Source organism: Amia ocellicauda, chromosome 14 (genome assembly GCF_036373705.1).
Source record: "Amia ocellicauda isolate fAmiCal2 chromosome 14, fAmiCal2.hap1, whole genome shotgun sequence".
NCBI classification, from domain to species: domain Eukaryota; kingdom Metazoa; phylum Chordata; class Actinopteri; order Amiiformes; family Amiidae; genus Amia; species Amia ocellicauda.
This window is the reverse complement of record NC_089863.1, coordinates 18658900-18729697: the sequence shown is the minus strand read 5'-3', so window position 1 is coordinate 18729697 and position 70798 is coordinate 18658900. Positions and strand designations below refer to the sequence as shown.

At 44.7% G+C, this 70798-nt stretch overlaps 4 protein-coding genes across 5 annotated transcripts; all 4 read right to left on the bottom strand.

The window, feature by feature from the left end:
- Positions 1–24367: 24367 nt before the first annotated feature.
- LOC136767320 (uncharacterized) lies at positions 24368–27395 on the bottom strand. The gene is made up of 4 exons (XM_066721090.1): positions 27369–27395; positions 27056–27280; positions 25925–26170; positions 24368–25594 (listed from the first exon to the last, which is right to left on the bottom strand). Exons 1-4 carry the CDS (start codon positions 27393–27395, stop codon positions 24806–24808), a joined length of 1287 nt encoding a protein of 428 aa, XP_066577187.1. The 3' UTR covers positions 24368–24805.
- Positions 27396–42681: 15286 nt separating this feature from the next.
- Positions 42682–49390, bottom strand: LOC136767852 (uncharacterized). The gene is made up of 12 exons (XM_066721894.1): positions 49092–49390; positions 47334–47445; positions 47005–47098; positions 46862–46916; positions 46323–46463; positions 46050–46210; positions 45832–45930; positions 45597–45742; positions 45319–45490; positions 43925–44037; positions 43692–43776; positions 42682–43605 (listed from the first exon to the last, which is right to left on the bottom strand). Exons 1-12 carry the CDS (start codon positions 49207–49209, stop codon positions 43549–43551), a joined length of 1353 nt encoding a protein of 450 aa, XP_066577991.1. The 5' UTR covers positions 49210–49390; the 3' UTR covers positions 42682–43548.
- Positions 49391–52564: 3174 nt separating this feature from the next.
- On the bottom strand, positions 52565–56980 carry LOC136767906 (sulfotransferase 1C2). Its single transcript, XM_066721978.1, has 8 exons — positions 56880–56980; positions 55565–55759; positions 55278–55406; positions 55068–55165; positions 54779–54905; positions 54579–54673; positions 53564–53744; positions 52565–53229 (listed from the first exon to the last, which is right to left on the bottom strand). The coding sequence occupies exons 2-8, from the start codon at positions 55752–55754 to the stop codon at positions 53117–53119; spliced, it is 933 nt and encodes a 310-aa protein (XP_066578075.1). The 5' UTR covers positions 55755–55759; positions 56880–56980; the 3' UTR covers positions 52565–53116.
- A 2286-nt stretch (positions 56981–59266) lies between these two features.
- sult1st6 (sulfotransferase family 1, cytosolic sulfotransferase 6) lies at positions 59267–66496 on the bottom strand. Of its 2 annotated transcripts, XM_066721962.1 has the most exons (8): positions 66134–66496; positions 65304–65432; positions 64451–64519; positions 62084–62181; positions 61747–61873; positions 61329–61423; positions 61014–61194; positions 59267–60873 (listed from the first exon to the last, which is right to left on the bottom strand). In XM_066721962.1, the coding sequence occupies exons 1-8, from the start codon at positions 66312–66314 to the stop codon at positions 60761–60763; spliced, it is 993 nt and encodes a 330-aa protein (XP_066578059.1). In that variant the 5' UTR covers positions 66315–66496; the 3' UTR covers positions 59267–60760. The 2 variants fall into 2 exon arrangements, with proteins under 2 accessions (XP_066578059.1, XP_066578060.1); XM_066721963.1 differs by lacking the exon at positions 64451–64519.
- Positions 66497–70798: the final 4302 nt, after the last annotated feature.

Here is a 70798-nt window from a genome sequence, read left to right as displayed (position 1 = left end):
CCATTTTTCCTGCTTCTAACACATCAACTTTGAGGACAAAATGTTCACTTATATATCCCACCCACTGACAGGTGCCATGATAATGAGATTATCAGTGTTATTCACTTCACCTGTCAGTATATATATATATATATACACCAACTGACACACACATTGCTTCTTAACAAGCAAGTATCAATCAACTCTTTATCTTTTTAAAGTCATATGGTACTGTGAACACAACTAAATGTATCAATCTATTGATATATAGACAGATATTTATGCAACCTTGGTGTGCAACTATTGTTTGTAGGGCTTTATATATATTTTATTCTTAAAGAAATTTAAAATGTATTTTTGAATATTCAAGATACTGCTACAAATCATAGAACAATAACTTCCAAATTCCGATTATCTCACAAAGAGCTGCCAAAGGTGCTTCCACCAAATATTAACTCTGGGGAGTGGAGACTTGTCAAATTATGAAATTTATGTTTTTTATGTTTTATTTATTTTTTACAAACCTTTTCTTCCCTTGAACACTGTGGAATATGGTGGAAAAAATCCTCAGTTAAATGCATGAAACTCAACAAAAAATGTAAAAGGTTTGTGGTGTAGCCCTTCTATTGACACTAATGTGTCTGCCTGCCACAGAGGGACAATGTAGGGACTGTGTGGACAGTGTGGACAGTGGGTGGACAGCCTGCATATTTTTTCATGAATATTATGATTATTATGATATATATTACCTTTGTAAATGTAAAATAATACTATTTTCAGTCCCCCCTCCTCTCCCATCCCACTCAAGTCTCCCACCGATCAACCTTTTCTTTATTCTCACCTCTCTCAGACTCTGAACTTTCCTCTCTCTTCCTAGGTCACAAACCTACAACGTGTGTCCTGGACCCTCTACCCACTCGCTTCCTCCGCAACTGCTCCTGATCTTCTCCCCTTCATCTCCTCCCTCCTCAACTCCTCACTCCTCTTTGGCTGTTTCTCCTCTGCATTTAAACAAGCTGCTGTCATCCCACTGCTCAAGAAATCAACCCTTGATGCCACCTCTCCTCAGAACTACCGCCCTGTCTCTCTACTCCCCTTCCAGCTCTCTGCATTTCTTTCCCATCACCATTCCTGGATCCTCTGCAATCCAGCTTCCGCACAGCTCTCTCCACTGAGACGGCTCTCCTGGCAGTCACTGACTCCCTCAGCTGTGCTCGGGCGCCTCCCTCTCCTCAGTCCTCATCCTCCTTGACCTCTTCGCAGCATTTGACACAGTCGATCACTCCATCCTCCTCTCCTGCCTTACTGACCTTGGAATCTCTGGGACTGCTCTCAGCTGGTTCTCCTCCTATCTCAGCGACTGGACCTACCAAGTGACATGGTGAGGCTCCTCATCCACCCCCCAACCTCTACTCACAGGTGTACCCCAAGGCTCCATCCTGGGCCCCCTCCTGTTCTCTCTCTACACTCACTCCCTGGGCCCCCTCATCACATCCCATGGTTTCTCCTACCACTTCTACGCAAATGATGCCCAGATCTTCCTGACTTTTCCTTCTTCTGACCGTCTCATCCCCTCTCGCATCTCTTCCTGTTTGTCTGCTATTTCTGCCTGGATGCACTCGCACCACCTCAAGCTCAACCTCTCCAAATCGCATCTCCTCTTTCTCCCCCACTCTTCCTCACCTCCTGCTGATCTCTCCATGTCGATCCCCTTGGAATCCACCACACTCTCTCCTTCTTCTTCCGCTAAAAATCTAGGAGTCACCCTTGATCCTGTGCTCTCTTACACCCAGCACATCACCACGCTGACGCGCACCTGCAGATTCTTCCTGAGCAACATACGCCGGATCCGTCCCTTCCTCACCGACTACTCGACTCAGCTGCTCGTCCAGTCCCTGGTTCTCTCTCGCCTGGATACTGCAACTCCCTCCTGGCCGGCCTGCCTGCATCCACTACCCGCCGCTCCAGCTCATCCACAACTCTGCGGTTCGTCTGGTGTCTCTCTGCCACGATTCACACACGCTACTCCACTGCTCCGCTCCCTCCCTGTCCCCTAAGTGGTGCAACGACCTTCCCACTGAAGTCAAAACAGCAGAGTCCCTGACCTCCTTCCAGTGATTACTCAAGATGTATCTTGTCAGACTCTACTTGTAATTTAGTCATTCATTGGCCTGTAAGAATATACAATGTTTTATCATACTACTTGCCTTGCGTTACTCGCATTGTAATCTTGATTTCCCCTAGGCTCCCTTTCCCTTGGCCCTTGACAGTGACCTAACATCTTGTCTGCACTCGGCTTTTACAATCCAGGATGTAAGACCTCATATATTGTTTACACTTGTGTTAATTGGAATTTGTAATGTTTTATGCCTTGAACTGTACTGTATTTTTACACTTTGTATTGCGCTTATAATTTGGATGTCGCCCTGTATAAGGGTGTCTGCTAAGAAATAAATAATTTTAATAATCACGCTTAATCTATGTATTTATTTGTATTTTTTTAGTTTTACTTTATTTCCTATACATCTATATTTTCCTGTTTATATGTATCAATTATATCACATGCTTTGGCAATACTTGTATACAAATGCCATGCCAATAAAGCTTGCATTGAAAATTGAGAGAGAGAGAGAGAGAGAGAGAGAGAGAGAGAGAGAGAGAGAGATGTATTCCACCTTTTTGCGGCCAAAACATTTATTTACTGCTTAATACATCTGAAAATGTATGAATGTATTTTTCAGTAATAAAGAAACGTATACAGGGAGAACTGCTGTTTGTTTTGCACATACAACCCCAAAAGCCCTGAATGTTAACTTATGCACTGGAATTGTGTTCACCCCCTTATGTGTTCATTTAGTTATTGATGATGTCCTTCGAATGGTTTCTAATAAACCCTGTGTCAGTGTTATACTGTATTAAATCACACAGTCCTGCTGATGACTGTGGTCCACGGTACACTTCTGATTGTTTTACACCAGGCATGGGCAACTCTGGGCCCGGGGACCGCATACACATGTCATAGCGGCCCGCGGAGGTATTTTGGACAGCCTAATTGAGGTGGAGCTGTGCTTTCAAATAATAGAAGGCTCTGGGTCCGAGTCTCTTTGGGTTCGGGCGCACATTTTTGGATCTCTACTACAAACGCAGTTCAATGCAATAATTGCTTGCTCCGTTAATTACTACACTCAACCACTAGAGGGTGCTAGCTCAAGAAGCATTAGGCTAATAATTAGATGCCTATTAAAAGCACTTTTCTGTAGCCAGCAGTAGAGCAGCCGGGATACAATGACTTCTAAAAAAATAACAATTGATCACGAGAACCGTGTATTCCAGCCAAGATGGGAGACAGATTATCTTTTTTATTTAAACTAAAACTAAAGCTTTGGGGAACTGGTGTGCTTTTATAATAAAAACTATAACAATAATCACAGGTTGGATTATTTAATAAATTAGTAGTTATATTAGCCAAGTAGAGGAAGGTGGTTTGCAATATTCTATTAATGAGAGTGCGGGTTTGTAATCTGGCCCTCTGGTAGTAAGGATGCAAATGTATTGGCCCTCACCACCGTCAAAGTTGCCCATCCCTGTTTTACACTTTGAAACAATGTTAAAGGGGAGTTTATACACCATCTGATTCCACTGATCTTAGTGATAGTAAAAAGGTACACTATTAATTATTAACAATATTAAAGGTGCCCTTTGGAGAAAGAAAGCTGCAGCACCAAAGCAACTGAGACAGCAGGAAAGCCGAGACTCAGATGCCATAAACTGCTTTTGAATGATTGATTAAAAGTTTGTTTGAATCACTACCTACATTACTATGTTTTTATTTTACATTAGTATGTTTCAGAACACTACTTAACCCACAATCTTGAACACGTGTCACACTAAGTTTCCTGTGGCAAGTGTTCAACCCCCCCCCTTCAGAAAAAAGCAAAGGCCCATGGCATTGAGCCAGTGGTTTGATTTGTTATATTCGAATTGTCACATCCCACCATTGTCACTATCCCTCTCCACGTGTCCCCCAAAAAATAAAACAATGGATAAAATAAGCATCCTTCAAAAGGCCAGTATTCTTGTGCCAAAAGAGTCTGCGTATTCTAGAATCAGGAAATGCCACTTTAGCCAACATAATGCTATAGTCCGAGAGCCCACTTGGTATTATTTTGCAGTCCTCAATACAATGTATCTGGTCTTTACAGACATACACCTGGTCCAGCACCTGATACTCTAATATCACCTCCTCACATCCATACTGCCTTTCTTCACCTTTTTAGTCCTCCACACATCTACCAAATCAAACCTATGTAAGACAGCAGAAAACTCCTGAGCCGACTGGGGGTGTGGCACCCTATGATTTCAATCGAAAACATCTTCACAATTCAAATCCCTACCCCCCCAAGGTTGACACTTAGATAAAACATTTGTTTTGTATGTTTATTAGGCTGATTTCAATAGGCCTATGTGTCAGAATGGGGAAAAGATTGTTAGACCAAATACCCCCACTTTCAGAGCGAGGTAATCCCAAGTGGTTACTGAAAACCACAAAAAACAAATCACATTTGCTGCAGGAAATACGCCTTGTTCGGCTGGTTTAAGTTTGAATGAAAGGGAGAAATAAGGCTCTGAGACGAGCCAGCAGTCAGTGCTAAAACAGCGGCTGCTCCTCTACAGGCTGGTCTGACTGCTCGCTGCTTCAGCTCTTTTCATGCCAGAAGCGGCCACACTGAGCAGGAGCAGCTCCCAGGCCGCGCCGGTAAGATCCCACTCAACAGCCCTGAGGAGCCACTGCGTCAGCACCACTGATGCGCATTTTCTTATCAGGATGATTTTCTGGACTGTTTTGGTCCAATGCTGGAACTTATTGTTCCTTGTTGTACTTGCGCAAATAGTTGATTATACCCGAATTGCATGCCACCCCTTGTTTATATAGAGGTAGGGGACCTCGAAATATGCGTTGCCCTCACACCAGCACTCTCAACTAAATTCAAGTAAACAGACACATGAGTAGTTTAAAATGACGTTGCAAAGCAGTTTCACTGAATAAGACCGCGCTGTATAAGACACTAAATATTCACAAGGGTCGATGTAGAGGCAAGATAGTCGAGGTAATTCAATGTTTACTTATTATTATTATTAATCACTTACAACCCGCACAAGAGCACTCATTAGGCGGGGGCTTTTGGGGTCCCTCAACTTGTGCAGACAATGTTTCAACCAATAAGTCTGATATAGTCATCGCATGTGCTTGCTGTGGTACAGTGAAGAGCAGGCATCTAAATAAGGGCTCTAACATTGACATCAATAGCTTTCACGTATTATACTTTTCTATGTATTGATTATGTTTTGTATTATTACGTTTACAGTAATGATTGGACACATTTCAGATGTATTGCAGGAATATGAAACTCTAGTTTCTAGTATAGCAGGTCATATTATAATACTACATTTCTTAGCAGATGCTGTTATCCTTACAATTGTAACAATATATCACTATATTTTTACATACAATTACACATTACAACAGCATCAATGTAGGTACAGTACCTTGTTAAAGGGTATAACAGCAGTGTCCCCCATCTGGGATTGAACCCATGACCCTTCACAACACTAACCCACGCAGTTACTTTGCAATTAAGGTAGTTCTTTCCTACTGATTACCTGTGCTTAATGAGTGCTCCAATATGGTCAATACTTGTGTTTAATCAGGTACTGCAATTCCCCCTGATTCTCTCTCTCTCCCCACTCTCTCTCAGTTGAGTCTTTTTACAGTTTTTCCCAATTGTTTACATCCTAAAATTGGAACTTGAAACGCAATCACCGAAACCTGAAACTCATGAACCAAATCCCTAAACCAAGTCCGCAAAATTGCAAGCACAATTCCTGCTTTACACTCAGTTTCCAATTCTGTATCACACTTCTTGCAAAACACTACACACAGTTCTCTATATTAGGCACAACATTCAAAATTAAAATCTCTGTAGTCCCTTTGGAAAGTAACGCCAATCACAATGTCAAGCTCTATACACCAATTGGCAACACCCACTCCTCACAGGTGTGAACACTAGTTGCTGAATTGTTCACTTAGAAATCAGAGCTTCAGCACTAGAAAAGGTCACAGATGAGCTCTCCTGTTTTGGAGGAAAATGGAAGTCAATGGTGAAGCAAGAGCTAGAGGTCAAGGAGTGAGAGGAAGAGGAGGAAGAGGAGGACGAGGAAGGACAGTTGTCTCAGATGAGATCAGGGCCACATTGGTTGGCCATGTGCTCCACCATGGATTGAGTATGAGGGAGGCTGGGCAGAGAGTTCAGCCCAACCTGAGCCGCTACACAGTGGCATCTATCATCTGTATATTCAGAAATGAGAACCAGTAAGTTACCTACCATCTACACTAAGCTCTTTATGAATGTATACTGTAGTATACTGCAGTCCGACATATCAGTGGGCCTATGTTACTCGGTGATTGTTGGCCAATGTTACAGTAATGTCATTTCATATTGAAAGAAAATAGATTATTTTAGCTTACTGTAACCCATCATTTCATATTTGTGGATCTTCTGCAGAACTGAGAGACGGCCAGGCCATGGTGGAAGACACCGGCTGTTCACACCAGATCAGGAGACCGCTATTGTGAACATGGTGGTGGCAAACACTACCATTAGACTACAAGAAATCCAGAACCGGATGTAACAGGTCTACAGGGTGCCATTTGAGTGAAACTCAGAGAGGGTTAAAGAACAGAGCTATGAATATCTGCAAGTAAGTACTATACTGTGAATTTACTATCCTATCAGCACTGTATAGACACATTACAGTACTGTAATCCAGTGTACTGTGCCTCACCATATTGACTGCTCTAGGTCTATTTCACATATTGTTTCAGAGAGTCTTGGAGCTGGATGCCGCTGCAATTCAGCACATTTATGTTTACATTGATGAGGCTGGCTTCAACCTAGCCAAAAGAAGGGGACGGGGACGGATCATTATTGGCCACTGTGCCTGGACAGCGTGGAGGGAATATCACCATGTGCGCATGCGTCCTCCATCACCATGCCAGGCTTGGTCCCTACAACACCGCCCTTCTCATCACAGTCCTGGACACACTACATGGCATCCTCATTCCAGCCGAGCAGAGGGGTGGACCAAAGCTTTGCTCCGCAACTGGTTCATCAGCCACCAAAAATGTATTGTTCTATACCTCCCACCATATTCCCCATTCCTAAACCCAATTGAAGAGTGTTTTCTGGCATGGCGATGGAAGGTGTATGACCGCCATCCTCTCGCACGCGTGCCTCTTCTCCAGGCAATGGAGGATGCATGTGGTGAAGCTGCTGTGGGGGCTTTCTGCGGCTGGATCCGTCACTCCAGAAGATTCTGTCCCCGCTGTTTAGCCAGAGAGAAAATTGCTTGTGATGTAGATGAGGTGCTGTGGCCAGACCAAAATAGGAGGCGGGATGCAGCCTAATTTCTTTTGTCTTACATTTTGCATGTGTCTGTCATTTTGTGTTTAGAGTTTTGAAAGAATGAGCCACTTTAATTTATTTTTGTACAGAAAACCCTTTATCTTACTGAATGTTTTTCCTGGTTTTCTCCTGTTGGGTATGGAACGTGTTACATACAAAACACAAGTGTTCAAAAATACTGCATTTTGGAAATAAATGACAATGTTTTTGTTACTGTATTGCATGTGTGTGTTTGTGTTATGAGCCAAAGATTCAGCAATCGTGTGTAAACAATTGGGAAGAACTGTAACAGACCATACAGCTTTTTCTGTACCATATTCATTGATGGTTTTAATGTCAGTATGGTATTTTTATTTGTATTGTATTTGTATGGTTTTAGCTTTCTGGGTGATTATAGGGAAAGGGGTGTTTTGTTTCAGGGGCTTTTTAAATGTGAAGTGTTATATTTTTTTATTTGTGTGTCTTCTGGTTGGATGTAATGGTTGAGGGAATGCTAAATGTTTTCTCTGTAGAACAGCTACATACATTTGCATTCTTTCTAATTTGATTTCTTCTATGTGCAGTAAGGGTGGTTAAAAGTCGGTCTCTCTCTTTTTCTCTACCAGTGTGAAGGCTGTGGACGAGAGTGGACACCAGCTGGACTCACCTACTCCAATACCTCTCATATACATGTTTTAAATTGTCATTCATTTAATAGAGGAACTCAGAATTCAGTTAACACCTGGGTTTTGGTTACTGGGACTGGTTACCAACATTATTGTCGCGTCGTTTTAAAACTACACTGAAAAGCTCACATTGTTGCATTAGCTATGGTTTGTATTGTTTGCAATGTGTTAACGGCGAAGCTGTGTTGCAGAGCTGTCATTTTGTAGCACTTCATAATCAAAACAAATTGTAATAATCATGGAATCATGGTATGGAACGTGTTACCCAGCTTTTATTATGTCATACCATATATTTGTAGGAAATGCACCACAATCGTATTTTCAGTTGTGTTTGTCACGTTTATAAATACACCACTGACTACTACTTGTTTTTTATATAAATACTGTGCGGCTCCTATACAAGATTCTTATTTGATTTGTATTATTGTTTTCCTTATGAGTAAAGGATTAATGTAAAGCCTTTTCCAGCTGACATTTTAGATTGTGTGTTGACATAGGCAGGAGTCGAGATCGACAATTTAAATATCGCTGGTGTTTAAGAGCTAAAAGCGCAAAATAAGAATCACATTACAAGAATGAAAGCACATCACTGCTGTTTCAGACAAACATGAAACGAGGGATGTGACATAAATGTGTAAGGAACGTGTAATATATCTAAAATATAAACTAAATGACCATCTTTCATAATACATAGATTGAATGATTCAGCTTATTTCATCTTCGTAGTTTAAGACCCTTTTGTGGGCATCATGTGCATTCAGTTAATTCAGTCAAGTACAAAAGGTGAAATACATTGGTATTTTAGGGCATTACATAAAAAACTGAATTTAGGCTTGTACCATAATATCCTCCAACAATACTTTATTCTGAGTCAAGTACTAGTCTTTGTCCATAATAAGAGGGGGTTTAACTATCACATGAACTTCTGGAAGAAGACCAAATACATACTACTGTTAATCAATTCATCTGTGTAATAGGGTGAAGTGATTGAGCAGTGCTGGGTTATCTTTACATTATTCCAATCGACTGATCTGAAATGGCCTAAATAACTGAAAGTAGCTGCTATTTCTGTTACTTTGTAGGTCCACACATACCTGGCTGAAGCCACAATTCCCAGGAAAGACAACCAGGCCCATTGAGACAGTGCTGTTAGTGGCTCACAGACAAGGGCATATGGAGCTTGGTTTTAAGTTTTTACAGTTTTAAGTAGAACCAATAGGCCTACTAGTCAGCTGAAGTTTTTTTAGGCCTCATTCATTATACGTTAAAGTGGGTCCTAAGGACTGAAGTTTTAGGTCTACAGGACTACAGCTGTGTTTATTTTGTGCTCAATGTGTTTTTCTGTACTATGTCAACTACTTTGTCAGAATTGTCTCAGGGAAGCATCATATCAACCTGTTCAAGTGGGATGAGATTCACATTTTTATTTGAAAATGTTACTTAAAAATAAATGTGGCATATTTTACATCTAGTCCAAGTTGAAATGATTTCCTTATTTTTCATGAGTGAATGTCTAAAGGATACATTTAGGGGAGAATCAAAGGACATGTTTTATGTCTGTATCTACAACAAGTAGGCCATCACAATAAGAGTAATAGGATAATTCTAGTACAGGAGAGACTTGGTGTTCTCTTCAATTAAATAAAAAAGGATGTGTATAGATCGGCATCGGCATCAGCAATCGACCAAAATGAGTTATCGTACATCGGCAAAAACCCAATATCGTGCATTCCTACTACTGTTAATCAATTAATCTGTGTAATAGGATAAAGTGACAGAACAGTGCTGGGTTATCTTTACCTTAATTGCATTATTCCAATCAACTGATGTAAAATGGCAATTAACCAATTTTTGGTTTGTTGTAAATCCTGTTTTTATATTGAAATATTTGCATTGTTTTTTTATATTTGGAATTGCTGTGTTGGAATTGTGCTTCTTTTATCTGTGTTGCTGTGTTTATTGCATGGTTTATTGTGGTATTCGTATGAAGGTTACTTGCTGTTAGTTTATAACAACTGGTTCTATGTATGAGGAATGAGTTGACTATGAAATTAATGGATATTGACCTCTGATCAATTGCCTTTTGATACCGTGATTGTGTTCCATTGCCTAAATTGCACATCATGTACCCAGCTTTTATCTTTTGGTTTATTAAGGAGACTGTTATATATTCCCTCCTTGCATTTGCTTCTCAATAACTACCTTTAGCTTCTAGGGTTATTTAACCAGACCATCCCGGTAAAAAAAAAGATGATGGCAGCGACACACTACTGTGTCAAATTCAGTTAAAACACAACCTGACTAGGACAGGTTGATTTATATTTTGGATTGGACACAATGTTTTTGCAATGGGTTCAAGCCCTTTACAGGACCCCAGTCTCTGCTGTGAGGACTGATGGGTTGGTCTCGGACTCTTTTCACTTGCATCGCAATACTAGACTAGGGTGCCCATCCCTCCCCCTTTACTCTCACTCTGGAGCCACTGGACTAATATGAGTGTTCCAGGAATCACTATTGGAAATCATGAATTTAAACTGAACATGCATGCAGATGATATATACTCAGCAAAAAAAGAAACGTCCTCTCACTTTCAACTGCTTATATTTTCAGCAAACTTAACATGTGTAAATGCTTGTATGAACAAAAAAAGATTCGACAACTAAGACATAAACTGAACAAGTTTCAAAGAAACTGAATAATGTGTCTCTGAACAAAGGGGGGTCAAAATCTAAAGTAACAGTCAGTATCTGATGCGGCCACCAGCTGCATTAAGTCCTGCAGCGCATCTCCTCCTCATGGACTGCACCAGATTTGCCAGTTCTTGCTGTGAGATGTTACCCCACTCTTCCACCAAGGCGCTTGCCCGGACATTTCTGGGGGAACGGCCCTAGCCCTCACCCTCCGATCCAACAGGTCCCAGACGTGCTCAATGGGATTGAGATCCAGCTCTTCACTGGCAATGGCAGAACACTGACGTTCCTGTCTTGCAGGAAATCACGTCCAGCGCAGGTGGGTTTGTGCCCATAGGAGACGTTGTTGCTGGTGATGTCTGTAAGGACCTGCCTTACAACAGGCCTACAAGCCCTCAGTCCAGCCTCTCTCAGCCTATTGCGGACAGTCTGAGCACTGATGGAGGGATTGTGCGTTCCTGGTGTAACTCGGGCAGTTGTTGTTGCCATCCTGTACCTGTCCCGCAGGAGTGATATTTGGATGTACCGATCCTGTGCAGGTGTTGTTACACATGATCTGCCACTGCGAGGACGATCAGCTGTCCTTCCTGTCTCCTGTAGCGCCGTCTTATGTGTCTCACAGTACGGACATTGCAGTTTATTGCCCTGGCCACATCTGCAGTCCTCATGCCTCCTTGCAGCATGTCTAAGGCTCGTTCACGCAGATGAGCAGGGACCCTGGGCATCTCTGTTTTGGTGTTTCTCAGAGTCAGTAGAAAGGTCTCTTTAGTGTCCTAAGTTTTTATAACTGTGACCTTAATTGCCAACGGTCTGTGAGCTGTTAGTGTCTTAACGACCGTTCCACAGGTGCATGTTCATTCATTGTTTATGGTTCGTTGAACAAGCGTGGAAAACATTGTTTAAACCCTTTACAATAAAGATCTGTAGTTATTTGGATTTTTACAAAATTATCTTTAAAATACAGTGTCCTGAAAAGGGGATGTTTCTGGTTTTTTCTGTGCATATTACTGACACTCTCAGATCCTTCACACTCCTTCCCAGGCATTCCTGATCTCATTAAATGTTCTGGTCGACTCTCTGGATGCAAAATGAACTGGAGTAAATCAGAGGCAATGCCACTAAATTCCCATACACACCGTAGTGACCCGACAAATACTCCTTTCACTTGGAAACCGAACAGAATTAAATTTCTTGGGATCATTGTTAAATCCCTTCTAACTTCAATATTTAGTCTGAATGCACCACAAATTCTTAAAACTGAAGGTGGATTGGGCTTCCACTGTCCCTGTGGGGTAGAGCCCAGGTTCTTAAGATGAACATAAAACTAGGAAGAAAGTATCCAGACTGTCTGTACCATACAAGGAGTTGTTTTTCTCTGTGGTTCTCAAGAGAAACTGTCAAACATATCCTCGGACTGCTCTCTGTGTTGAGTTATTATATCGGACAAATTCCATGTCTGCCCAGCAACAAGGTCTGTAATGCTGTAGTATGTCCTAGAGAAACTTACATGTCTGAGGAGATTGGAAGAGAGTCTGTCGCGTCATGTACTATATCATGTAAATGTGTGTGTGTGTGTGTCTTTAAGGATCTGCTATCATAGAGACCGCCCCTGTGATCACATCCTTCCAACAGCTGCTTGTATCGCAATAAACTTCTATCTTCACATACTTCTGGTTCATCTTTCTGAATGATTGGGAATAATCCACACACAGATAAAAGTTGGATTCAACAGACGTGATCCTTGGCAAAGGAGCAGGATGGGTCGAATGGCCTCCTCTCTGTTTCAGGTGTCAGTCTTGCTTCCAACCCCGATTTAGATTTGAAGCTCCAAAACATTGCCCTGGAAAGGGGTGTGGTGTGTAAAACTGTATCAAATGCTCCAGCTCTCAGTCGTAGATGTTCTATTCCACCTTGTGGTTTGTGAAATTCTCTGAAAACTGATCGCTGTGATCATTTATGAAACTAAATGATAAATCATTGAAAATACATTAGATTTATTTATTATTTTTTGCTAGGGGGCTCCAAGTGGTCACTTAGGCATAGAAACAGCTCTGCATTTAAGAAAGGGACACCAGTAGAAACTTTGTGGTTTTAGTTTACACATGTTTATTCACACACTGTGTGCACTGTGGGTCTCGTGCTGGAGGCGTCGCGTTCCCACTGCTGGCGTGCATCTCCTTGTGAGGGTCTTCTCACCGAGGGGGCGGCAACAGCAGTCCAGTTCATGTCTATGTTTACTCGTCACGGCACCGACGGTGGCCACCTGAGGAGAGACCCACCCGATCGTCGCCTCGGGACCCCCAGATTTTAAAGTCGTCCTGTCCTCTCTGCGCAGTTCAATTAAAACATTGTTACAGTGGAACCGGCATCGGTGGCGGACACTTACTTTGCTCACTGGCCCTCGGCCCTCTGCCTTTGCTGGGCTGAGCTCTGGATGCCCAGGTTTTGCTTCAGAGCCAGTTCAGACCTGCTTTTTGAGGCAACGTCACCAGTGGGAGTTTCTGGAATGCTTGGGAGGGGCACACAGGGGGTCTCCAGCCTTGACTGGCCCCACCGTCCCACCCCCCGGCTTGTTTCACCTTTGCTGGTGTGCACGTCCCTCTCAGATGCCTCCCAGGTCACACAAGCCTCGTCATGAGGGTCCTTCTCGACTGGGGTCTCCTCTGGCTCATGGCGCTCTACAGGGTGGGCAATCCAGGCCGTCCTCATGTCCGGGGCACAAGCCTGGGGTCACTGATAGCATCCCTCTCAGGCTGCAGGTGGTGCGATCCCTCATTCAGACCTTAAAACTCACCTGGGACACGAGGCAGCCGACGCAGACAGGCCTGACTCCAGGCTTGGGGTATCACGCCCTCGCCCCCCTCACCCAGCGCAGCTGGGAGACGGCGGCCAGGAGTCGAGCGAAGATTATATGGACCCTCTGCCACCTGGAGGGGATTGTGGCCGCGGCAGGCGCCTCCGTGTTGCTCGGCTCCGTGGCCCCGGCAGGCATGAGGGAGGGCAGACTGGCTCTCAGTGGCTCCAGCGCCACAGGCAGATGCGCCCTCCTGTCCCCGACATCACTGGGTGCTGTTTGGGCTCTGGCCTGCCGCTCCCTGGCACCTCTGTGCTCCCGTGGGCCGCCTCTCTCAGGGCTGCGAGTCCGTGGAGCAGCCCGGCATCCAAACCCTCCGGTGGGGTCGGGGTCTGGGCCACACGCGGCACGCTGGAGGAGGCGGAGGGGAGGGCATCCTGGCCGTGACGAAGATGCCGCAGCGCCACAAGGTGACGTACCCGTCTGCCGCCATAGGGGTTGCCGTAGCGCAGCAGGTTCCGCACCACCACGCTGGCCACGCTTAGCTGTAGGTCCTGGCTCTCAGATAGGGCGCCCAGACTGAGGTCCAGGGGCAGAAGCCGCCGCAGTTCCCGCAGAGCAGGAGTGACAACATCATACAAGGGGTTGGTGTGAGAGTGGGGGGTCGGCCCCTCCCTCAGCCTCAGGTAGATGTCGTCGCGGTCCGGCGACCCCTCCACCAGCCGCAGCGCCTGCTCCAGCAACTGGCTCTCCAGCGATACCCACCTGTGGAGCTGCTCCCGGTCTGCATCGCACAGGGGGCACAGCTGCCACAGTACGCAGCTCAGGAGCAGCAGGACCACGTCGCGAGGGTCAGAGCTGCGTCCGTCATCAAGTCCAGAGTGCCGCAGGTAGGAGAGGAACCGCGGCTCCCGGACCACCTGATCATCCGAGCTGGGAGCCGGGAGCTGCTCTGCAGTCTGAGCCCCTCCAAAAGCTGCAATGAAGTCGTCTCCCAGGGCATCAGGCTGGAAAGTCAATAAACACACACAACACATCAGTACACACTCGGAGCACATGAACACAAACTCACACTTCACCAGAGCAGCACAGTACCATGAACATCTCACTAGCAGAGGCAGCAACACACTGGCACACCCTCACTACAGCAGCCCAGGATCATTAACACACTGGCTAACGCACTGACACACTCGGTACCGCAACGATCTGGACTGTGCTGTGGAGGGACCGTGGGGTGTTGTGTGTGTCAGTGCTGTGTGATGGGGCGGGGCAGTTAGTTTTGGGGGACTGTTGTGGTTGACCCTCGAGTGGGGCAGCCTGTCACGGGAGGGACTCACCTCGGAGGGGAACGGCACCATGGCGGCCAGCGTCTCCATGGCCACGTTCCTGCACTTCGGCGCCAGCGGCTTGCGGCAGCACGGGCAGCTGCTCACCCTCGGCCGGCACTCATTGCAGAGCAGGTGTCCGGCCCGGCACTGCAGCATGGGCGGCTGCACGTACTCGAAACACACCGGACACACGAACAGGGCCGCCAGCTCTTCCCCGTGGGTGGATATGGCGGTGGTGATGTCAGCACTACAGGACTGGTAAGACACAGGAAAAAAACACTTAGAGAAAACATCCAATATCGAACGGAGGAGGAAAAGGGCTCATCAGTTAAGGGAATTGAACACTGCCTCCCCCACCCAAGTGCCCGACAGCACTGCCACCCCACACCGCACCACACCCAGATATTAGTAATCAATAAATAAATACTGATAGTGTCTGCTTGTGTAGGTATATGTGTATGTTATATAAATGTGTATATGCACACACGCACACAAATAGTAAAAATACAAACAAAAAGTATGGCATATGAAAAACTACATTGTACAGGGTATACAGTATGTATAGCATGTATAGGTAACTAGTGTTTCACAGGAGGGGGTTCAAGAGGTAATTGTGGCCCCGAGACATCGAGATTTAGCACAAAAAAGCAACAACAGAAAGACTTGCTGTTTGTCTTGTGAAACATCAGTACTCAATTACCGAGCGCAAACATACAACAATATAGCAGTTCATTTAGCATTAAACAACTCGCCTGCATACACTCAAGTTATCTGAATTGAGCATTAATGTGCCCAGACACCATCTACTGATCATCACACGCAGCTTAACTGCAGCCAGGAAGGTGTGCAACTGACTCTCAGCTCTGTCTCTTTATACGATGCGTCTGCGCGACGTCATACTGTCTTGGTGTTTATTTGAATATATTGATCACATTATAGTATCAAGCGACAGCTTGTTGAACTCTGACCTCGTCTCCGTGTCCGCTGTGAAGCCTTTAACCCTCGCAGGGGCGGCGCACACGAATGACGCTTCAATGGCGCTAATTCCCACAGATCACACGGTCCAGACTGTGTCAATAGAAACTACACACACAGGCCGGGTCTTCACTGCATACAGGACCCGCCAGACCGGGGACTCACCTCGGAGGAAAGGCCGATCGTGGACGCCACCTGCTCCAGGGCCGTGTTGCGCATCGGCGGCTTCAGCAGGCCGCGGCAGGTGGGGCAGCTCCAGCGGCATCTCCAGCTCTTGCGGCAGGGTGCGCACAGGAGATGCCCGGCCCGGCACTGCATCATGGGCGGCGCGACGAAGCCCGAGCACAGCGAGCAGCGGAACAGCTCCGCGGCGGAAGAGGCACCGCGGCTCTGCGGGAAGGAGGACAGACACACGTCACACACCATCACTGGCCTCATGAGGGAGAAAGCGACTCGCCGCCATGGAGGAAAAACTCACCGCAGTCTTTGAGTTGTTGCTGCCCATCTGTACGCGGCTGATAGACGAGCGATGTGAACGTGTCAGATGCTCTAGACAGACTGAGTGTCAGGGTAACCGGCAGCTCATAAGCTAAGCGTATGTTGTGGGCATCGTTGTGACGTCACAGTGCGATATCGCTTATGATAAAGGGGCGTGGTCAACAATACAGTCCTGCGTTATCATATCTATTACAGTTTTTCCCAGTTGTTTACACACTCAAATTGGAACTTTAAGCACAATCACCGAAACCTGAAACTCATGACCCACATCCCTAAACCAATGTCAAGCTCTATACACCAATTGGCAACACCCACTCCTCACAGGTGTGAACACTAGTTGCTGAATTGTTCACTTAGAAATCAGAGCTTTAGCACTAGAAAAGGTCACAGATGAGCTCTCCTGTTTTGGAGGAAAATGGAAGTCAATGGTGAAGCAAGAGCTAGAGGTCAAGGAGTGAGAGGAAGAGGAGGACGAGGACGAGGAAGGACAGTTGTCTCAGATGAGATCAGGGCCACATTGGTTGGCCATGTGCTCCACCATGGATTGAGTATGAGGGAGGCTGGGCAGAGAGTTCAGCCCAACCTGAGCCGCTACACAGTGGCATCTATCATCTGTATATTCAGAAATGAGAACCAGTAAGTTACCTACCATCTACACTAAGCTCTTTATGAATGTATACTGTAGTATACTGCAGTCCGACATATCAGTGGGCCTATGTTACTCAGTGATTGTTGGCCAATGTTACAGTAATGTCATTTCATATTGAAAGAAAATAGATTATTTTAGCTTACTGTAACCCATCATTTCATATTTGTGGATCTTCTGCAGAACTGAGAGACGGCCAGGCCATGGTGGAAGACACCGGCTGTTCACACCAGATCAGGAGACCGCTATTGTGAACATGGTGGTGGCAAACACTACCATTAGACTACAAGAAATCCAGAACCGGATGTAACAGGTCTACAGGGTGCCATTTGAGTGAAACTCAGAGAGGGTTAAAGAACAGCGCTATGAATATCTGCAAGTAAGTACTATACTGTGAATTTACTATCCTATCAGCACTGTATAGACACATTACAGTACTGTAATCCAGTGTACTGTGCCTCACCATATTGACTGCTCTAGGTCTATTTCACATATTGTTTCAGTGAGTCTTGGAGCTGGATGCCGCTGCAATTCAGCACATTTATGTTTACATTGATGAGGCTGGCTTCAACCTAGCCAAAAGAAGGGGACGGGGACGGATCATTATTGGCCACTGTGCCTGGACAGCGTGGAGGGAATATCACCATGTGCGCATGCGTCCTCCATCACCATGCCAGGCTTGGTCCCTACAACACCGCCCTTCTCATCACAGTCCTGGACACACTACATGGCATCCTCATTCCAGCCGAGCAGAGGGGTGGACCACAGCTTTGCTCCGCAACTGGTTCATCAGCCACCAAAAATGTTTTGTTCTATACCTCCCACCATATTCCCCATTCCTAAACCCAATTGAAGAGTGTTTTCTGGCATGGCGATGGAAGGTGTATGACCGCCATCCTCTCGCACGCGTGCCTCTTCTCCAGGCAATGGAGGATGCATGTGGTGAAGCTGCTGTGGGGGCTTTCTGCGGCTGGATCCGTCACTCCAGAAGATTCTGTCCCCGCTGTTTAGCCAGAGAGAAAATTGCTTGTGATGTAGATGAGGTGCTGTGGCCAGACCAAAATAGGAGGCGGGATGCAGCCTAATTTCTTTTGTCTTACATTTTGCATGTGTCTGTCATTTTGTGTTTAGAGTTTTGAAAGAATGAGCCACTTTCATTTATTTTTGTACAGAAAACCCTTTATCTTACTGAATGTTTTTCCTGGTTTTCTCCTGTTGGGTATGGAACGTGTTACATACAAAACACAAGTGTTCAAAAATACTGCATTTTGGAAATAAATGACAATGTTTTTGTTACTGTATTGCATGTGTGTGTTTGTTTATTTATATTTGAGTAGTTATATATTACTGTGACAATCTTTGAAACCGGCTACAGCGTAACACTGAAAATGCAAAAGGCACAAACCTACAGATGGGATATTCATAGCAGTGTTTTGTGTTGAGCACATCAGTGTGTTGTTGGTTGGTACACAGATCTATTCATATGATGCCTGTGTGTGTCATTTTGATGCAGAAAAACATTTTGGAAAGAGATAAAACAGTTTTGAATGCAGTGTTTGCTTTTGCTATAGATTTGTAGAGTTTTGCATTTTGTGTTAGTGGTTTTGTGTTTTGTGTTTAGAGTTTTGGGAAAATGAGCCAAAGATTCAGCAATCGTGTGTAAACAATTGGGAAAAACTGTAACAGACCATACAGCTTTTTCTGTACCATATTCATTGATGGTTTTAATGTCAGTATGGTATTTGTATTTGTATTGTATTTGTATGGTTTTAGCTTTCTGGGTGATTATAGGGAAAGGGGTGTTTTGTTTCAGGGGCTTTTTAAATGTGAAGTGTTATATTTTTTTATTTGTGTGTCTTCTGGTTGGATGTAATGGTTGAGGGAATGCTAAATGTTTTCTCTGTAGAACAGCTACATACATTTGCATTCTTTCTAATTTGATTTCTTCTATGTGCAGTAAGGGTGGTTAAAAGTCGGTCTCTCTCTTTTTCTCTACCAGTGTGAAGGCTGTGGACGAGAGTGGACACCAGCTGGACTCACCTACTCCAATACCTCTCATATACATGTTTTAAATTGTCATTCATTTAATAGAGGAACTCAGAATTCAGTTAACACCTGGGTTTTGGTTACTGGGACTGGTTACCAACATTATTGTCGCGTCGCTTTAAAACTACACTGAAAAGCTCACATTGTTGCATTAGCTATGGTTTGTATTGTTTGCAATGTGTTAACGGCGAAGCTGTGTTGCAGAGCTGTCATTTTGTAGCACTTCATAATCAAAACAAATTGTAATAATCATGGAATCATGGTATGGAACGTGTTACCCAGCTTTTATTATGTCATACAATATATTTGTAGGAAATGCACCACAATCGTATTTTCAGTTGTGTTTGTCACGTTTATAAATACACCACTGACTACTACTTGTTTTTTATATAAATACTGTGCGGCTCCTATACAAGATTCTTATTTGATTTGTATTATTGTTTTCCTTATGAGTAAAGGATTAATGTAAAGCCTTTTCCAGCTGACATTTTAGATTGTGTGTTGACATAGGCAGGAGTCGAGATCGACAATTTAAATATCGCTGGTGTTTAAGAGCTAAAAGCGCAAAATAAGAATCACATTACAAGAATGAAAGCACATCACTGCTGTTTCAGACAAACATGAAACGAGGGATGTGACATAAATGTGTAAGGAACGTGTAATATATCTAAAATATAAACCAAATGACCATCTTTCATAATACATAGATTGAATGATTCAGCTTATTTTATCTTCGTAGTTTAAGACCCTTTTGTAGGCATCATGTGCATTCAGTTAATTCAGTCAAGTACAAAAGGTGAAATACATTGGTATTTTAGGGCATTACATAAAAAACTGAATTTAGGCTTGTACCATAATATCCTCCAACAATACTTTATTCTGAGTCAAGTACTAGTCTTTGTCCATAATAAGAGGGGGTTTAACTATCACATGAACTTCTGGAAGAAGACCAAATACATACTACTGTTAATCAATTCATCTGTGTAATAGGGTGAAGTGATTGAGCAGTGCTGGGTTATCTTTACATTATTCCAATCGACTGATCTGAAATGGCCTAAATAACTGAAAGTAGCTGCTATTTCTGTTACTTTGTAGGTCCACACATACCTGGCTGAAGCCACAATTCCCAGGAAAGACAACCAGGCCCATTGAGACAGTGCTGTTAGTGGCTCACAGACAAGGGCATATGGAGCTTGGTTTTAAGTTTTTACAGTTTTAAGTAGAACCAATAGGCCTACTAGTCAGCTGAAGTTTTTTTAGGCCTCATTCATTATACGTTAAAGTGGGTCCTAAGGACTGAAGTTTTAGGTCTACAGGACTACAGCTGTGTTTATTTTGTGCTCAATGTGTTTTTCTGTACTATGTCAACTACTTTGTCAGAATTGTCTCAGGGAAGCATCATATCAACCTGTTCAAGTGGGATGAGATTCACATTTTTATTTGAAAATGTTACTTAAAAATAAATGTGGCATATTTTACATCTAGTCCAAGTTGAAATGATTTCCTTATTTTTCATGAGTGAATGTCTAAAGGATACATTTAGGGGAGAATCAAAGGACATGTTTTATGTCTGTATCTACAACAAGTAGGCCATCACAATAAGAGTAATAGGATAATTCTAGTACAGGAGAGACTTGGTGTTCTCTTCAATTAAATAAAAAAGGATGTGTATAGATCGGTATCGGCATCAGCAATCGACCAAAATGAGTTATCGTACATCGGCAAAAACCCAATATCGTGCATTCCTACTACTGTTAATCAATTAATCTGTGTAATAGGATAAAGTGACAGAACAGTGCTGGGTTATCTTTACCTTAATTGCATTATTCCAATCAACTGATGTAAAATGGCAATTAACCAATTTTTGGTTTGTTGTAAATCCTGTTTTTATATTGAAATATTTGCATTGTTTTTTTATATTTGGAATTGCTGTGTTGGAATTGTGCTTCTTTTATCTGTGTTGCTGTGTTTATTGCATGGTTTATTGTGGTATTCGTATGAAGGTTACTTGCTGTTAGTTTATAACAACTGGTTCTATGTATGAGGAATGAGTTGACTATGAAATTAATGGATATTGACCTCTGATCAATTGCCTTTTGATACCGTGATTGTGTTCCATTGCCTAAATTGCACATCATGTACCCAGCTTTTATCTTTTGGTTTATTAAGGAGACTGTTATATATTCCCTCCTTGCATTTGCTTCTCAATAACTACCTTTAGCTTCTAGGGTTATTTAACCAGACCATCCCGGTAAAAAAAAAGATGATGGCAGCGACACACTACTGTGTCAAATTCAGTTAAAACACAACCTGACTAGGACAGGTTGATTTATATTTTGGATTGGACACAATGTTTTTGCAATGGGTTCAAGCCCTTTACAGGACCCCAGTCTCTGCTGTGAGGACTGATGGGTTGGTCTCGGACTCTTTTCACTTGCATCGCAATACTAGACTAGGGTGCCCATCCCTCCCCCTTTACTCTCACTCTGGAGCCACTGGACTAATATGAGTGTTCCAGGAATCACTATTGGAAATCATGAATTTAAACTGAACATGCATGCAGATGATATATACTCAGCAAAAAAAGAAACGTCCTCTCACTTTCAACTGCTTATATTTTCAGCAAACTTAACATGTGTAAATGCTTGTATGAACAAAAAAAGATTCGACAACTAAGACATAAACTGAACAAGTTTCAAAGAAACTGAATAATGTGTCTCTGAACAAAGGGGGGTCAAAATCTAAAGTAACAGTCAGTATCTGATGCGGCCACCAGCTGCATTAAGTCCTGCAGCGCATCTCCTCCTCATGGACTGCACCAGATTTGCCAGTTCTTGCTGTGAGATGTTACCCCACTCTTCCACCAAGGCGCTTGCAAGTTCCCGGACATTTCTGGGGGAACGGCCCTAGCCCTCACCCTCCGATCCAACAGGTCCCAGACGTGCTCAATGGGATTGAGATCCAGCTCTTCACTGGCAATGGCAGAACACTGACGTTCCTGTCTTGCAGGAAATCACGTCCAGCGCAGGTGGGTTTGTGCCCATAGGAGACGTTGTTGCTGGTGATGTCTGTAAGGACCTGCCTTACAACAGGCCTACAAGCCCTCAGTCCAGCCTCTCTCAGCCTATTGCGGACAGTCTGAGCACTGATGGAGGGATTGTGCGTTCCTGGTGTAACTCGGGCAGTTGTTGTTGCCATCCTGTACCTGTCCCGCAGGAGTGATATTTGGATGTACCGATCCTGTGCAGGTGTTGTTACACATGATCTGCCACTGCGAGGACGATCAGCTGTCCTTCCTGTCTCCTGTAGCGCCGTCTTATGTGTCTCACAGTACGGACATTGCAGTTTATTGCCCTGGCCACATCTGCAGTCCTCATGCCTCCTTGCAGCATGTCTAAGGCTCGTTCACGCAGATGAGCAGGGACCCTGGGCATCTCTGTTTTGGTGTTTCTCAGAGTCAGTAGAAAGGTCTCTTTAGTGTCCTAAGTTTTTATAACTGTGACCTTAATTGCCAACGGTCTGTGAGCTGTTAGTGTCTTAACGACCGTTCCACAGGTGCATGTTCATTCATTGTTTATGGTTCGTTGAACAAGCGTGGAAAACATTGTTTAAACCCTTTACAATAAAGATCTGTAGTTATTTGGATTTTTACAAAATTATCTTTAAAATACAGTGTCCTGAAAAGGGGATGTTTCTGGTTTTTTCTGTGCATATTACTGACACTCTCAGATCCTTCACACTCCTTCCCAGGCATTCCTGATCTCATTAAATGTTCTGGTCGACTCTCTGGATGCAAAATGAACTGGAGTAAATCAGAGGCAATGCCACTAAATTCCCATACACACCGTAGTGACCCGACAAATACTCCTTTCACTTGGAAACCGAACAGAATTAAATGTCTTGGGATCATTGTTAAATCCCCTCTAACTTCAATATTTAGTCTGAATGCACCACAAATTCTTAAAACTGAAGGTGGATTGGGCTTCCACTGTCCCTGTGGGGTAGAGCCCAGGTTCTTAAGATGAACATAAAACTAGGAAGAAAGTATCCAGACTGTCTGTACCATACAAGGAGTTGTTTTTCTCTGTGGTTCTCAAGAGAAACTGTCAAACATATCCTCGGACTGCTCTCTGTGTTGAGTTATTATATCGGACAAATTCCATGTCTGCCCAGCAACAAGGTCTGTAATGCTGTAGTATGTCCTAGAGAAACTTACATGTCTGAGGAGATTGGAAGAGAGTCTGTCGCGTCATGTACTATATCATGTAAATGTGTGTGTGTGTGTGTCTTTAAGGATCTGCTATCATAGAGACCGCCCCTGTGATCACATCCTTCCAACAGCTGCTTGTATCGCAATAAACTTCTATCTTCACATACTTCTGGTTCATCTTTCTGAATGATTGGGAATAATCCACACACAGATAAAAGTTGGATTCAACAGACGTGATCCTTGGCAAAGGAGCAGGATGGGTCGAATGGCCTCCTCTCTGTTTCTGGTGTCAGTCTTGCTTCCAACCCCGATTTAGATTTGAAGCTCCAAAACATTGCCCTGGAAAGGGGTGTGGTGTGTAAAACTGTATCAAATGCTCCAGCTCTCAGTCGTAGATGTTCTATTCCACCTTGTGGTTTGTGAAATTCTCTGAAAACTGATCGCTGTGATCATTTATGAAACTAAATGATAAATCATTGAAAATACATTAGATTTATTTATTATTTTTTGCTAGGGGGCTCCAAGTGGTCACTTAGGCATAGAAACAGCTCTGCATTTAAGAAAGGGACACCAGTAGAAACTTTGTGGTTTTAGTTTACACATGTTTATTCACACACTGTGTGCACTGTGGGTCTCGTGCTGGAGGCGTCGCGTTCCCACTGCTGGCGTGCATCTCCTTGTGAGGGTCTTCTCACCGAGGGGGCGGCAACAGCAGTCCAGTTCATGTCTATGTTTACTCGTCACGGCACCGACGGTGGCCACCTGAGGAGAGACCCACCCGATCGTCGCCTCGGGACCCCCAGATTTTAAAGTCGTCCTGTCCTCTCTGCGCAGTTCAATTAAAACATTGTTACAGTGGAACCGGCATCGGTGGCGGACACTTACTTTGCTCACTGTCCCTCGGCCCTCTGCCTTTGCTGGGCTGAGCTCTGGATGCCCAGGTTTTGCTTCAGAGCCAGTTCAGACCTGCTTTTTGAGGCAACGTCACCAGTGGGAGTTTCTGGAATGCTTGGGAGGGGCACACAGGGGGTCTCCAGCCTTGACTGGCCCCACCGTCCCACCCTCCGGCTTGTTTCACCTTTGCTGGTGTGCACGTCCCTCTCAGATGCCTCCCAGGTCACACAAGCCTCGTCATGAGGGTCCTTCTCGACTGGGGTCTCCTCTGGCTCATGGCGCTCTACAGGGTGGGCAATCCAGGCCGTCCTCATGTCCGGGGCACAAGCCTGGGGTCACTGATAGCATCCCTCTCAGGCTGCAGGTGGTGCGATCCCTCATTCAGACCTTAAAACTCACCTGGGACACGAGGCAGCCGACGCAGACAGGCCTGACTCCAGGCTTGGGGTATCACGCCCTCGCCCCCCTCACCCAGCGCAGCTGGGAGACGGCGGCCAGGAGTCGAGCGAAGATTATATGGACCCTCTGCCACCTGGAGGGGATTGTGGCCGCGGCAGGCGCCTCCGTGTTGCTCGGCTCCGTGGCCCCGGCAGGCATGAGGGAGGGCAGACTGGCTCTCAGTGGCTCCAGCGCCACAGGCAGATGCGCCCTCCTGTCCCCGACATCACTGGGTGCTGTTTGGGCTCTGGCCTGCCGCTCCCTGGCACCTCTGTGCTCCCGTGGGCCGCCTCTCTCAGGGCTGCGAGTCCGTGGAGCAGCCCGGCATCCAAACCCTCCGGTGGGGTCGGGGTCTGGGCCACACGCGGCACGCTGGAGGAGGCGGAGGGGAGGGCATCCTGGCCGTGACGAAGATGCCGCAGCGCCACAAGGTGACGTACCCGTCTGCCGCCATAGGGGTTGCCGTAGCGCAGCAGGTTCCGCACCACCACGCTGGCCACGCTTAGCTGTAGGTCCTGGCTCTCAGATAGGGCGCCCAGACTGAGGTCCAGGGGCAGAAGCCGCCGCAGTTCCCGCAGAGCAGGAGTGACAACATCATACAAGGGGTTGGTGTGAGAGTGGGGGGTCGGCCCCTCCCTCAGCCTCAGGTAGATGTCGTCGCGGTCCGGCGACCCCTCCACCAGCCGCAGCGCCTGCTCCACCAGCTGGCTCTCCAGCGATACCCACCTGTGGAGCTGCTCCCGGTCTGCATCGCACAGGGGGCACAGCTGCCACAGTACGCAGCTCAGGAGCAGCAGGACCACGTCGCGAGGGTCAGAGCTGCGTCCGTCATCAAGTCCAGAGTGCCGCAGGTAGGAGAGGAACCGCGGCTCCCGGACCACCTGATCATCCGTGCTGGGAGCCGGGAGCTGCTCTGCAGTCTGAGCCCCTCCAAAAGCTGCAATGAAGTCGTCTCCCAGGGCATCAGGCTGGAAAGTCAATAAACACACACAACACATCAGTACACACTCGGAGCACATGAACACAAACACACACTTCACCAGAGCAGCACAGTACCATGAACATCTCACTAGCAGAGGCAGCAACACACTGGCACACCCTCACTACAGCAGCCCAGGATCATTAACACACTGGCTAACGCACTGACACACTCGGTACCGCAACGATCTGGACTGTGCTGTGGAGGGACCGTGGGGTGTTGTGTGTGTCAGTGCTTTGTGATGGGGCGGGGCAGTTAGTTTTGGGGGACTGTTGTGGTTGACCCTCGAGTGGGGCAGCCTGTCACGGGAGGGACTCACCTCGGAGGGGAACGGCACCATGGCGGCCAGCGTCTCCATGGCCACGTTCCTGCACTTCGGCGCCAGCGGCTTGCGGCAGCACGGGCAGCTGCTCACCCTCGGCCGGCACTCATTGCAGAGCAGGTGTCCGGCCCGGCACTGCAGCATGGGCGGCTGCACGTACTCGAAACACACCGGACACACGAACAGGGCCGCCAGCTCCTCCCCGTGGGTGGATATGGCGGTGGTGATGTCAGCACTACAGGACTGATAAGACACAGGAAAAAAACACTTAGAGAAAACATCCAATATCGAACGGAGGAGGAAAAGGGCTCATCAGTTAAGGGAATTGAACACTGCCTCCCCCACCCAAGTGCCCGACAGCACTGCCACCCCACACCGCACCACACCCAGATATTAGTAATCAATAAATAAATACTGATAGTGTCTGCTTGTGTAGGTATATGTGTATGTTATATAAATGTGTATATGCACACACGCACACAAATAGTAAAAATACAAACAAAAAGTATGGCATATGAAAAACTACATTGTACAAGGTATACAGTATGTATAGCATGTATAGGTAACTAGTGTTTCACAGGAGGGGGTTCAAGAGGTAATTGTGGCCCCGAGACATCGAGATTTAGCACAAAAAAGCAACAACAGAAAGACTTGCTGTTTGTCTTGTGAAACATCAGTACTCAATTACCGAGCGCAAACATACAACAATATAGCAGTTCATTTAGCATTAAACAACTCGCCTGCATACACTCAAGTTATCTGAATTGAGCATTAATGTGCCCAGACACCATCTACTGATCATCACACGCAGCTTAACTGCAGCCAGGAAGGTGTGCAACTGACTCTCAGCTCTGTCTCTTTATACGATGCGTCTGCGCGACGTCATACTGTCTTGGTGTTTATTTGAATATATTGATCACATTATAGTATCAAGCGACAGCTTGTTGAACTCTGACCTCGTCTCCGTGTCCGCTGTGAAGCCTTTAACCCTCGCAGGGGCGGCGCACACGAATGACGCTTCAATGGCGCTAATTCCCACAGATCACACGGTCCAGACTGTGTCAATAGAAACTACACACACAGGCCGGGTCTTCACTGCATACAGGACCCGCCAGACCGGGGACTCACCTCGGAGGAAAGGCCGATCGTGGACGCCACCTGCTCCAGGGCCGTGTTGCGCATCGGCGGCTTCAGCAGGCCGCGGCAGGTGGGGCAGCTCCAGCGGCATCTCCAGCTCTTGCGGCAGGGTGCGCACAGGAGATGCCCGGCCCGGCACTGCATCATGGGCGGCGCGACGAAGCCCGAGCACAGCGAGCAGCGGAACAGCTCCGCGGCGGAAGAGGCACCGCGGCTCTGCGGGAAGGAGGACAGACACACGTCACACACCATCACTGGCCTCATGAGGGAGAAAGCGACTCGCCGCCATGGAGGAAAAACTCACCGCAGTCTTTGAGTTGTTGCTGCCCATCTGTACGCGGCTGATAGACGAGCGATGTGAACGTGTCAGATGCTCTAGACAGACTGAGTGTCAGGGTAACCGGCAGCTCATAAGCTAAGCGTATGTTGTGGGCATCGTTGTGACGTCACAGTGCGATATCGCTTATGATAAAGGGGCGTGGTCAACAATACAGTCCTGCGTTATCATATCTATTACAGTTTTTCCCAGTTGTTTACACACTCAAATTGGAACTTTAAGCACAATCACCGAAACCTGAAACTCATGACCCACATCCCTAAACCAATGTCAAGCTCTATACACCAATTGGCAACACCCACTCCTCACAGGTGTGAACACTAGTTGCTGAATTGTTCACTTAGAAATCAGAGCTTCAGCACTAGAAAAGGTCACAGATGAGCTCTCCTGTTTTGGAGGAAAATGGAAGTCAATGGTGAAGCAAGAGCTAGAGGTCAAGGAGTGAGAGGAAGAGGAGGACGAGGACGAGGAAGGACAGTTGTCTCAGATGAGATCAGGGCCACATTGGTTGGCCATGTGCTCCACCATGGATTGAGTATGAGGGAGGCTGGGCAGAGAGTTCAGCCCAACCTGAGCCGCTACACAGTGGCATCTATCATCTGTATATTCAGAAATGAGAACCAGTAAGTTACCTACCATCTACACTAAGCTCTTTATGAATGTATACTGTAGTATACTGCAGTCCGACATATCAGTGGGCCTATGTTACTCGGTGATTGTTGGCCAATGTTACAGTAATGTCATTTCATATTGAAAGAAAATAGATTATTTTAGCTTACTGTAACCCATCATTTCATATTTGTGGATCTTCTGCAGAACTGAGAGACGGCCAGGCCATGGTGGAAGACACCGGCTGTTCACACCAGATCAGGAGACCGCTATTGTGAACATGGTGGTGGCAAACACTACCATTAGACTACAAGAAATCCAGAACCGGATGTAACAGGTCTACAGGGTGCCATTTGAGTGAAACTCAGAGAGGGTTAAAGAACAGCGCTATGAATATCTGCAAGTAAGTACTATACTGTGAATTTACTATCCTATCAGCACTGTATAGACACATTACAGTACTGTAATCCAGTGTACTGTGCCTCACCATATTGACTGCTCTAGGTCTATTTCACATATTGTTTCAGAGAGTCTTGGAGCTGGATGCCGCTGCAACCTCAGGTGTTTGTATTGTTATGTTACAGTTAGCAACTACGATACATGGGCAATATCTGACTTCCAGTACTGAGTTAGAAGCCCAAGTGCACTTAGTGTATTCTGGTGCAGTTGACACAGTTACAGTGTAAGAAAAGCAGTTGAATTGATACGTCTAGCTGCAAAATTACCCAACTCCACTTATTACACACTAGCTACACTATAAATACATTAGTCATCATTCAATACTTAGATATTGTCCTGTTACTATAAAGATTAAAGTGTTAACCTGTTACACAATCAAGGTTATTTTGAGGTGTTGTGTGAAGTGAGTGGAGCTGTGGAATTAGGACCGATTGTGGAGTAATGGTGCCACCTTGCGGTCAATGAAGATACTGATAATCATTCGACTAATTGTTCTGTATTTTTATTTTAGCTATGGTTTGTATTTTTTGTAATGCGTTAACGGCACAGCTGCATTTCAGCGCAATAATTTTTAAGCACGTTATAATAAAAACTAATAATCAACCTTTGTAAGTGTTTGTATTGTAATAGTGTAACAGTTGGCAACTATGATAAATGGGCAATATCTGACTGCCAGTACTGAGTAAAGGCTGATTTATGCTTCTGCATCTGTGTCTCCTTGTATCTGCGCAGGCGTCATTCACAAGAAGTTCGCACAGGTGTCTGCCAACATACTTGCACGTAACGTTGCGGCCTGGATTGTGGGCAGTGTTGCATTAGCACATCACAATGTAAAGAAATCGAAACCTGTTTTCTATGGTGCACCTAGGGTTGTATGGATGTAAGTCAACACATACTGTTAATGACATGTTACAGAAACTACACACGTGCGGGAAGACACAGAACAGATATTTCCAATGACATATGTGCCACTATCGTTGACCATGTGCTAAACCATGGCCTTTCAATGTGAGAGGCTGGGCACAGGGTGCAGCCCAATCTGAGCAGGTCAATTGTGGCATCAATAATTAGAGTAAACAGAAATGAGAATGGGTGAGTCACCATATATTACTTCACTGTATTACAGTACTATACGATACACATATATGGTGTATTGCCATCATCCTTGAGCATACAAAAATGATTTTATCCATTTATAGAACAGAAGGACAACCCAACTGGTGGCTGAGGAAGAGTCTTCAACACTTAACAGGAGGCTGTCATTGTAGATATGGTGGTTGCAAGCAACCCAGTATGTTTGAGGGAGATCCAGACAACAAATATACAAGAACATAAAATATTTCACAATGTACAAAGTGTCAGTCTGGCAGCTACTGACCGGGTCTAGAATCGACATCAACAAAGCATGAAACGGCTGTACAGGAACCTCTGAGAGGAACAGTGACAGAGTGAAGGAGATTGGGTTCCAGTCTGTACAGGTCAGGACTCATCACAGTGATGCATGGCTACCCAAGTTCATTTTCTGTTTCTCATAAGTATTCATAGACGTGGATAAAGCAGGATTCAGTTTGTCCAAAGCGAGCAGACATGGGAGTAGCCTCATCGGTCACAGAGCCCCTGTCAGGGTGCCAGGCCAGAGAGGTGGGGATATTGCCCATCTCAGGGCTGGCCGTCATATCGATGCTTGTAGTTAGTGTATAGTGAACTGGCTTATGGAAATAACTTTTCATTAGATGACAAATGACTGTTCTGATGGACGTATTTGATTTTGTGACATGTATTTCCTGTTTTGGGAGTGGCATAGTGGCTTCTGTAAATGAAATGTGTCATTTTCATAAACATGTTACAGTTTGGAGGGCTAAGTAGATACCCTAACAAACTCCCATAGCAGCCAGTGGACTCCTAGCTCAATTCTCATTTTGGTCATCGTAAGGGGTATGCAGGCTGCAAGGTAATAAAACAGAAATACCTAGACTGAGGAGGATTCACAGACACCATATTCTGATGTTCCTGCCATGACAGCTGATCTGAACCCTTGTCAAGCTCCTCTTCTCTCAGTTACTAGAACATGACAGTGAATTCAAGCATGTTTTCAATATGGCTTTAACCACTGTTACTGTAGTACTACATATGCTATACTTTATGAATTTCACTGTACTGATGTTGTTTGTTATAACTTGAGTACAAATTAATTCAAGCTTAGCAGTGTTTAATAAGAGATTTTCAGTTTGACTTTGTTTTGTTAGCAGGATGAGCCAGATTCCATGAAAGTCTGTATGTTTAAAGATACTGTCATACAGGGCCCACAGACCATTGTCTTGATTTAAATATTACAGTCAAGGTTATCCAAACACTATATTAGACAGCTAATTGTAATAGGTCTGTAATGGGTTTCCCAGCTATGAAATGTGGTGACTTATTGTCATGGTTGGTGTAAAACACTACAGTGAATTACAGTGTACTATAGTGAGAACATCATCAACATCAAGACACTTAATATGGAGAAGTGGAGCCAGTGCAGAAGCCCATAGATCTCAATCCCATGATTGTGACTGGAGGAAATGCAGCAGCTTCCTACTGAACTCTCCACCTAGTTCATGTACGTACAGACTAGTTTATTATAGTAATCACAAAATCAAATGTAAGTCAGACTTCTGTTGATATATATTTTTTTAAGTTTAAAGTTCAAACAAATAGAAATCTTGTGAGGACTGTTGGCCTTCCCTGTTGGAACTGCAAAGGCGTAGACAATTGTCCGTGTTTCCCTAAAGAAAGAGAAAGAGGGGCTTCTAATCCAGCTTCTACTTTTGGTATTGTGTTGGTAATCCCAAAGAACCGGCAGTGTCTATGGTACAGTCCAAGAAAATAAAAGCATAACAATGGCCAAGAGTAATAAATAGAATAAAAAGTGAATAAAAACAAATGCCTTTAGTATAGTAGGAAATAATGGTCCATTTGTAAGTATAATTTCTGATAGGATAATCTTTACTGCATCTGACAGTTCTTAGACCAAAGTCCACATAGCAAAAGTAAGTGGAAAAGATTAAAAAGTCCAAAAAGAGGATTCATAAAATACTTAAAATGCTAAAAAGAAGAGATGCAAGGTGTAGCATCAAAGTATAAAAGCAACAACAATCCGCAGGTTCCAGTTCTTATTTTATAAACTGCGCTGTAAATTCTAGAAATCAGCGTTCTTTCTTTGTCTCTGGCATTGCAGCCATCACCTCTGCTTTCCTCCGGATATCTTGTTGCCCTTTCCTTCCTTTTTCTATACTGCCACAGGAGACACATGTGCACCGATTGTGGTTTGTCATGTGATGACATTTCTCACTTTTTACATTACTCACAATGTTTTTTGTTGGGGGCTGAGATACTGTGCAAAGAGAGATCAGCTTCATGGTCTCACATGCATAGTAGCTTTGGGCCAAATGTGTTCAGAGACGTAATTTTGCTATGTGTGTTAATTGTCACAAAAATAATACTAATTTTATAGAGACTGTGTGTGCAGTGATACATTATAATCATTGGTTCAGCAATTGCACAGTGTCAGTGCCTGGAAACACAGAGCTGAGGTCCCAAAATACTTGTGAAAGAGAAAAAAGCTTTCTATTTTTGCAATATATAGACCAGTTTAAAGTACAAAGATCAAATCAAATATTTGATTGTTTGTTTTAATAATACATGAGATAGAGGGTTTATCGTCAGCTTCTCTGTTTTGAGGGAATAGTGATAGATAGATAGATCATTAGACTCTCAAGTCAGTAGTGTGCCATCAAGTGTCTTTTGATGATTTAACCTCACCAACGTGGCAATAAGCAATGCTGGATTACAACTTCCAATTTGGTCAAAAATTCCAAATCCATGCTTGCCACAATATTTTGCCTGTTCCAGTTTAAGTCTTTGACATGGACACAGATTTGAAGTCTGACATTCTAGTCAGCTTCAAGACAAAAATATATCCTCTGCTATGCTACCTCACTGTAGCCCATGTCTTAAAATAATCTGTACTCACATATATATAAAGGGAGTTTACTTGGTGAACCTAAAGAGCAGATATTGTTTTGTGTTGTGCAGACCAGGCTTTATTCTTTGAGAGGCACTTTATTCCAGTTTAAGTCCAACTAGGTTCAGTCATTGACATGGCGACTGATTTAGACAGACGTATAAAGTGCTTCTAGAATTGAAACGTCTGCTTGTTAGTCCAGTTTGAAGTCAGATTTATAGACCGATTTTATTCTCTCAGAGGGAGTGATAGTATGCATGGACAGAGAACCAACTTCTCCCACCATCAGCCCTCACAGCACTGGTACCCTGACTGCCTGCTGGACAGCCGTCTCCCTCCCAGTGTCTCTGCCTGTCTCTGTGTCTCAATCCACTCTCTCATTGCAATATTGCACTGCTGCAGGGTTTGTCTGTGCTAATCCACCTCTCTCTCTCTCTGTCTCAGTGTGAGTGGGGATGTTGAACGGGGGAAGGAGCAGAGCTGCTTTCTAAGGTGGGGGACTTGACTGGGAATGAAGAAAGTTTTATCAATGTCTAGTTTCCTTTTCCATGAATATTATTATGATTATTATGATATATATTACTTTTATGTATTGAAATGTACTTAATCATACTGTGTTCAATTATTTTATTTTTATTTATTCATTTAATTATTTTAATTATGTTTAATCTATGAATTTATTTTTAATTCTATTTTTTGTTTTTCTTTATTTCGTATACAGTGAGGGAAAAAAGTTTTTGATCCCCTGCTGATTTTGTACGTTTGCCCAGTGACAAAGAAATGATCAGTCTATAATTTTAATGGTAGGTGTATTTTAACAGTGAGAGACAGAATAACAACAAAAAAATCCAGAAAAACGCATTTCAAAAAAGTTATACATTGATTTGCATGTTAATGAGGGAAATTAGTATTTGATCCCCTATCAATCAGTAAGATTTCTGGCTCCCAGGTGTCTTTTATACAGGTAACGAGCTGAGATTAGGAGCACTCTCTTAAAGGAAGTGCTCCTAATCTCAGCTGGTTACCTGTATAAAAGACACCTGTCCACAGAAGCAATCAATCAATCAGATTCCAAAATCTCCACCATGGCCAAGACCAAAGAGCTGCCCAAGGATGTCATGGACAAGATTGTAGACCTACACAAGGCTGGAATGGGCTACAAGACCATCGCCAAGCAGCTTGGTGAGAAGGTGACAGCAGTTGGTGCGATTATTCGCAAATGAAAGAAACACAAAATAACTGTCAGTCTCCCTCGGTCTGGGGCTCCATGCAAGATCTCACCTCGTGGAGTTTCAATGATCATGAGAACGGTGAGGAATCAGCCCAGAACTACACGGGAGGATCTTGTTAATGATCTCAAGGCAGCTGGGACCATAGTCACCAAGAAAACAATTGGTAACACACTACGCCGTGAAGGACTGAAATCCTGCAGCGTCCGCAAGGTCCCCCTGCTCAAGAAAGCACATGTACAGGCCCGTCTGAAGTTTGCCAATGAACATCTGAATGATTCAGAGGAGAACTGGGTGAAAGTTTTGTGGTCAGATGAGACCAAAATCGAGCTCTTTGGCATCGACTCAACTCGTCGTGTTTGGAGGAGGAGGAATGACCCCAAGAACACCATCCCCACCGTCAAACATGGAGGTGGAAACATTATGCTTTGGGGGTGTTTTTCTGGTAAGGGGACAGGACAACTGCACCGCATCAAAGGGACGATGGACGGGGCCATGTACCGTCAAATCTTGGGTGAGTGGGTCGTGGATGGGTATTCCAGCATGACAATGACCCAAAACACACAGCCAAGGCAACAAAGGAGTGGCTCAAGAAGAAGCACATTAAGGTCCTGGAGTGGCCTAGCCAGTCTCCAGACCTTAATCCCATAGAAAATCTGTGGAGGGAGCTGAAGGTTCGAGTTGCCAAACGTCAGCCTCGAAACCTTAATGACTTGGAGAGGATCTGCAAAGAGGAGTGGGACAAAATCCCTCCTGAGATGTGTGCAAACCTGGTGGCCAACTACAAGAAACGTAAGAAACCGGTAAGATCCCACTCAACAGCCCTGAGGAGCCGCTGCGTCAGCACCACTAATGCGCATTTTCTTATCAGGATGATTGTCTGCAGTGTTTTGGTTTAATGCTGTGACTCTTACATTCAGCTGTGACTTGTTATTGGGGGATCAAAGCGTGGAGGACGCTTGTGCATTTCAGTATGTAGTGTATGAGTCTCAGTATATAGTGTGTGTCTCAGTATGTAGTGTGTGTGTCTCAGTATATAGTTTATGCGTCTCAGTATGTAGTGTATGCGTCTCAGTATAGTGTATGCGTCTCAATATGTAGTGTATGAGTCTCAGTATGTAGTGTATGAGTCTCAGTATATAGTTTATGTCTCAGTATGTAGTGTGTGCGTCTCAGTATGTAGTGTATGAATCTCAGTATATAGTGTGTGTCTCAGTATGTAGTGTATGAGTCTCAGTATGTAGTGTGTGAATCTCAGTATGTAGTGTGTGCGTCTCAGTATTTAGTGTATGAGTCTCAGTATGTAGTGTGTGCGTCTCAGTATGTAGTGTGTGCGTCTCAGTATGTAGTGTATGAGTCTCAGTATATAGTGTGTGTCTCAGTATAGTGTATGCGTCTCAGTCTGTAGTGTATGAGTCTCAGTCTGTAGTGTATGTGTCTCAGTATGTAGTGTGTGTGTCTCAGTATGTAGTGTGTGCGTCTCAGTATGTAGTGTATGAGTCTCAGTGTGTAGTGTGTGTCTCAGTATGTAGTGTGTGCGTCTCAGTATGTAGTGTATGAGTCTCAGTATGTAGTGTATGCGTCTCAGTCTGTAGTGTATGAGTCTCAGTCTGTAGTGTATGTGTCTCAGTATGTAGTGTGTGTGTCTCAGTATGTAGTGTGTGCGTCTCAGTATGTAGTGTATGAGTCTCAGTGTGTAGTGTGTGTCTCAGTATGTAGTGTGTGCGTCTCAGTATGTAGTGTATGAGTCTCAGTATGTAGTGTGTGCGTCTCAGTATGTAGTGTATGAGTCTCAGTATATAGTGTGTGTCTCAGTATGTAGTGTATGCGTCTCAGTATGTAGTGTATGCGTCTCAGTATGTAGTGTATGCGTCTCAATATGTAGTGTATGCGTCTCAGTATGTAGTGTATGAGTCTCAGTATGTAGTGTATGCGTCTCAGTATGTAGTGTATGCGTCTCAATATGTAGTGTATGCGTCTCAATATGTAGTGTATGCGTCTCAGTATGTAGTGTATGAGTCTCAGTATGTAGTGTATGCGTCTCAGTATGTAGTGTATGAGTCTCAGTATGTAGTGTATGCGTCTCAGTATGTAGTGTATGCGTCTCAGTATGTAGTGTATGCGTCTCAGTATGTAGTGTATGCGTCTCAATATGTAGTGTGTGCGTCTCAGTATGTAGTGTATGAGTCTCAGTATATAGTGTGTGTCTCAGTATGTAGTGTATGCGTCTCAATATGTAGTGTATGAGTCTCAGTATGTAGTGTGTGAATCTCAGTATGTAGTGTATGCGTCTCAGTATATAGTTTATGTCTCAGTCTGTAGTGTGTGTGTCTCAGTATGAAGTGTATGCGTCTCAATATGTAGTGTGTGCATCTCAGTATGTAGTTTATGTCTCAGTCTGTAGTGTATGTGTCTCAGTATATAGTGTGTGTCTCAGTATGTAGTGTATGAGTCAAGATGTAGTGTATGAGTCTCAGTATGTAGTTTATGTCTCAGTATGTAGTGTATGAGTCTCAGTATGTAGTGTATGAGTCTCAGTATGTAGTGTATGCGTCTCAGTACTTAGTGTGTGCATTTCAGTATGTAGTGTGTGCGCCTCAGTATGTAGTGTATGAGTCTCAGTATGTAGTGTATGTGTCTCAGTATGTAGTGTATGAGTCTCAGTATGTAGTGTATGCGTCTCAGTACTTAGTGTGTGCATTTCAGTATGTAGTGTATGCGTCTCAGTATGTAGTGTATGCGTCTCAGTATAGTGTATGCGTCTCAGTATGTAGTGTATGAGTCTCAGTATGTAGTGTATGCGTCTCAGTACTTAGTGTGTGCATTTCAGTATGTAGTGTATGCGCCTCAGTATGTAGAGTATGTATCTCAGTATGTAGTGTATGTGTCTCAGTATGTAGTGTATGAGTCTCAGTATGTAGTGTATGAGTCTCAGTATATAGTGTATGAGTCTCAGTATGTAGTGTATGCGTCTCAGTATGTAGTGTATGCGTCTCAGTATAGTGTATGCGTCTCAGTATGTAGTGTATGCGTCTCAGTATAGTGTATGCGTCTCAGTATGTAGTGTGTGCGTCTCAGTATGTAGTGTATGAGTCTCAGTATGTAGTGTATGCATCTCAGTATGTAGTGTATGCGTCTCAGTATAGTGTATGCGTCTCAGTATGTAGTGTATGAGTCTCAGTATGTAGTGTATGAGTCTCAGTATGTAGTGTATGCGTCTCAGTATATAGTGTATGAGTCTCAGTATGTAGTGTATGCATCTCAGTATGTAGTGTATGCGTCTCAGTATGTAGTGTATGCGTCTCAGTATAGTGTATGCATCTCAGTATAGTGTATGCGTCTCAGTATGTAGTGTATGCGTCTCAGTATAGTGTATGCGTCTCAGTATGTAGTGTGTGCGTCTCAGTATGTAGTGTATGAGTCTCAGTATGTAGTGTAAGCATCTCAGTATGTAGTGTATGCGTCTCAGTATGTAGTGTGTGCGTCTCAGTATGTAGTGTATGAGTCTCAGTATGTAGTGTGTGCGTCTCAGTATATAGTGTATGCGTCTCAGTATGTAGTGTATGCGTCTCAGTATAGTGTATACGTCTCAGTATGTAGTGTATGCGTCTCAGTATGTAGTGTATGAGTCTCAGTATGTAGTGTGTGCGTCTCAGTATATAGTGTATGCGTCTCAGTATGTAGTGTATGCGTCTCAGTATAGTGTATGCATCTCAGTATAGTGTATGCGTCTCAGTATGTAGTGTATGCGTCTCAGTATAGTGTATGCGTCTCAGTATGTAGTGTGTGCGTCTCAGTATGTAGTGTATGAGTCTCAGTATGTAGTGTAAGCATCTCAGTATGTAGTGTATGCGTCTCAGTATGTAGTGTGTGCGTCTCAGTATGTAGTGTATGAGTCTCAGTATGTAGTGTGTGCGTCTCAGTATATAGTGTATGCGTCTCAGTATGTAGTGTATGCGTCTCAGTATAGTGTATACGTCTCAGTATGTAGTGTATGCGTCTCAGTATGTAGTGTATGAGTCTCAGTATGTAGTGTGTGCGTCTCAGTATGTAGTGTGTGCGTCTCAGTATGTAGTGTGTGCGTCTCAGTATAGTGTATACGTCTCAGTATGTAGTGTATGAGTCTCAGTATGTAGTGTATGCGTCTCAGTATGTAGTGTGTGCGTCTCAGTATGTAGTGTATGAGTCTCAGTATGTAGTGTGTGCGTCTCAGTATATAGTGTATGCGTCTCAGTATGTAGTGTATGCGTCTCAGTATGTAGTGTGTGCGTCTCAGTATGTAGTGTATGAGTCTCAGTATGTAGTGTGTGCGTCTCAGTATATAGTGTATGCGTCTCAGTATGTAGTGTATGCGTCTCAGTATAGTGTATGCGTCTCAGTATAGTGTATGCGTCTCAGTATAGTGTATACGTCTCAGTATGTAGTGTATGCGTCTCAGTATGTAGTGTATGAGTCTCAGTATGTAGTGTATGCGTCTCAGTATGTAGTGTATGCGTCTCAGTACTTAGTGTGTGCATTTCAGTATGTAGTGTATGCGTCTCAGTACTTAGTGTGTGCATTTCAGTATGTAGTGTATGCGCCTCAGTATGTAGAGTATGTATCTCAGTATGTAGTGTATGTGTCTCAGTATGTAGTGTATGAGTCTCAGTATGTAGTGTATGAGTCTCAGTATATAGTGTATGAGTCTCAGTATGTAGTGTATGCGTCTCAGTATAGTGTGTGCGTCTCAGTATGTAGTGTGTGCGTCTCAGTATGTAGTGTATGAGTCTCAGTATGTAGTGTAAGCATCTCAGTATGTAGTGTATGCGTCTCAGTATGTAGTGTGTGCGTCTCAGTATGTAGTGTATGAGTCTCAGTATGTAGTGTGTGCGTCTCAGTATATAGTGTATGCGTCTCAGTATGTAGTGTATGCGTCTCAGTATAGTGTATACGTCTCAGTATGTAGTGTATGCATCTCAGTATGTAGTGTATGCGTCTCATTATGTAGTGTATGCGTCTCAGTATAGTGTATGCGTCTCAGTATGTAGTGTATGCGTCTCAGTATAGTGTATGCGTCTCAGTATGTAGTGTGTGCGTCTCAGTATGTAGTGTATGAGTCTCAGTATGTAGTGTAAGCATCTCAGTATGTAGTGTGTGCGTCTCAGTATATAGTGTATGCGTCTCAGTATGTAGTGTATGCGTCTCAGTATGTAGTGTGTGCGTCTCAGTATGTAGTGTATGAGTCTCAGTGTGTAGTGTGTGTCTCAGTATGTAGTGTGTGCGTCTCAGTATGTAGTGTATGAGTCTTAGTATATAGTGTGTGTGTCTCAGTATGTAGTGTATGAGTCTCAGTATGTAGTGTGTGTGTCTCAGTATGTAGTGTATGCGTCTCAGTATAGTGTATACGTCTCAGTATGTAGTGTATGCGTCTCAGTATGTAGTGTATGCGTCTCAGTATGTAGTGTATGCGTCTCAGTATATAGTGTGTGAGTCTCAGTATATAGTGTGTGTGTCTCAGTATGTAGTGTATGCGTCTCAGTATAGTGTATACGTCTCAGTATGTAGTGTATGAGCCTCAGTATGTAGTGTATGCGTCTCAGTATGTAGTGTATGCGTCTCAGTATGTAGTGTATGCGTCTCAGTATATAGTGTGTGAATCTCAGTATGTAGTGTATGAGTCTCAGTATGTAGTGTGTGCGTCTCAGTATGTAGTGTATGCATCTCAGTATGTAGTGTATGCGTCTCAGTATGTAGTGTATGAGTCTCAGTATGTAGTGTATGCATCTCAGTATGTAGTGTATGCGTCTCAGTATAGTGTATGCGTCTCAGTATGTAGTGTATGCGTCTCAGTATGTAGTGTATGCGTCTCAGTATAGTGTATGCGTCTCAGTATGTAGTGTATGAGTCTCAGTATATAGTGTATGCGTCTCAATATGTAGTGTATGCCTCTCAGTATGTAGTGTATGCGTCTCAGTATAGTGTATGCGTCTCAGTATGTAGTGTATGAGTCTCAGTATATAGTGTATGAGTCTCAGTATGTAGTGTATGCGTCTCAGTATATAGTGTATGAGTCTCAGTATGTAGTGTATGCGTCTCAGTATGTAGTGTATGCGTCTCAGTATATAGTGTATGAGTCTCAGTATGTAGTGTATGCGTCTCAGTATGTAGTGTATGCGTCTCAGTATGTAGTGTATGCGTCTCAGTATAGTGTATGCGTCTCAGTATAGTGTATGCGTCTCAGTATGTAGTGTATGCGTCTCAGTGTGTAGTGTATGAGTCTCAGTATGTAGTGTATGCATCTCAGTATGTAGTGTATGCGTCTCAGTATGTAGTGTATGCGTCTCAGTATATAGTGTATGAGTCTCAGTATGTAGTGTATGCGTCTCAGTATGTAGTGTATGCGTCTCAGTATGTAGTGTATGCGTCTCAGTATAGTGTATGCGTCTCAGTATGTAGTGTATGCGTCTCAGTCTGTAGTGTGTGTGTCTCAGTATGTAGTGTGTGCATCTCAGTATGTAGTGTATGCGTCTCAGTATGTAGTGTATGCGTCTCAGTATATAGTGTATGAGTCTCAGTATGTAGTGTATGCGTCTCAGTATGTAGTGTATGCGTCTCAGTATGTAGTGTATGCGTCTCAGTATAGTGTATGCGTCTCAGTATAGTGTATGCGTCTCAGTATGTAGTGTATGCGTCTCAGTGTGTAGTGTATGAGTCTCAGTATGTAGTGTATGCATCTCAGTATGTAGTGTATGCGTCTCAGTATAGTGTATGTACCACAGGGTGAATTATGTCCCTAACGGCACCTCATACCTCACACCAGCACTCTCATCTAAATGCAAGTAAACAGACACACGAGTAGTTTAAAATAACATTGCAAAGCAGTTTCATTGAATAAGACCGCGCTGTATAAGACACTTAATATTCACAAGGGTCGATGTAGAGGCAAGATAGTCCGGTAATTCAACAAACTAACACTGAGCGACACAAGTTGTAAAAAGTGAACCAACACCAGGAACGAGTCTTAAGTTAGCAGTGTGTCTGGAAGAGCAATGTGCTTCTTCCACAGCCAGCCCCGCTGATCGCTTACAACCCGCACAAGAGCACTCATTAGGCGGGGGCTTTTGGGGTCCCTCAACTTGTGCAGACAATGTTTCAACCAATAAATCTGATATAGTCATCGCATGTGCTTGCTGTGGTACAGTGAAGAGCAGGCATCTAAATAAGGGCTCTAACATTGACATCAATAGCTTTCACGTATTATACTTTTCTGTGTATTCATTATTTTAAGAATTATTAAGTTTCCAGTAATAAGCACTTATATATGATGTACCTCAGTGACAGATTAATGATTGGACACAGTCTTCCATTTCAGATGTATTGCAGGAATATGAAACTCTAGTTTCTAGTATAGCAGGTCATATTATAATACTACATTTCTTAGCAGATGCTGTTATCCTTACAATTGTAACAATATATCACTATATTTTTAAATACAATTACCCATTACAACAGCATCAATGTAGGTACAGTACCTTGTTAAAGGGTATAACAGCAGTGTCCCCCATCTGGGATTGAACCCACACAGTTACTGTGTAATTAAGGTAGTTCATTCCTACTGATTACCTGTGCTAAATGAGTGCAGTGCAGGCAGGGGCTTCTGCAATAGAGGACATAGCAGGGTGCTCCAATTTTGACCTGTTTCCTGATGTTAGCGACTTTGCTTTCCAGATGTCCACGATGGGTGTCGGCTCGCAGGAGTGACCGTATGGAGAGAGATGGGCCCAACTTCTCCCCACAGCCCAGAGAGCACTCGCCATATCAGCCCTCGCAGCACAGGTACCCTGACTGCCCGCTGGACAGCCCGTCTCTCTGCCAGTGTGGGTGATTGTTTATGGGGGATTTTTCCATTTGAATATGGTGAGTGGATTAGTTTTATATAAATACTATAAGTCCCCCATTTACTATCACTCTTTCAGTTGATTTTTTTTAACTGATGGGCACAACTTTTTTTTCCTGTACCATATTCATTGATGGTTTTAATGTCAGTATGGTATTTTTATTTGTGTTGCACAGTGACCATGGTTTATAGTTTTATTGGTAATTACAAGGAGAGAGGGGTGTTTTTAGGCTGTTTTGTTTCAGGGTTTTAGCCGAGTTTTTTCTAAGTCTGAGTTTGTACAAAAAAAGTGTCTTTTAGCAGGATGTAATGATTTGAGGGATGAGGCAGAGTAAATAATGCTAAAAATATGTATTTCTTCTATGTTCAGTAAAGCTGATAATATAATCTGTCTTCATCAGTGTACAAGGGATTGGACAACAGCTGGAGTCCAACTGTGACGGATCCACACACTCTTCCACTCCGATGCCCCCCCCTCCGCAGCCAGACATTTAATATTCATTTTATGAATTTCCACTGATAAATGACAATGTAAACATGTTTTTAAAATACAATATAATACAGTCCAGTACAGCTGGGTCTCCAGCCCTGCAGAGAGACAGTCCAGTACTGAATCCAGTTAGATGGCACTGGGTGAAGTGAACTGGTTCCCAACACAGCACTGACTGTTGCTGCCGCCTGACTTTAAAACTACACTGAAAAGCTCATGTTGCATTAGCTATGGTTTGTATTTTGTGTAATGTGTTAACAGCACAGCTGTGTTTCAGGGCTGTCATTTTGCAGCACTTTATAATAAAAACAAATTGTAATAAAAATCAACCTCAGGTGTTTGTATTGTAATATTGGAACAGTTGTTGGCAACTATGACACACATGGGCAGTATCTGACTGCCAGTACTGAGAAAGAAGCCCAAGTGTATTTTGGTTCACAGTTACAGTGAAAGAAAAGCAGCTGAATTGATACATCTAGTTGCAAAATTCCCCAACTACACTTATTACACACTAGCTACACTGTAAATACACGTAAAGTGAGTGGAGCTGTGGAATCAGGAGCGATTGTGGAGTAATGGTGCCACCTTGCGGTAAATGAAGATACTACAAATCATTCAACTGTTCTGTATTTTTATGCATTTATTCCCAGTATAAAGACGACAATCTTTCCACAGTGTTAGTTAAATCCTACAGTCAACACCTCCCCCCCCACTGACACATGGACTACAGGCTCCCATGATGCTCAAGTAAACACTCAGACTGGCAAACCAGTGAGAAAAGCATTATGGTAGTAGTGTAGTCTTGACTTCACTTATAAAATCTTATTACAAAAGATATAAAATAGACTTACAGTGTAACAGTACAGAGGGATCGCATTGAAGACATCATTAGGGTGCGGACAACTACAAAGACCATGATGCTTTGCTAGCATCAGCCAGAAGCCATGATCGGACACTGAAGACTAAGGCATTGTGGGAGAGAGTGACTAATGAAATGCATAATAAAAATGTAATACAATGACAAGGACTACAACCCCATAGTGTTCTAGTGTGAATAGTGAGAAAGTGGGCTTGCTATGGTGGACACTATAGTCTTTTAGTTCATTCCCAGAGCTCAAGTAACATTCACAGGCAGGACTGGGAGCTAAACTACATTTCCCCGGGGTCCCTGCTACCATAGCTGGGGCAAAAAGCAAGGCCTCGTGGGGGATATAGTGCAGTGACTCGACTCCCATTTAGAATCTTGGAATTTGGCGGTGACCTCGTCGTTGTGAGCTGGGAATCATGGGAAATGTTTGTAGAGCAATAGACATCTGAGAGTAGAGCATTGTCACCTGTCAGCACGGGACTACACCCACCCCCCAGAATCAATCTTATTGTGTCACAGGCTGTAGTGGCGGCAGTGTTCAGCTGTGGCTGTAGGGGGGTGGGCAGTGATGGGGAGTCATGTTAGTGCTGTTTTTCGGGGTCCCCCCCACACTTCAGTCCATGTCGTGATCTCCCACGCTCTGCCGGAGGTATTCTGCATACAACTTCTTCTGCAGAGAGACAGAGGGAGAGACGGGTTAATATGGAATCAAGTCCCTGTGTCAGTCAGTATATCACTCACTCACAGTCTCAGTACCTTCTTCTCCTTGACCACCTCCTGCACGTACTCCAGCCTGTCCTGCAGCTGCCTCTTCTGCTTCCCCGAGAGCGTGGGGCGAGTGCTGGAGAGAGCAAGAGCAGATGGTATTAGAGAGACAGTGAGGGGTGCGAGAGGCTGTTAATACAGTGTGACTATAGGACTACAGGTCCCAGCATTCCCCTCGCCAGGCACAGGAAGTGAGCAGCAGAGCAGGGGGGTTCATTTCTCACCGGAAGGACAGTCTGGCCAGGAGCAGCAGCAGGAAGGACAGCAGCACCAGCCCCCCGCAGCAGTACAGCTGGGACTGCACGGACAGGGAGTTCACCACCTTGTCCACTGGGCCCTGGACACAAGGGAGAGAGACACGACGTCAATGTCCACAAAATGGTCCGTTCATTTTCATTGTTGTTGTTATTGTTGATGTATTCTCCTTGTACACCTCACCTCTTGCTTTAATTTCCTCATTTAACTTCCCTCACCATTCTTTTGCTGATGACATTCAAAAATATTTTCCCCTTCCCTTCCTTCACCCCTGACCTTTCCGTCCATAGAACTGCTTGCCTGACTGCTAATCCAAAGGCATGCCAATACCTCCCCATCAACCCACCAAAAACTTAAATCCTTTTCTTTCCCTCCCCTTCTTTTCCCTCTCCCACCATTTTATTTCCTCCCCTGTCCCTCATTCCGACTAATTCTGCCTACAACCTTGGCATCATCTTCGATGCGACCCTTTCCCTTGCTGATCGTATCTCGGCCATCACACATACCTGTCGATTTCACCTATTTAACATCTGCAAAATACGTCCCTCCATCTCTGCCACCAAACTCCTGGTTCATCCTCTCATCTTCACCCACCTCGACTACTGCAACTCCCTCCTCCTTGTCCTCCCCTAATATGCCTTCATACCATTACAGCAATTTCAAAATGCCGCTGTCAGTGTCATATTTAACCTCCCCCGCTCCCCTCATACCTCCCCTCTTCTCCTCCAGCTACACTGGCTCCCCGTTTATTATCGCTGCTTATTTAAATTCCTTAGTCTAGTTTATAAATCCCTCCATGGTCTTCACCCCACCCTACCTGGCTGCTCTTATCATTTGCTCTGTTCCCTCCCGTCCCTTAAGTTCAATATAATGCAGCCCCCTTCACTATGCAGTTTTCACTCCTCCCTAAAAACACATCTTTTCACCCTAGCCTATCCCACTGCTTGCTCTAGCCCCTAACCCCCGGTCAGGAACCTGTTTGCCAATCCCTGCCCTAGCCTCTGTTCTCACTGTAGCACCACTCTCTACTTTCTCATCCTTGCCCCAAAATTGTACCTTCTTCCTTCAGCCAATTCTCTTCATTGTACCGTTTTGTTAAAAAATATTGTTAAGCGCCTTGGTCAAAGGCGCTATAAAAATATAGATAAATAAATAAATTGTTCAGCAGACGCTCTTACACAGAGACTTACAGCACAAAAACACTGGACACAGACAGCTCACAGTGCAGAAGTTGCTGCTACAACTGACACACGGACATACGGACATAGGACAGTCCAGAACACAGAGACAGAGACTCGCATTCCAAGCAGAGAGAGAGAGACACAGTCCAGTCTAGGGGAGAGACACACGCATGGAGACTCACCATGTACAGGGCCAGGGTGTCGGTGTTGTTCTCGCCCAGCGTGAGCTCCAGCAGCTCTCGAGACAGGCTGCCCAGTGCCAGCACACTCAGCAGCAGCAGCGGCAGCACGGCACCCAGCAGCCCCAGCACACAGCCCTTACAGCGGGCGGAGCGGTTACTCACTGCGGCCTGCCTGGGGGGGGTAGAGAGAGAGAGAGAGAGAGAGAGAGAGAGAGTCAGTGTCACTGTGTCAGTCCCACTCAATGTGTCAGTGCTCAGAGACGGCAGTGCGTCAGTACCGGTCAGCGCTCAGTGTGTCGGTGATGGCCGTGCCGATGAGCTCGCAGTCCTTCTCCAGCGAGTTCAGGGTGTTCTGCACTGTCTGGTTGATGGTCTTCTCGATGGTCTTGCACACCTCCTCCACCTGGTTCACACAGCGGCTCGGCTGGAGGGGTGGAGAGAGGGCGAGTGTTCAGTGCCTTGTCGGGGTTGGGGATGGAGATGGAGATGGTGTGCAGTGGGCGGCGGCGGTACCTTGTTGGGGTTGGGGATGTAGATGGTGGGCATGTCGAAGCCGCACTTGTTCAATCCGGGTCTCTTGCACAGCTCCTGTACGATCTGCATCATCACCCTCTGACACAGAGACACACGGAGATAGTTAGTACAGCCCGTCTCTCTCTCTCAGTGTGTAAGTACCCGTCTCTCTCTCTCAGTGTGTAAGTACCCGTCTCTCTCTCAGAGTGTCTCAGTACCTGTCTGTCGCTCTCGGTGCCGGCCTCGTCAGCCTTACTCAGGTAGAAGCGGAGCTTGTCTCCCTGCGCCTCGTTGAGCCGCTCCACGATGTTTAGGGTGCGCTTGCACAGCGCCTGGCCCATCGGGTCGAAGAACACCAGCACCAGGTCACACAGCTCGCCTGAACACAGGAGCACCGTCAAAACACTGCACTACACACTGCACAGCAGGGGAGCGAGAGAGAGAGAGAGAGATAGAACAGTACAGTAGAGGACACACAAAGACTGACGCACCGAGCCACAACAGCGCCTGGTCCACGTCGAAGGGGTACTTCATGTCCCCGTCCACCAGGCCGGGCGTGTCCACAAACGTCACCAAACTGAAACGCTTCTGGCGGGACGTGGAGATCTCTGTGCCCATGTACTCCGACACCCCTGCAGGGACAGACAGACAGAGTCATAATCACGTCTCTATGTGCCTCTAAAACAGTAAATCTCACATGAAACGCCGACACTGACTGACACACATTTTGTCTAGTCTGTGCTTCTCTCTCTCTCTCTCTCTCTCTCTCTCCTGACTGCAGTGTACAGAGCCCCCCCCCCCCCCCAACACAGAGAGGGGTTGTTTGGGACTGTGTGACTGGTCCCCAGAGCTCTGGGACTCCGCGGACAAACGGACAGGGGAGACCAACGGCAGGCAGAGCTGTACAGGCAGGGAGAGCAGGAGCAGACCGAGAGAGTGAGGAAGACCAAGTGTAATTAACGCCCTGTTGGAATGACAGCCGTGTAACAAAACGCCATTGACAGCGCTCTGCTGGGGGCGTCGGACTGACCTTTGAACTGCTGCAGGGACTTGAAGTGGGGGTAAAGGTGAAGGGTCGCGTTGCCCTGGGGGATGAGAAAGAAGAATATGAATGTTAACGGAGGGAGAGGCAGAACGAGAGAGAGAGAGAGAGAGAGAGAGAGACTGACTCACAGTGAGGGACTCCCTCTTGCGGCCACTGGTGACGATGCTGAAACCCTGAGTCTCGATGGCCACACCAGTGCGCTGGATGTGCTCCTCTATGTACCTGTGAGGGAAGGGTGGGGGGTGAATACAGTAGAGAGAGAGAGAGAGAGAGGTTCATAGATCTGTTCAAGTCTAAAATGTATAATTGCCATATCTATTGCCCTGTTCCTGCACACTGGTCCTGTCTGTCAATGCTCTGGCAACACTGACGTCTCCTAGTCATGCCAATAAAGCTTTTTTAAATTGAACTGTTAAGTTGAACTGAGAGTGAGAGGAAGAGGAGGGATCAGCATTACCAGTTGATGAAGGAGCTCTTGCCAGCGGAGTGATTCCCCATCAGCATCACTGTGATCTTCTTCCTGGGGGCCAGGAGTGACACCCCCACTGACTGAGCGATTGAGATCAGACCTGAGGGGAGAGAGGGAGTGGGTTAATACAGTAAACACACTGCAGTTCAGGGACACTGCACTGAGAGAGATAAGAGAGAAAGAGGAACCAGAAGAAGACGGGCCTCACTGATGCCACACACTACGCCATCTCTGGCTTCCAGCCCGTGGCATGTAAAGCGATAAGTTGCACATTTGCATTCAGTTTCGATGTCGTTTTGCATGTGAAGTGAGCAATTCAGCATCAAGACAGAAACAGAATCATTTGCATGTGCATTTCAAACCATGGCTGCATACGGTGTATAGGCCAGAGAGGGAGGTCAATACAGACACACCCAGTGACTGAAAGCTGCATTGAGAGAGTGAGACACACAGAGAGACCTTTCCCCATGAGTTAAAGTCTTCAAAATGTCTAATTACTGTATACAATTGTTCCTCCATTGCCCTGGTCCAGAGAACGGGGCCCATCTGAATACTTTGGCCACACTGATGTCACTTAGTTATGTCAATAAAGCTTTTTTTTTTGTATTTGAATTAGAATTGAGAGAGAGAGGGAGAGGGAGCAGTTATAGATAAAAATAATTAAGAGGGGCAACTCCCTGGTGTGCCAGACTAACAATTCAATGCCAGCTGACCTAGTGTATATTGTCAAAAGTGTAGAATTGAGAACAAGGGCAGTGATGTTCAGACTGTACAATGCACTAGTTAGAGCTCATCTGGATACTGTGGACAGTTCTGGGCTCCACACTTCAAGAAAGATATCGCTGCTCTAGAGGCAGTTCACAGGAGAGCAACCAGACTTATTCCAGGTCTGAAGGGAATGTCCTACTGAGAGACTGAGGAACTGAACCTTTTCACCCTGGAACAGAGGAGACTACGTGGGGACTTGATCCAAGTCTTCAAAATCAACGAAGGCATCGACCACATCAAACCAGAGGAGCTTTTCCAGATCAGCATGCAAATGCAAATTGGGCTTCAAGGCATTCAATGGAAAACAGGAGACACTTCTTCACACAGAGAGGCGTCACAATCTACAAACTCCCCAGCGATGTGGTAGAAGCAGAAAGTTTGGGAACATTTCAAAATAGACTGGATAGGATCCTTGCATCACTCAGATATTAATGGACACCAAACGAGCACGATGGGTCGAATGGCCTCCTCTCGTTTGTAAACTTTATGATCTAGTCGGCCCACACTTAAATAGCAAATCAGAATCAGAGAGAGCCTGCAAAAGATCATTTCCAACACTTCAGTCTCCAACATTTTTCAATCCCACTCAGAATTGACCCCCACTTAACAATGAGATAATCATCAGACTGACACTGACAGGGCAGCCAGAGACCCGGTACTGATCCTACAGTCAGCTCTATATTGAGACACGTCTACACTGCACTGTATGTATAACAGGGAGTGGTGCACACTGTACTGTATCTACTCTATTGTCAATCTAGACCCTGTTGTTCTGCACCCATGAAGACAGGTCTACATTATATCCATCTCCAGGTCTGTACTGCACCACTATTATAAACCTGACATAAACTAGACCCCCATGTATGAAGCCGGGTCCGCACTGCTTCCTGTCCTGCATTAAACATGCCTCCCACACCGACGCCTTTCAGTCCCAACCCACAGCTGCCAGGACGCGGCCTGCTTTCTGCCGGGACTCACCGCTGTCGCAGTCGGTGTAGAGTTGGTGGCAGTCCCGCAGGATGCGCTCGTTGCAGGACACACTGCCGCTCATGGAGTCGGCGTTGGCGGCACTTCGAGACTTAATCTTCCCCGACATATTGGTTTCAAAAAGGCAGCAGCGTGAGCGAAAACTAATAAAGGACCGAAAAGCTGTTGGAGAAAAATTGCAGTGGAAGAGCAGCCCCCCGTCTCTGCTGCCGGCTCCTGCGTGTGAGTTTAAATCACCCCGGTCGAGTCCACCACACCGGCCACGTCAACCCACCACCCCGCCGGCGCCTCAAGTGCTGGTGCCGCGGAGGCTTTCGGGAAATGTAGTCTCTGGCTGCGCGACGGCTACGTGTTGCTCGGGGCTGAAATGTTGAAAGAACTTCAACTCCCAAGCGCACACCGCACTCCCCAGGTATTTCATTCATTAGTATGTAGTTACGTTTTTCGGATCCGACACCAGAGGCTATCCCATACTAGTAACGGTGCTATTGGGAAATGTAGTTAAATATAATATTTATGTTTTCATTATGTTTTGTGCACTGTGTTGTGCAAACTGGCCTTTTGTTTGTTGTGTGTGTGTAGTGTGTACGAGTGTCTGAGTGACTGTGTGTGTGTGTGTGTGTGTCCATTGTGTCTGATTTACTGTGTGTGTGTGTGTGTGCATTGTGTCTGATTTACTGTGTGTGTGTGTGTGTGTGTCCATTGTGTCTGATTTACTGTGTGTGTGTGTGTGTGTGCATTGTGTCTGATTTACTGTGTGTGTGTGTGTGTGTGTGTGTGTGTCCATTGTGCCTGATTTACTGTGTGTGTGTGTGTGTGTGTGTGTGCATTGTGTCTGATTTACTGTGTGTGTGTGTGTGTGCATTGTGTCTGATTTACTGTGTGTGTGTGTGTGTGCGCATTTTGTCTGATTTACTGTGTGTGTGTGTGCATTGTGTCTGATTTACTGTGTGTGTGTGTGTGTGTGCATTGTGTCTGATCTACTGTGTGTGTGTGTGTGCATTGTGTCTGATTTACTGTGTGTGTGTGTGTGTGTGTGTGTGCATTGTGTCTGATTTACTGTGTGTGTGTGTGTGTGTGTGTGCATTGTGTCTGATTTACTGTGTGTGTGTGTGTGTGTGTGCATTGTGTCTGATTTACTGTGTGTGTGTGTGTGTGTGTGTGTGTGTGTGAATTGTGTCTGATTTACTGTGTGTGTGTGTGTGTGTGTGTGCATTGTGTCTGATTTACTGTGTGTGTGTGTGTGTGTGTGCATTGTGTCTGATTTACTGTGTGTGTGTGTGTGTGTGTGTGTGTGTCCATTGTGTCTGATTTACTGTGTGTGTGTGTGTGTGCATTGTGTCTGATTTACTGTGTGTGTGTGTGTGTGTGTGTGTATTGTGTCTGATTTACTGTGTGTGTGTGTGTGTGTGTGTGTGTGCATTGTGTCTGATTTACTGTGTGTGTGTGTGTGTGTAGTGTGTACGAGTGTCTGAGTGACTGTGTGTGTGTGTGTCCATTGTGTCTGATTTACTGTGTGTGTGTGTGTGTGCATTGTGTCTGATTTACTGTGTGTGTGTGTGTGTGTAGTGTGTACGAGTGTCTGAGTGACTGTGTGTGTGTGTGTCCATTGTGTCTGATTTACTGTGTGTGTGTGTGTGTGTGTGTGTGTGCATTGTGTCTGATTTACTGTGTGTGTGTGTGTGTGTAGTGTGTACGAGTGTCTGAGTGACTGTGTGTGTGTGTGTCCATTGTGTCTGATTTACTGTGTGTGTGTGTGTGTGCATTGTGTCTGATTTACTGTGTGTGTGTGTGTGTGTGCATTGTGTCTGATTTACTGTGTGTGTGTGTGTGTGCATTGTGTCTGATTTACTGTGTGTGTGTGTGTGTGCATTGTGTCTGATTTACTGTGTGTGTGTGTGTGTGTCCATTGTGTCTGATTTACTGTGTGTGTGTGTGTGTGTGTGTGTGTGCATTGTGTCTGATTTACTGTGTGTGTGTGTGTGTGTAGTGTGTACGAGTGTCTGAGTGACTGTGTGTGTGTGTGTCCATTGTGTCTGGTTTACTGTGTGTGTGTGTGTGTGTGTGTGTGCATTGTGTCTGATTTACTGTGTGTGTGTGTGTGTGTAGTGTGTACGAGTGTCTGAGTGACTGTGTGTGTGTGTGTCCATTGTGTCTGATTTACTGTGTGTGTGTGTGTGTGCATTGTGTCTGATTTACTGTGTGTGTGTGTGTGTGTGCATTGTGTCTGATTTACTGTGTGTGTGTGTGTGTGTGTGTGTCCATTGTGTCTGATTTACTGTGTGTGTGTGTGTGTGCATTGTGTCTGATTTACTGTGTGTGTGTGTGTGTGTATTGTGTCTGATTTACTGTGTGTGTGTGTGTGTGTGCATTGTGTCTGATCTACTGTGTGTGTGTGTGTGTGTGTGTGTGTGTAGTGTGTACGAGTGTCTGAGTGACTGTGTGTGTGTGTGTCCATTGTGTCTGATTTACTGTGTGTGTGTGTGTGTGTGTGTGCATTGTGTCTGATTTACTGTGTGTGTGTGTGTGTGTAGTGTGTACGAGTGTCTGAGTGACTGTGTGTGTGTGTGTGTCCATTGTGTCTGATTTACTGTGTGTGTGTGTGTGTGTGTGTGCATTGTGTCTGATTTACTGTGTGTGTGTGTGTGTGTGTGTGTGCATTGTGTCTGATTTACTGTGTGTGTGTGTGTGTGTGTGTGTGTGAATTGTGTCTGATTTACTGTGTGTGTGTGTGTGTGCGCATTGTGTCTGATTTACTGTGTGTGTGTGTGTGTGCATTGTGTCTGATTTACTGTGTGTGTGTGTGTGTGTGTGTGTGTGCATTGTGTCTGATTTACTGTGTGTGTGTGTGTGTGTGTGTGTGTGTGTGTGTGTGTGCATTGTGTCTGATTTACTCTGTGTATGTGTGTGCATTGTGTCTGATTTACTGTGTGTGTGTGTGTGCATTGTGTCTGATTTACTCTTTGTGTGTGTGTGTGTGTGCATTGTGTCTGATTTACTGTGTGTGTGTGTGTGTGTGCATTGTGTCTGATTTACTGTGTGTGTGTGTGTGTGTGTGTGCATTGTGTCTGATTTACTGTGTGTGTGTGTGTGTGTGTGTGTGTGTGTGTGTGCATTGTGTCTGATTTACTGTGTGTGTGTGTGTGTTGAGTTGTGTCTAGGTGGCTATATTTGTCTAATATGTGTGTCTGTATTGAGAGTGTGTGTGTCTGTATTGTGTCTGAAAGACTGTGTGTTTCTGTATTGTGTGTGTGCATTGTGTTGGATTTACTGTGTGTGTGTGTGTGTGTTGAGTTGTGTCTCTGTGACCATATCTGTCTCTAATATGTGTGTCTACATTGTGTTTGTATTGTGAGTGTATGTGTATATTGTGTCTAAGAGATTATGTTTGTCTATCTATACATGTCTGTGCAGACGTATTGTATGCTGTACCCCCCGCCCACCCAAACACTATAGTCCATATGTCACAGTATTAGTTCTGTTTTTATTACATTAAAACAAACCAAGACAGTTTATCAGACAGCATAAAAAGCTATACTTCACCAAATAAGTAATTATTTTGTTAATGTTTTGTTTAATACAGTACAATTAATACACAAATATTTCCCTTTTAGACAATGTACAAAACACACACCTAACATACATAGGCCTACATCGCAGGACTATTATAAGACATGTGTCGTCTGGGTTGAAAACTTAGTTAGCACTTTTATTTTTGTCCCTTTACATCATTTATTCCAACCATAGCAGAGGTGCATCGTGGGAGATGTAGTGTTCTTCAGATGATTCTTCAGTGACAGGTGATGCATTTTAGATGTAGATCCATACTGTACTCAATGGTAGAAACCGTTGTCCTTCATATATGTGCCAAGGGGGATTGGGGAATGCTGCAGTTTGCATCATGGGAGTTCCTCACAAAGGGTCGCTGGAAGTTGTAGTCCAGTTAGGGGTGTGATCCGTAGTCATCCCCTGCTGGGTGGAACAGAGGGGCTGATGGGAGCCGTAGTCCGGGGGGCTCAGAGCTCCGTGCGGAAGATCAGGGAGGGGTCGGTCATGCGCCGGCGATACTCCTCGTCGAAGCGCTCGTTCTGAGAGACCGTGAACTGAGTCTTCCAGCTACCTACCTCCCCTGAGAGAGAGATATGGAGGGGTTAATTCAGTATAGGCACTGACTGACTGAACATTACAGGACACACAGAGAGAGAGAGAGAGAGGGGAATGACAGACATCTACAGAAAATATTTTATGTCTGGCCACTAGGGGGGGGGGGCTTGTTATACCAGACATCCACAGATATCACATTAAGATAGAGACAGTGTCAATGAGTCCTGCCAATAAAGCTTTATTGAATTTGAATATGAGAGGCAGGCAGACAGATAAAGACTCACTGAGACAGACACACACACACAGACAAACAAACACACGAGACAGACAGATAGACTGACACATCAAGACAGACAGACCTTTCCGCATGAAGGGAGACACCGAATGGTTGAAGACGAAGGAGGGCAGGACGGTGTAGTTGGTCATTGGATTGTCCTTCATGCTGCTAAAGGATGTGTGGTCCACAATCCTGTCAATCACTGCCTGGTCCAGCCCCTTCCCCAGGAATTTGGCCAAACGGGTGATCTCTCTGGCAGGGTCCTTAGACAGGAGACAGGGATTCAGGTAATGGAGATACGAGCTCGCATGAGAAAGGTACCATGAAATATTCCTGTCAGGACTCAGACATCACTTCATTCTGATTGGCCAGGAGGAACTGAATTACAATTGGCTCTCATTCCCACCCTGCTATTGGCTATTTGAATCACCTTGTTTTAAATGTTTTTGGCGGATTCTGCTACATCATTAGACTGCTGATAGACGTAGATTATAAACTGCCGTTTTAGACAAAAGTACTTAATAATATAAATTTGTAATCATGCTAAAATCACTAGCATGATTACACACACATATATATACAAATCAACATACACTTTGTATATTATCCTTCGTTAAACTACATTGAATATTACTGCTTTAATACTGAATGTAAAATTAATTTTAAAAACCAATGTGACATCTAAGTCAGAGTAAAGTTTAAATTAGAAACATAAGACAGTTTACAAACGAGAAGCCTTTGGACCCACTGTTCGCTCATTGGTGTGCACCAATAACTTAATGAGAAGATTACTTCCTCTAAAGGCCGATTTATATTTCTACGTAGGTACGCGTATGCTTCTCTGCGTATTGATGCAGAGCAGGGGTTTGTGGGTAAGCGCAGCCCGCAGAGGCGCGCGGAGGAGCCGACGCCACTTCTCTGCAATCTCAACAGTGTGTCTCTGCGTCCTGCGCATAATTCCCCCATCCTCGCTCTCTCTCTCTCTCTCTCTCTCTCTCTCTCTCTCCCCCTTCCCCTCCCTCAGTGTACTCTAGTGTCAGTGCACTTTCAATGTCCAGTCAGTCAGTCAAGGTTTCTGTGCTGTATCTCTCTCTCACCTCCTTCATGTCTTCATAGAACAGGTACAATATGTTGCGTTTCTCTTTGGCCTTCCACCAGCCAGTCACATGGTCAAACCAGGAACCCCAGCTAACTAAGAGAGAGAGAGAGAGAGAGAGAGAGACATTGCATTACCCAGCAGTGCAGTGTGCTATATCGTGTAATCAGTGTGTTACACAGCACAGTTTTATCGGTGTACCCTGTCCATTGAGTGAGGCTGTGAAGTACTCGTCCCAGGTCCCAGGCTCCGGCAGTTTCTGGTTCATCCTCTGGAAGTGGAAATAGGACACCATGTTGTCCTTCCCATTGCGAGCTACGTACACCACCTCATAGAGAGAGAGAGAGAGAGAGAGAGAGAGAGAGAGAGAGAGGGTTACTGGTTGACTGGCATACTGGTTGACTGGTGTGCTGCGAGTGTGTAAGATGACCATGTACACAACAGTACTCACAGCTCAGTGTATCAGAGTCAGTGTGTCGGCATGTTGTACCTTGCAGTCATTGTCCCAGAAGGACTGGGGCACCAAATGGACAGGAAAGTGCGTCTTCACCAGCCTGGGCGATGGCATGGACTGCAACAACTGCAGGCCTGATCTCACACACGAGAGAGAGAGAGAGAGAGAGAGCGAGTGAGAGAGTGGACAGACTGGAATGGGCACAAACACGCAGAGACACAGACACACAGACAGGCTATTCCATACCAGAGGGGAATGGTGGCAGGGGGTTGAGCTCCAGGAAGGGGGCTCTGTTGAAAGTGGGGATGCGGAGACAGCGAGACATGTCCCCCTCCGCCAGCACTGCATCCACCATCTCCACCACCCAGGTAGTGCCTGAGAGAGAGAGAGAGAGAGAGAGAGAGAGAGAGAGAGAGAGAAGGAGAGAGGAGAGTGTTATGCAGTATAGACACACTGAATGACTGGACACTGCAGGACACTCACACACAGACAGACAGACACACAGACACACACACACACACACACACACTCACCAGCCTTAGGGTAGGTGGCTATCAGGATATCATCGGGTCTGGCTGCGAAGTTTTGGATCCCGTCCCAGCAGCGTACCACCGAGGGCATCAGGGGCAGCCCCTCCCACAGTACAATCTCCTCACGACCCCCGAACTCTGACTCCTCACCCACTGGCTCAGGGGAACCTACTTCAGGCGCTGGCTGAGACATCGTCACTGAGAGAGAGGAGGGGAGGTGAGGGGTTAATACAGTACAGACACATGGACTGACTGACTGACTGACCAGACACTGCAGTACCCTGACACTGCACAGAGAGAGGGAGTGTCAGTTTTAACAGAGTGACCACCGAGATGGATGCAAATGTATCGAACAGCCATAAGACACAGAAGGTGGGCTTGTATGTCAGTGCTGGAACTGGAGTATTCAGACATTGGCTGCATACTTAAAAAAATATAAAATACAAAACAGACATCTATTTCTTTATATGTTTCTAATGACTTGTTTTAAATTAATTGTTTTCTATGAATGGCAATGCATTCCATCCCCCCTTCCCCAGAGTGGCATCTGAACACTGTTGTTTGTGTGCTTTGGCAACACTGGCACATTCCTGTCTTGCCCATAAAGTACATTACATACAGTAATTTCAATTTGAGAGAGAGAGAGAGAGAGAGAGAGAGAGAGAGAGAGAGAGAGAGAAATGTAAGGAAGTCTAGACATCCAGACCTACTAGACAGTACAGTTAGGATGCAGTACACTAGAGTAGGATACACTAACACTACACTGGGAACATATGCAGTAGGTGCAATATTAGTAGAAGTTATATTTTCATCAGCTAGATTAGTACCAGTGCACGAATAGCAGTTGCAACAGAACGGATTAGTAGTAGTTGCAACAGAAGAACTACCAGTAGCAGCAGATGCACTATTAGTAGCAGCAGTATGAATATTACATGTATACTTTGCTGTATTGATATTAGATGATATTGTATTAGTAGATGCAATATTACCAGTGACCGGGTTACTGCTAGTAGTAGTATTAGATGCAAAATTAGCAGCAGTAGCAGTAGTAATATTAGCAGTAGTAGCAGCTGATGAGTAGTAGTGTAGGTATAGCAATATTAGCAATTAGTAATACAGGAGTTGCAGCAGCAGGTGCTTACAAGTAGTAGTAGATGTTAGTCTTATTAGATGTGACAGTATTAGTAGTAGGTGTTGCAGATGGGTTGTTTGCAGTCGTAGTAGCAGCAGTGGTTTTGCGGTGTAAAGTGCAGAGCAATAAACACTACCGTCCAACTAGCTGGACAGTCCAGCACTGGCGCGGTGTGCCGTCTCTCACCTCTGCCCCGTCCGGGTCCCTCTTTCTGTGCAGACGCCCTTGCCCAGGTCTCTAGTCCTCTTCTGCAGTTTCTCAATACTCTCTCTGCTTTATAGCGCACAGAGAGGGGTGGAGAGAAGACAGCGTGAGAGACTTGGGGAGGGAGCGGATGAGGAGGAGGAGGAGGAGGAGGAGGAGGAGATGCGAAGACAGAGGGTGTGTGTGTGTGTGTGTGTGAGAGAGAGAGAGAGAGAGAGAGAGAGAGAGAGAGAGAGAGAGAGAGAGAGGGGGGAGGAGGTCAGTGAGAGCTCGCGTGAGAAGTAGAACGGAATGCGTGAGAGGGGGAGAGAGAGAGAGAGAGAGAGAGAGAGAGAGAGAGAGAGAGAGAGAGAGAGAGAGAGAGAGAGGCGCTCGTTGCGTGACAAGGCGACAGTTCAGTGCAGAACTATGGACGGAACGTGTTCCGTGTGAAAAAAAAAAAAAAGTTGTGGTGCGGACTTTTGTTTCGGTTTTCCCGTAAGCTTATAGTTTGGGTTACTAATTCAAAATGAATGAAGGCGGGTGCACTTGAATGCATGCTCAGTACATTAGGCTGATCGTGGATTCAATAGGGGTTTTGCATTGAAATAAAAATACAAAAACGACGAAGCATGGGATAGTGTGCACTAAAGTCTGCTGCTCTGGTCAAGACCAGTATCAGAAAATGGTGCTGGTTCATACGTTAATGCAATCAACGCTCAATATCGGCAGGCACATACACAACAGTCACCCATGCGGGTTTGCTGGTTGGAATTGTCAATTCAAGATCGCATCTCACAACACGGGTCATTGCAGCGCACGGATACGGCCGCTGGTTTCTAGGAATGAAATATAGTGACAGTTCACCCACACGGCACACATACACTGATTTTAAAAATGTCGAGTGGCAGTGGGGAAGTGGTTTCTGTCCGGGGAGTGGATTGATTGTGGTGTGCATGGGTGTTCAGGTTTCAAAGCGGTGTGCGTGAGAGCGGAGAGGAGTGTGACAGGGGGTGTGATGTGTGCGGTTAGTGCGTGACAGCAGCAGCGCATTTTTTCAACCACCAATTTGCAGGGATCGGATTACAATACCGACATACACACACACACGCACACACACACACACACACACGCACACGCACACACACACACGCACACACACATACACACACACACACGCACACACACACGCACACGCACACACACACACACACACACACGCACACGCACACACACACACACGCACACACACACGCACACGCACACACACACACGCACACACACATACACACACGCACACGCACACACACACGCACACACACATACACACACACACACACACGCACACACACGCATACACACACACACACTCACACACACGCATACACACACACACACGCACACGCACACGCACACACGCACACACACATACACACACACACACACACACACGCACACACACACACACACACACGCACCGCACTCCTGTTCAGCGCTAATTGAGATATTTCGTGTCTGTACGACCAAATAAAACACAGTCGGTCAATTAAATCCTGCACTCAAGGACTATTGCATGGCCCACATTCACATTGCTCTTCTATACTGCTATACCTTGCCTTTTGTCCTATTTACTTATTTGATCATAGTTAGGTTGTAACGTATTGATGCCTTGGTTAAATATTGATTTGCTGGCAATTTTCCCTGTACTGATGCCTATGGAAGGACGGTCTAAATTCTGATTTAGGGATCCAGCCACACTTGAGGACTGTCCTGCCAGCGCGGTGTTGTGTAGTGAACTCTCCTTCAATGCAGTGTATCGTAGAGTATTGCAGTGTAGTACAGTGTCGTGCAGTGTAGTATATTGTAGTACAGTGTAGTATAGTGTAGTGTAGTGTACAGCGTAGTACAGTGTAGTGCAATTCAAGATGTAGTATAGTGTAGTACAGTACAATATAGTACAGTGTGGTGTAGTGTAATGCAGTTTAGTATAGCGTAATATATTGCAGAACAGTGTAGTATAGAGTGGTGCAGTGTAGTATAATGCAGTATAGTAGTAGTGTAGTACAGTGTATAGTGTGGTGCAGTATGGTATAATGCAGTATAGTGTGGTGCAGTGTGGTATAATGCAGTATATTGTGGAGCTGTGTGGTATAATGCAGTATATTGGGGTGCATTGTGGTATAATGCAGTATAATGCGGTGCAGTGTGGTATAATGCAGTATATTGTGGAGCTGTGTGGTATAATGCAGTACATCGGGGTGCAGTGTGGTGTGGTGCAGTGTAGTGTAATGGAGTATAGTGCAGTGTAGCACAGGGTACTGAAGTGCAGTGTAGTGCAGTGTAGTGCAGTGCAGTGCCCACAGCCCCTGTAACAAAGACAGGAGACAAGACAGTGGTGAATCAGGCCTTTATTGGTGGTGACTGTGCAGTGCAGCGTCCAGTACACAGTGGACAGACAGCACACCCAGACAAAATGTGACATTACGTATTTAGTCCATATTTTCAAATTCAATCATTGACCAGTCTTGGCCCTTTTTGTCCAGCTGGCTTGCCATACCACTCTGAGTGCGTATCCATCTCGCATGACATATAATTACTTCTGAACATGTTGATTTAGGTGGAAATCTGCATTTTTAAATTTACATTCAACAGGTTATCGTTGGGCAGTTGAGTATCCATAGGCCAGTCTGGCTCAAAGTCCAGAGACGTTTATTAGTCCCACTCTGTCCCTGCTGCAATGTAGTGTATCGTAGAGTATTGCAGTGTAGTACAGTGCAATATAGCACAGTGTGGTGTAGTGTAATGCAGTATAGTATAGTGGTGTAGTATACTGTAGCATAGTGTATTACATTGCAGAACAGTGTAGTATAGTGTAATGCAGTAAAGTATAGTGGTAGTGCAATACAGTGTAGTATAGTGTGGTGCAGTGCAGAATAGTGTGGTGCAGCATAGTGTAATGCAGTATAGTGTAGTACAGTGCAGTTTAGTGTGATGCAGCGTAGTGTAATGCAGTATAGTGTAGTACAGTGCAGTTTAGTGTGATGCAGCGTAGTGTAATGCAGTATAGTGTAGTACAGTGCAGTTTAGTGTGATGCAGCGTAGTGTAATGCAGTATAGTGTAGTACAGTGCAGTTTAGTGTGGTGCAGTGTACAGTGGCATTTCCAGAACATTTTCAATGGGGTGGCCAAGTGGGGGCACAGGGCTATTTTAGGAGGGCCATCCTTATTTCATCAACCACATTGGGGGGGGGGGGGGGCTGACGGTGTTATGTTCATGCTAGCCAGAGGGTGGGGGGGTTGGTACACTGTAAATTAGTCTGTTCATAAAAACAAAAAGCAGACCACTGAAGTGACTACATTCAAGTATTATTTAAGAAGCAATGTCAACCAGTGGCATAAGATGATTATATTAATACAATTTTCTTTTAAATAGAGGAATGATGTTTTGTAAACTCCTCAGCATTTTAATCTGCTCTATTTTACTTAATTTACCCAAAATAATCTCTCAATTAAGAGGCACCCATAATTTAGTGTGGTAGAGTACAGTCCAGTATAGTACAGTACTCTGCACACCAGTCCAGTGCAGACCAAACTAGTCCAATGCAATATGGTCTAGTCCAGTGCGGTGCAGTCCAGTGGGATTTTCTGCAGTCAAATTATTTTATTTAGAATTGAGCTCAGAAATTGAGTGCTATAGTGGGCAGCTACAATTATGGCCTACATACTACATCCTGCATCATTCCCCCTCTCCCTCATGCTATCATCCCTTGCCCCAAACCCGCCACCCACCCCACCTTCAATCCTCTATGTTTTTGTGGATTGTGGCTGCTGAGTTTCCAGATAGTCCCTGGGCGGTGGCGGAGGGGCTCATTGCAGGCGCTCCCTCACAGTTGGGTGCGGAAGGGGATGCCGGCCCCGCCCATCTGGTGCTCGTAGTCTTCGTCAAACTCCCGACTCTGAGAGGGAGAGAAGTGACTGGCCCAGTTCCCTACCTCCCCTAGAGAGAGAGGGAGAGAGAGAGACCGGTTAATACAGTTTAGACACAAGTACTTTCCTCATGAATGCATAGATGGAGAGATTGACACAGAGAGAGAGAGAGAGAGAGAGAGAGAGAGAGAGAGAGAGAGAGGGACAGACCTTTCCTCATGAACCGAGAGACGGATTGGTCGAGCACGCTCTTGGGGAGGGTGGTGTAGTTGGTCATGGGGTTCTCCTTCATCACCTGGAAGGAAGTGAGCTCGACGATGCGGTCGATGACATCATCAGGCAGCGCCCGCCCCATGTACTCCATGATGCGCACCACCTCCCGCCGAGGATTCTGGGAAACAAGTCGAGTGAGAGAGAGCGGGAACGAGGCTAATGCAAATACACTACTTGATTGATATATTGGAATACATGTACAAATGACAAAGGCAAAAATTTGTTATCATTCCCTCATTCCTCCATCCTTACCTCCTTCATGTCCTCATAGAAGAGGTACAGAATGTTCCTCCTCTCCCTCTCCACCCAGAACCCCTTCACATGGTCATACCAGGAGCCCCAGGCCACTGACAGACATACAGACAGACAGACAGGGACAGAATATATATAGCAACAACAACACTAATAATACATCATATTAATAACAATAATAAAAACAACATCAATAACAATAAAACAACAACAACAAAATCAACAATAGATACTGTTGTGATGGTAATAGTGACAGTAGGAATTTCAGCAGTAGTGGTAGTAGTAGTAGTAACATCAGTAATATTAAATGTCAGTGTAGTGGCAATAATAATGCATAAGAGTAGTGACTGTATACCAGTGACATTGACAATAGTGTCAGTGTGATACAGTACAGTACAGTGTCAGTGTGGTACAGTACGTTCTCCACGGATGAACTTTTGTATGTATCCTTCCCAGGGCCCTGGCTCCGGCTGTGTCTTGTTCATGCGGTCGAAGTGGTAGTACGACACCAGGTTGTCCTTCGCATTACGAGCCACATAGATTACCTGGGAGAGAGGGAGTGAGAAAAAGGGGAAGGAGGAAGAGAGGGGGAGCACAGGGGAGAGAGATGGGGAGGGAAAGAGGGGGGGAGAGAGAGAGAGAGAGAGAGGAGGAGGGCAGGGGGGTAAATATCAGTATCATTGTTTCAATGTGTCAATGTGTCACTCATTGTGCCTCAGTGTCTCAGTGTGTCAATGTGCCAGCGTCAGTCTGACCTTGCATTTATTCTCCCAGAATCCTTTGGGCACCAGTTTGAAAGGGAGGTGTGTCTTTATAACTCTGGGAGGATCCATGGTGTTCAGGAGATCCAGACCTGAGAGAGAGAGAGAGAGAGATGTGTATATGTATACGTGTGCATGTATACATATATATGTTTGTATGATTTAAGTCTGTATATATACGGATGTAGGTAGGTATGCATATAGTATATAAATACTTACTGTCAATATATTTGAATTGGCCTATTCCACTTCCCTGTGAGGAATGTCCATAGTGTGTATAGGTGTCATATTTATTGTGATTGTTGTTGTCTGTATATATATAATTGCTTTGGAAATACAACAAATGTCACTGATGCTGACTCCTCTCACTGGCTCACATACACCCCGCTGTCAGGGTATATTGTTAAAAGTGTAGAATTGAGAACAAGGGCAGTAATGTACAGACTGTACAATGCACTAGTTAGAGCTCATCTGGATACTGTGGACAGTTCTGGGCTCCACACTTCAAGAAAGATATCGCTGCTCTAGAGGCAGTTCAGAGGAGAGCAACCAGACTTATTCCAGGTCTGAAGGGAATGTCCTACTGAGAGACTGAGGACCTGAACCTTTTCACCCTGGAACAGAGGAGACTACGTGGGGACTTGATTCAAGTCTTCAAAATCATGAAAGGCATTGACCGCATCAAACCAGAGGAGCTTTTCCAGATCAGCAGGGACACACGCACCCGGGGACACAAATGGAAATTGGGCTTCAAGGCATTCAAGGCATCTGGAACAAACTCCCCAGCAATGTGGTCGAGTGGCCTCCTCTCGTTTGTAAACTTTCTTATTAGTGCGAATTCGACACTCTGTTGATGGGCCCACCCACCCAAACAATAGAAGGTAAAAAAATGTACAACCGCTCCCGCCACACATATTATGTCTAACACACACACACACACACACACACACACACATGCATACTGACAGTCTTGTACTTAAGAAAAGTTATTGATGGGGAATAAGTTTTAGAGACAAATTAAAGCATGCATTCTAAAATTTTTTCCTAATTTTCTTACCCATCGTGCACATTTTCTTACCCTTTGGGCTGGACCTTGTTAACCGCATAGGCTACATAGGCTGCAGCCTAGCGCCTCTCACCACCAGGGGGCCTCAGTTCAGAAGTACAAATGTTAATTATAATGTTGGTTGTTTGACCTTGCCCATTGGGCAAGTGTGCGCAACTGCATAGGGTGGCAAGACGTGGGGGTGGCTCCATCTCCAAGATTACAAACCTTTAAAACCTAATGTCGCGTCATGGCTGTCCCGCCTCCAAGTAACCCATGAGACGCATCATATACGTTCTGCCCCCAGAACAGTTCTTTCCTAACAGAGTTGGTTTCCTAAACCTCCCTTCACTAAGCAGAGTGGCAGGCCAGAGAGCCTTTCACAAGTTTCTCTGTATTTTTGCACTTTGTTTGCACTTATGTTGTAAGTCGCCCTGGATAAGGGCATCTGCCAAGAAATAATAAAAAAAAAAAAAGTTAGGATTATTTTAAAGAAAAAGCCGGAAGTAATACTGGAGCTTGGAAACATTGTGCAAGCAGGGATCAGCTGTAATATCTTCATTGTGAAACTGTGTAATTTTAGTAAAATACACTGTTTTCCTGATGAACTCCTTACATTTTTGCGCTGCCCAGTCACCATGGAATATATTTATTTTACTTAAGGATAAGGAACACCATGCTGTTTTCCATAATGTGGTTATTACTTTCAGAATATATTTGACTATCTGTCACAAATGCAAGTGGTGAAGGTCTTTTTCCAAGATGGGATTGATCAAACAAACTCAGGAACTCAATGGGTGAACTGCGGCTTAACCTCATGACTCTGATGTCTATTGAATATGACCTGGTATGTCCGGGGGACTTCACCTTTTTCAATTAGTGAGTTTGTTTGAAAGAAAAGCAGGAAAAAGATCCACTAACATAAGATCATTGGTAAGTCAGATATTTTTAATGGTTTACATTTACCTCACAAGAATCTAATTTTTATTATTCATTGTCATGTGTGTGTAGCACACATTTCTGCAGTTCTGCGTGGATCTGTGTGCTCCACCAATGGGAGCTGCTGTCCTTACGTGTGTAAACGTTACAGTGGTCTTGCCAGTACAGGGGTGGTAAGGTGTGCAGCACTGGTGTTGTGGTCGTATTGGTTGTTGCATTTTGTTTCTTTTATTTTTGTCTGATCAAACTGTTCATAGCCTACAGCCACAAAATGTCTTAACCCAGTTCTACCAATTTTCTGACACCCCTTGCAAATTTTCTTACCATTCAAAGGGGGAGACATCCAATTTTTTTACCCTAAAATCTAATTTTCTTACCCTGTTTGTAGGTCGTTAGACCCTCCCATGCCCCCAGTGGAGGTCTGCAATTTTCCTTACCGATGCCCCCTGCACAAAGTATATATTTTTCTGCATTATATTCCAAAAACAAGCACAGATTTTCATATTTCTGTGAACATCGCTGTTTGAGAGAAGCATCTATTTTTCAAGAGTCTTAAAATTCCCAGAATGCTTTGCTTAATTTACTATGTAAGACCAGTCTAAGGAAAGACTGTTTTGTGCTTTTATGTGTCTATGATTAGTACAGAGACTTAGTTTACGTTCATGCAAGCAGCCCCAGAGTCTACACTACTGGTCAAAAGTTTTTTTGTGTGTGAAATTTACACAGTTTAATGTACTCTGAAATTAAATCATAGAACATATAAACATTTGGGGATAAAAAAGAAATCATGGAATCGTTTTGTTTACAAAATTTAACCCCTTAAGCTGACAAACCCCTCTGGTACCCTTAACATGGCACAAAATCCCTGTGCTTCTATTTAATCCCATGTGTACTCTTCACTGTTGTGTTGTTTGCCAAGTGTTTGGTATCCCATGAAAGATGAGACTCTCAGCTTTCTAACGATGTGAAGCATTCTCTGATGTAAAGTTGGTAACATAAACTTTTTTTTTAACCTCTGGCAGATTACCACTTACCTTTGTACCATTTCAGGTTATTCACTGGACTTGAACTGCTTAAATTTCAATTAAAACTGGAAAAATGGGTGTGTTCTAAAACCTTTGACCGGTAGTATAGCTTGGTAAAGACACACAGTGCAGTACGGCACAGACACATACAGTATACTCGTTCAGTCAGTTAGTATATCAGCCAGTTAGTCAGTGTCAGTCTCACCGGAGGGGATGGGCCTGGGTGAGACAATCTCCATGAAAGGCATCCTGACGAAAGTGGGCGCTCGGCGACAGGCCTCAGCATCGCCCTCATGGATTATCAGGTCCACTATCTCCTGAGTCCAGGTTGTGCCTAAGAGAGAGAGAGAGAGAGAGAGAGAGAGAGAAAGAGAGAGAGAGAGATATGTATCATTGTATGAGCCAGTGTCAGTGTCAGTGTCAGTCAGTCAGTCACTCAGTGTTGTAAGAAATGTGATGTGTAAGGAATCCACAGGACCACAGTAATTCAGTAAGATGTTTATTGTCTAAAGTTAATAGAAAAATATAGAGAAACCGGTGACGGAGATACGAAGGATCTGATCCCATGGTTATTTATAGGTCAAGACCTCGAAAGCAAACATAGAAAAGCCTGTATGTGAGAATAATTAGGAATAATGGCAACTGAAAAATAAACAATATAGCTAATTAGAAGATATGTCAAACCCTCTGGTACATTTCCACCTCAGCATTTCTGTAACCTTGTGGACGACTCTCAGAAACAACAGGAAGGTCCCCTATCAATAAAGCCATCTTTACCTCATTCTCTGAAAGTGTCCAGGTAAGAGGAATCAGATGTTTTGAGAACTGAGTGTCTCCATCTGCAATAGACTCCTCAAGACACAGACAGAAAGGCAAATGCATACAGGGGCCCTGTATGAGCCAAACTTAATTAATTTGGATAAGTCCAATATAGTTGCTGATCAATACTAGAAGTTCTTACAGTGCGTCAGTTAGTCAGAGTGTCAGTCAGTGTGTCAGTCAGTGTATCAGTCGGTGTGTCAGCCAGTCGGTTACCTGCTTTGGGGTATGTGGCGATAAGCATGTCAGAGGGGTCAGGGGTGAAGGCAGCAATCTCGTCCCATCTGTCTACGATTAGGTTCATCAGTGGCACCCCATCCACATGCTTCAGAGGGAACCTGCACATAACTTGGCCGGCCTCCTCTATCGCAGCGGAGTATGACATTTCTTCTGCCATCTGTCACACCACCGGCTATCTGACTGGCACACTGACAGACTGATGTATGAACTGACAAACTGAGCCTCTAGCCTTCCTCTGTCTATCTACTGCTCCCTCTCTCTTTCCCTCTGCCTGCACCCCTCCCTCTTAATCTTTCTCTTACACCTTCCCTGCTCTCGCGCACTGCCCCTCTCAGTCCCCCTCTCTCCCTCTCTCTGGTAAACATACACTTCTGCAGTGCACTTTGTATCACACCGTTATGCAACTTCCTGCCAGTCTTTGCACAGCACTACCTTCACGAAAAGTCAGAAATTCGAGACACGCCAAGGGAGCGTCTGCATTTTACCCACTCAGGCCCCCAGGAGCAAAATGCAAACACAGAATTAAAGGGGCAAAAATAAATAAATTGGGTTTTGTTAATTTGATTAATTTGTACTTGTTTACGAGCTCATGATGCAGCTGAACTTTCTCCCAAATGGAGGGGTGCTCCGTAATTATATTACACACCCAAGCCTGATCGAGGTAATTGGGGATTTAAAAGGGGGTGGAAAATAAAAGAGGATGCAGCAAGCAGTGGGGGGGCAGAGGTGTTGCTAGTAATTTTTGACATTGGGGGCTTAGCCAGGAGTCCCAAGTAGGACAAAATAAGGAATTGTCAACAGCTAAATACATCAATCTGGTGCACTTTTTTGCACCTCTCAGCCACCATACAAGAACATTATTCAAGAGTTCAAAAGCACTGCCTCATCTCATGGTGCAACACTTCACTTGCAACTGTGACTGCCGAGGTTCCTAGAATACATAAGCTATTGGAGACTATTGTTATTTTATTTTGCTTCATTGCAACACAAAATAGTTTATGCAATGCTCTCATTAAGTAAATAAAGTCAACCTCAGAGTCTTAAACCTAAAGTCAACAAAAGAGAATTAAGAAGATAAAAACATAGTGAGTTTCTTTTTAAATCGATCTCAGACTTTAAAAATTATACACCACATAATTAAGATTAAGGATTACTAAATAAATAAAGATAAAATTTAAGTGGTAGAGTGGGACTCACTGACTCAGAAAACTCATTTAGATTGCGTTGGAAGGCAATTAATAGCTTTTTAACCAATTCTGGTTTGTAGTTTTCCTAGTTTACTTTAATGAGTAGCTACTGAATGTATATTCAATTAATGTGTGCGGGTGGTAGGGCAAACTCAAAGTTGTTTCCAGGGTACAGTAATGATGCAATATAGGCCACTTGCACAAACTCTGAAGATGTAAACCACGTACAGGTATTCCCGGTGAGGACTGAGTTGTTTTTTCTCTCTCTTCATCGTTAAAAAAAACTAAAACGTCCTGCCTGCGTAAAGTTATGATTCCCTAAAGTGCTGTGGCAAGATGTGCGAGCAGCAGGGTGCAACAATAAAACATAATGTTTTGATTGTGTTGTTTTTAGTTTTTTTGCTGATATGACATACCACCCCATTCTTGAACATATTGTAAGTGCCTTTATTTACATTGTCATTAATTATTATTACCCTTTCCATTGGTATTAATTTCTTTTACAAATTCTAAATGGACTTTTGACTAAAACTAGAAATGGAAATGGAACCAGTGAGACTAATCTGGCTGATTATCCTTGTTAACACAGCCTTAAGCAACTCTCCGCGTGGTCAGCAAGCGCTTGTCATCAGTGAATCGACTCGAGTCAGACTTGAGTCGCATTTTTTGATGACTCAACTCAACTTGAGTCATTTGATATCAAGTCCCTGCAAGAAAAGATGCTCAAAATATGTCACTCAACTCAACTCGAGTCAACACACAAAAGTCTCCATCTGACTAGAGTCATTTATGATAAAAAATTATTAAAATAAAAACTCCCCTTTTATACCCACAGACTTGAAATGCATGTCCCCCACCAATTCTGGAAGCAAACCTACGCCCGTGCACACACATACTGATACACACGCACACATACTGAATAATGGGGAAGAAGTCTGAGAGAAAAATGAAAACATGCATTCTATGTTAATTACATGTACATTACAATCCTGTTTTTTATTTTTCTCTTGGCCTCAATTTTTTGTCGCACCAAATTTAATTTAATCTGGTATCTGAAACAATTAGAGTATAGTGTCACTTTGTTTAATTTTGGTATTATTCATTACTGTACATCCAACCCAATTGAGCACAGATATTTGTATATATATACACTCACCTAAAGGATTATTAGGAACACCTTACTAATACTGTGTTTGACCCCCTTTCGCCTTCAGAACTGCCTTCATTCTACGTGGCATTGATTCAACAAGGTGCTGAAAGCATTCTTTAGAAATGTTGGCCCATATTGATAGGATAGCATCTTGCAGTTGATGGAGATTTGTGGGATGCACATCCAGAGCACGAAGCTCCCGTTCCACCACATCCCAAAGATGCTCTATTGGGTTGAGATCTGGTGACTGTGGGGGCCAGTTTAGTACAGTGAACTCATTGTCATGTTCAAGAAACCAATTTGAAATGATTCGACCTTTGTGACATGGTGCATTATCCTGCTGGAAGTAGCCATCAGAGGATGGGTACATGGTGGTCATAAAGGGATGGACATGGTCAGAAACAATGCTCAGGTAGGCCGTGGCATTTAAACGATGCCCAATTGGCACTATGGGGCCTAAAGTGTGCCAAGAAAACATCACCCACATCATTACACTACCACCACCAGCCTGCACAGTGGTAACAAGGCATGATGGATCCATGTTCTCATTCTGTTTACGCCAAATTCTGACTCTACCATCTGAATGTCTCAACAGAAATCGAGACTCATCAGACCAGGCAACATTGTTCCAGTCTTCAACTGTCCAATTTTGGTGAGCTTGTGCAAATTGTAGCCTCTTTTTCCTATTTGTAGTGGAGATGAGTGGTACCCGGTGGGGTCTTCTGCTGTTGTAGCCCATCCGCCTCAAGGTTGTACGTGTTGTGGCTTCACAAATGCTTTGCTGCATACCTCGGTTGTAACGAGTGGTTATTTCAGTCAAAGTTGCTCTTCTATCAGCTTGAATCAGTCGGCCCATTCTCCTCTGACCTCTAGCATCAACAAGGCATTTTCGCCCCCACAGGACTGCCGCATACTGGATGTTTTTCCCTTTTCACACCATTCTTTGTAAACCCTAGAAATGGTTGTGTGTGAAAATCCCAGTAACTGAGCAGATTGTGAAATACTCAGACCGGCCCGTCTGGCACCAACAACCATGCCACGCTCAAAATTGCTTAAATCACCTTTCTTTCCCATTCAGACATTCAGTTTGGAGTTCAGGAGATTGTCTTGACCACGACCACACCCCTAAATGCATTGAAGCAACTGCCATGTGATTGGTTGGTTAGATAATTGCATTAATGAGAAATTGAACAGGTGTTCCTAATAATCCTTTAGGTGAGTGTATATATATATATATATTGCTGATTGTCTAGAACAGTCGGAACCAATGACTAAAAGTGACTCGAGCGAGGTATGTGATTCGACTCGACTCGATTAATTCAGTGACTCGCCTCAAGCTTAGCACATCACTGACTCGACTCGAGTCCCAGTTTTAGTGACTTGGTTACAACTCTGTAGTGATGTAGGTCAGTGGTTCTCAAACTTTTTGGACCCAGGGATCCTTTTACCGCACAGATTTTGGCCGAGGACCCCCGGGGGCGCTGACGGTATTCGGTCTGAGCAGTGTATCTAGTTACAGTGTGCTGTATTGCACTTGTGTGTTTGGAGTTTTTCACTGTTGAGTATAACAGTCAGACAAAAAGTCAGTGCGTCTGTGTCAGTTTGTGTCTGTCTTACAGTGTGACTGTCTGTGTGTTTGTGGTTTCGGTGTCAGTGTGTCTTTGTGTCATACTGACTGTGTGATTGTCAGAGTGTGTATCTGAGTGTGACTGTGTGTGCGTCTGGGTTACTGTCAGTATGTCTAAGTTAAGTTTGTGTCTGGGTGTAATTGGGTGTCTGTGTGTGACTGTAAGGAGAGAGCAGGGTCAGTAGGGGCAGGCTAGGGGCTCAGGGCTGGGTCAGTGTGTTTGTGTGTGTGTCAGTGTGTGCTGTGAGAGAACAGGCAGGGCTGGGGTGCATCAGCAGATGACAAACAGAAGACACGATTTCCCAGTGTTTACCCTGATATTACCTGTTCAGCACAGTACAATACAGACAAAACACAACACAGTTCAATACAGTAGAGCACAGTACAACACTATACAGACACAATACAAACACCGAACACACACACACACACACACACAATACAGTACTACTGCCACTACTAAACCCCTGACCGCTCACTGTACTCTCTACTGCTCCTCAGTCTCTGTGTTCTGTACTGCACTGTAGCTCTCCAGGACCAGGGCTGGAGACCCTATGCTCTATAACCCACCGCTGACTTTCCAAACAAGCTCCCACACAACAGAGCAGACGTGTTGCATTTTTGGTGGACAGGCAACTTTTGAAGACTGTCCCTAAGTCCAGAACTCCGCCAGACTC

What these genes read in the sequence shown, in the direction of transcription:
- LOC136767320 (XM_066721090.1), bottom strand. Translation starts at nt 27,395, where the DNA reads ATGGGCAGCAACAACTCAAAGACTGCG. An exon ending in CGATCGGCCTTTCCTCCGAG is followed by an intron (nt 26,171 to 27,055) that starts GTGAGTCCCCGG and finishes GTGTCTTATCAG; the next exon opens with TCCTGTAGTGCTGACATCAC. An exon ending in TGGTGCCGTTCCCCTCCGAG is followed by an intron (nt 25,595 to 25,924) that starts GTGAGTCCCTCC and finishes TTGACTTTCCAG; the next exon opens with CCTGATGCCCTGGGAGACGA.
- LOC136767852 (XM_066721894.1), bottom strand. Translation starts at nt 49,209, where the DNA reads ATGTCGGGGAAGATTAAGTCTCGAAGTGCCGCCAACGCCGACTCCATG. An exon ending in GCACCGAGAGCGACAGACAG is followed by an intron (nt 45,931 to 46,049) that starts GTACTGAGACAC and finishes TCTCTGTGTCAG; the next exon opens with AGGGTGATGATGCAGATCGT. An exon ending in GACACACTGAGCGCTGACCG is followed by an intron (nt 45,491 to 45,596) that starts GTACTGACGCAC and finishes TACCCCCCCCAG; the next exon opens with GCAGGCCGCAGTGAGTAACC.
- LOC136767906 (XM_066721978.1), bottom strand. Translation starts at nt 55,754, where the DNA reads ATGTCTCAGCCAGCGCCTGAAGTAGGTTCCCCTGAGCCAGTGGGTGAG. An exon ending in AGCCACCTACCCTAAGGCTG is followed by an intron (nt 55,407 to 55,564) that starts GTGAGTGTGTGT and finishes TCTCTCTCTCAG; the next exon opens with GCACTACCTGGGTGGTGGAG. An exon ending in GTCTCCCTTCATGCGGAAAG is followed by an intron (nt 53,230 to 53,563) that starts GTCTGTCTGTCT and finishes TCTCTCTCTCAG; the next exon opens with GGGAGGTAGGTAGCTGGAAG.
- sult1st6 (XM_066721962.1), bottom strand. Translation starts at nt 66,314, where the DNA reads ATGGCAGAAGAAATGTCATACTCCGCTGCGATAGAGGAGGCCGGCCAA. An exon ending in ACCCAGGCCCATCCCCTCCG is followed by an intron (nt 64,520 to 65,303) that starts GTGAGACTGACA and finishes TACTTTGTGCAG; the next exon opens with GGGGCATCGGTAAGGAAAAT. An exon ending in CTCTCGGTTCATGAGGAAAG is followed by an intron (nt 60,874 to 61,013) that starts GTCTGTCCCTCT and finishes CTCTCTCTCTAG; the next exon opens with GGGAGGTAGGGAACTGGGCC.